Source organism: Helianthus annuus, chromosome 5 (assembly GCF_002127325.2).
Source record: "Helianthus annuus cultivar XRQ/B chromosome 5, HanXRQr2.0-SUNRISE, whole genome shotgun sequence".
In the NCBI taxonomy this organism is placed as follows: domain Eukaryota; kingdom Viridiplantae; phylum Streptophyta; class Magnoliopsida; order Asterales; family Asteraceae; genus Helianthus; species Helianthus annuus.
In genome coordinates, this window is record NC_035437.2 from 11,150,951 (window position 1) to 11,223,039 (window position 72,089).

General features: G+C 37.1%; 4 protein-coding genes, 2 long non-coding RNA genes and 1 pseudogene across 13 annotated transcripts; 2 read left to right on the plus strand and 5 right to left on the minus strand.

Moving 5' to 3' along the window:
* Positions 1–824: 824 nt before the first annotated feature.
* Positions 825–2,002, minus strand: LOC110942656. The gene is made up of 2 exons (XM_022184430.1): positions 1,849–2,002; positions 825–1,495 (listed from the first exon to the last, which is right to left on the minus strand). The coding sequence occupies exons 1-2, from the start codon at positions 2,000–2,002 to the stop codon at positions 825–827; spliced, it is 825 nt and encodes a 274-aa protein (XP_022040122.1).
* A 3,362-nt stretch (positions 2,003–5,364) lies between these two features.
* On the minus strand, positions 5,365–14,169 carry LOC110939956 (kinesin-like protein KIN-5D). Of its 8 annotated transcripts, none has more exons than XM_022181523.2 (24): positions 13,925–14,169; positions 13,658–13,742; positions 13,313–13,469; positions 13,083–13,212; positions 12,406–12,561; positions 11,838–12,314; positions 11,253–11,350; positions 10,997–11,153; positions 10,830–10,899; positions 10,667–10,743; positions 10,511–10,564; positions 10,347–10,427; positions 10,139–10,250; positions 9,959–10,045; positions 9,695–9,870; positions 8,959–9,120; positions 8,745–8,852; positions 8,038–8,196; positions 7,878–7,961; positions 7,263–7,468; positions 6,898–6,999; positions 6,690–6,799; positions 6,460–6,611; positions 5,365–5,782 (listed from the first exon to the last, which is right to left on the minus strand). In XM_022181523.2, exons 3-24 carry the CDS (start codon positions 13,465–13,467, stop codon positions 5,573–5,575), a joined length of 3,123 nt encoding a protein of 1,040 aa, XP_022037215.1. In that variant the 5' UTR covers positions 13,468–13,469; positions 13,658–13,742; positions 13,925–14,169; the 3' UTR covers positions 5,365–5,572. The 8 variants fall into 8 exon arrangements, with proteins under 8 accessions (XP_022037215.1, XP_022037212.1, XP_022037213.1 ...); XM_022181520.2 differs by having other exon boundaries at positions 13,313–13,492; XM_022181521.2 differs by having other exon boundaries at positions 13,313–13,495.
* A 2,882-nt stretch (positions 14,170–17,051) lies between these two features.
* On the plus strand, positions 17,052–17,853 carry LOC118492513. Its single transcript, XR_004894145.1, has 2 exons — positions 17,052–17,376; positions 17,821–17,853. It is a non-coding gene; the product is annotated as an uncharacterized LOC118492513 (long non-coding RNA).
* Positions 17,854–33,751: 15,898 nt separating this feature from the next.
* Positions 33,752–35,083, plus strand: LOC110938545. The gene is made up of 3 exons (XR_002591472.2): positions 33,752–34,102; positions 34,398–34,447; positions 34,956–35,083. It is a non-coding gene; the product is annotated as an uncharacterized LOC110938545 (long non-coding RNA).
* Positions 35,084–37,815: 2,732 nt separating this feature from the next.
* LOC110942655 (chitinase 2) lies at positions 37,816–38,745 on the minus strand. The gene has a single exon (XM_022184429.1). The coding sequence runs from the start codon at positions 38,743–38,745 to the stop codon at positions 37,816–37,818; it is 930 nt and encodes a 309-aa protein (XP_022040121.1).
* A 12,443-nt stretch (positions 38,746–51,188) lies between these two features.
* Positions 51,189–52,731, minus strand: LOC110942654 (chitinase 2). Its single transcript, XM_022184428.1, has 2 exons — positions 51,810–52,731; positions 51,189–51,577 (listed from the first exon to the last, which is right to left on the minus strand). Exons 1-2 carry the CDS (start codon positions 52,729–52,731, stop codon positions 51,189–51,191), a joined length of 1,311 nt encoding a protein of 436 aa, XP_022040120.1.
* Positions 52,732–54,071: 1,340 nt separating this feature from the next.
* On the minus strand, positions 54,072–54,987 carry LOC110942653 (annotated as a pseudogene).
* Between the last annotated feature and the right edge of the window lie 17,102 nt (positions 54,988–72,089).

Sequence of the window (72,089 nt, forward strand, 5' to 3'; positions counted from 1 at the left end):
AAATCAAGTGTTAACTAATTCAAACCATGTAACACACGAGATTTTAACCTAGTAATAAATATAATATAAGTATAAATATTAAAAACAAGAGGAAAAAAATAGTTAAAGCACGTTAATCATGTTCTTAATTAGACCACCCGTAGCGGGGCGGTTTTTTTTTTTAAAAAATTCAAAAAAAACGCCTAAAAACGCCCCCAAACCATTGTATGGGGCGTTTTTTTTTTCAAATTCAAAAAAAGCCCCCTTGACGTTTTTTGAAACACGCCTACTACCCTTCTCCTTGTCCAATCATCTTTCAGCCCCCTTCTCCTTATCCAATAAGATTTTTTCTGTGTTTTTTCTTTATTTTATTTAATGCCCCAATAATGCCCCATCCCCACTACACCCATTTTAGAAAACGCCCAATAATGCCCCTTTGCTGACTGGACCACCACATAGCGTAAAATGCCCTAGGGTGGGGGCATTATCTTCCCCTTCCACTACACATGGTCTTACTATAGTAAAGAAAAAAGAAAGAAAAAAGCTAAAAGTTGCGTCTAAAATGCGCAGGGGCCTAAGGCCATTCGTAGTCATAAGGCCCTTTTGGGGGCGTTATACGACATGTGGCATGCCACGTCACCAAGGGGCTTTATGGGGCGTTATGCAATTTGAGGCCGTAGTCATAAAGCCCCTTTGTCATCATTACTCAATTAATTTAATTTTCATTTTTTTAATTAATTTCTAAGTTTTATAAAATTAAAAATCATTGCATTAAATAAAAAACAATACATTAAAATAAAAAAAAAACGTTAAAGAAAAAAAACATTACACCTAAAAGAATATATTTATTCTTCGGCTTCATTTTCGTTCTCTCCTTCTTCCTCTTCGTTTTCTCCAGCATCCAAACCTACGTCTTCAAAGTTCCCGTCTTCGAATTCCTCAACCTCTTCTTCCTTGGAATCTTCTTCGTCGTCACTGTTGTATCGAATTGGGCGAATCGCCCAAGCATGCTCAACCAAATCCGCCTTCAACGTGTTATGTATTTCCTTAGATCGCAATAGTTGAGCATTTGCAAGTCTCTCTTCCATTGTTGTTTGGGTTCCTTCGACTAAATCTTCCGGAATATAGTTTTGGCATATCGCTCTTCCATCATCCTCAATGATCATATTATGTAAAATGATGCAAGCATACATGGTCATTCGTATTTTATCCTTATGCCAGATGCGACAAGGATTTCTGATTAAATGCCATCGTTGCTGTAGAACCCCAAAACACCTCTCGATATCCTTTCTTGAAGACTCTTGTAATTTTTTAAAATACTTTCTTTTCTCATCGAACGTTTCAGAAAACATTTTAACAATAATCGAATACTCCGGGTATATACCATAGCCCAAATAGTAGCCATGCTCGTAGTTGTTCCCGTTCGCATGAAAACCGGCCTTTGATATAGTTCCAGAAATGTAGCTCTCTAATAATGGTGAAGCCTCTAACGTATTAATATCGTTAAAACACCCGGCTACACCAAAGAAGGCCGACCAAACCCAAACGTCGTATGACGCAACAGCTTGTAATACCAAAATTCGCCCTTTTTGATCACCCTGTGTATGTTGACCTCGCCATGCGGTTGGACAATTATACCAACGCCATTGACGACAATCCAAGCTACCAATCATTTCGGGTATTCCATGCTTTTCTAGATGCACCTCATATATTTGTTGAAGGTCGTTCCAAGTGGGATTTCTCAAATAACGTTTTCCATATAACTGGCATATACCTAAAATATAATTTAATATATAAAAGTTTTACTAGTAAGCTACTAAAAAATAAATATGTAAAAGTAAGTAAATAAATAAAAGTCAATAAAAATACCATAGCAAAAATGTTCCAAGCAATCTCGGGTTGTTTTCTCCGCCATCTTCAAGTACTCGTTGTTGATGTCGTACGTGTTTCCGTATGATAATATGCGTAACGCGGATGTGACCTTTTGAATTGAGGTGAAGCCTAAATATTCTCGCGCGTCCATTCTTTGCTTAAAGAAATCATACTTATTTTCTAAATCATTATTAATGCGCAAAAATAACCTTTGGCTCATCCGAAAACGTCGTCTAAAAACATTGGGTCCGTGAACCGGTGTCGCATCAAAATGGTCTTTTATCAAACGCTCGTTCGCGGCTTCACGATCTCGCAAGATATAGGTGCACCGCAAGATGGGTCGTGGAGGGGGAGTAGGCCGAACGTGCTCAAATGCTTGTATCACAAAAGTCATGCACTCGTAACCCTTTCTTCCTCCTCCGCGTCTTCTTCGGGTGAAAAAAATCTTCGGTAAATATCGGTGAACGAGTCTTCCGACGGGGAACCCAATTTTTTAATAGGGTGGGAGTAACTTCAAAACTTTTTAAAAAATATATAGAGAAGGAGAGAATATTTGAGTATGATTTGTTAAAAAAATGGAAGAGTTGGGAGTTATTTATAGTGTGAAAATAAAAAAAATGATTTTTTTTAAAGAATATGACCGTTTATTAACGGTCAAAAAAAAAAAAAAAAAACATTTCATCACGCCGCTAAATTGATCGCGCCACATCCCCTTTTTCCTTTGATAGCGCCCCACGTTATGGTGTGCCCGGCGTTTTGCCGGCGCCATGACCGGGCATACCGCCCCACTACGCAAGTCCTAATAGCCATGTAACAAAAAAAAATCGAAATAAATATATTTCAATTGTTAAATCATTAATTTATATAATATCAAATTGCAACATAAACATGCATTATGAGTTGTACAATGTGCACATTTGGGAGTTCTTTTGTTTATTGGGCTAGGTGTGAGGTGAGTACCTATTGCGTTCGTTGCAATGTGCGGGTCCTAGATCGAGTTAGTTATTATTTTCAACGTTTAACGTTTATGCCTAATTTCTTCGAATTAACACGTCGCAACGGGCGGGCGTGGTTCAACGATTTTACGTCTTTTTTTACATTATTTTTACGAGTTCTTCAATGTTGGTGGTCGTTGTCAGTGGTGTGGCATTAGTGCTGCTTGTCACGATTTTTAGAACGTATTTAACCTATTAAGTTATTACTAATAATTTGTTTCGAGTTTACCACTATACCCCTTTGGTTGACATTATGGTATTTTATGACTTTTTACACTTTGTAGGAAAAATGAACTTTGTAACCAACTCCCACCCTATATTATATATAGATTGCGATGAACCTGTCAAACAGGAAAAATAGACGCGGTTTCATCGTGACGCGTGAGTCCTAGATCAATTTAGTTATTTTATTCTATGTTTTACGTTTCGTTTTAATTTCTTCGCACGTCGCAACTTCAGTGTCGTTTGTCGCTGGCAGTAGTGTGGTATTAGTGTTCGCCCCCGCCGCAACGCGGGGGTGCTTAATACTAGTTATGTTTGAAATAAATTATCTAAAAAATATCATTACCATTATCTAACTTATATAAAAATATTAGATATCAAACTAATATATTAATTAAATAATAGTATTAACAATATTATTATGGGAAATTGGCTTGTAATAATCTCACCTATACTTTATTGACTATTAATAATCCCACCTCAGAATATTCCCCCACCAGTCCCACCTTTCACCTATTTTTCCTACAATGGTCTCCCGTTAAAAAAACTTAACGGAGTTAAGCTTTTTCCAAATTACAAACAGATTTTTTAGGGCCTTTGATTAGAACGACGATACGAGTCCATTATGTAAAACTTGCCTCGAAACGGTGCACCAAACGATGAAAACGGCGCTTCAATTCGGGTGTTTAAATTTCCAATTAACCAAAATCAAGTCACTTGGAGCACCATTTTGAAGTAAGTTTTACATCAATTGACTCGTATCATCGTTCTGATCATAAGCCCTAAAAAATCTGTTTGTAATTTGGAAAAAAGCTTAACTCCGTTTAGTTTTTTTAATGGGAGGCTATTGTAGGAAAAATAGGTGAAAGGTGAGACCGGTGGGGGAAATATTCTGAGGTGGGATTATTAATGGCTAGGGCTGTAAACGAACCGAACGTTCAGCGAACAGTTCGTGAACCGTTCGGTGGGAAGTTCGTTTATGTTCGTTCGATTAGCTTAACGAACGAACACGAACAGAAAATTTCGTTCGGTTAGCTTAGCGAACGAACACGAACATAGGTCTCGTTCGTTCGACTGCGTTCGTGAACGTTCGGTAATATGTCCGGTTACGTTCGTCCGTGTTCGTTTGATTATATTAAAAAATAATAAATAATTAACCTTTTATCTTAATATATTGAAAACTGGAAACCCTATTTTTTTCCTAAGTTAGCTAAAATTTAGACATGCTAAAACATTTTTGGGGATAATTATGTCTAAGTTAGTTAAAGTTGATTCATCGTTTGGTGGTGTATTAGACTTCTTGTGTTTTGATTTATCATTTGATGGTTGTATTTAACTATTTATATCCAATGTTTAAGGATAACAATATTTATATTAATTTTATTTTCAAGTTAAATGTTCATTTGCGTTCATTTTTATTTGCTTGAATTCATTTGTGTTTGAGACCAGTGTTCACGAACTGTTCGTGAACAACTAAATTTCCTTAACGAATGAACACGAACATAAACTTATGTTCGGTATGCGTTCGTGAACAGTTCGCGAACATGTTAATTTCCTTAACAAACGAACACGAACATGACATTGTTCGTGTTCGTTCGGTTCGTTTACAGCCCTATTAATGGCCAATAAGGTTTAGGTGAAATTATTACAGGCCAATTCCCCTATTATTACTAAATTAATGGAGATATTGCATTGTGGTATTAGTTGTAATCTTTTATTATAAGTTAGATTAGATTAGATAATTAATTACATTTTTAACAGTATGGGTATTTCAGTCAATTCATATCTACTTAGCACCAAAAACTAACCCATTCATGTTATGGATTATGAGAGAAATTATTGATTCTTTTTATCACGGTTACCCCGGTATTTTGTCCAAGCCAGGATACTCTTCTCGGATCCCTAGGATTCATTTTTGTTGAAGGTTTGGATGGAACTTTAGTGATTCTGAGATTGTAGGTGAAGATGTGGAGATTGGAGATGAAAAAATTGGGTGTAAATAGTGTATATATTAAATGATTTTTTTTTTTAATTTGAAATACAGGCTTAGCACCAGTTAACCCATTCAAGATGGCTCCATTGCCGCCTCCAGTTAACGCCCCGGCGCAGTGTTTACCGCACCAAACGGCTGGGGTGGCAACCGGTAACACTCAGCCTTAATTGAGGTTCACATTTATGGCCTCCATCCATGTGCAAAACATGCAGATATTGTGCTAGCAAATCCTTAAAGATAGAGATAAAATCAGGGATTTATATAACAATAGCCTTAAAAGTGGTTATATTCAAAGTACAATAATTTAGACCAAAACCGTATTAAAGAAACAAACAATACAACATCCGGGGGACTCTCAACATTCAAACCTAAAATCTAGATCTATTATATAAATTTGTCCAATGAACAATGAATATTTTTCTTTAGTAAATAATATGTATATATGTACACTATCTCAGGTTTCCGAAATGGATTATCATTTTGGTTTTTTGTTTTTTTTTTAGTTTTGTTCTCAATTAACAGCAGTGAGCGGGTGTCGTGAGTCTCTCATGGAATGAGCACCAGCTTCGAGATGCTTTGCATCACCATTTGGCAGCGTTGAAGACGACCAGAAATATTTGAGCAGCTCGTCAAACGGTGGGGTCCGAAGCTCTTCAATAGAGGTTGTGGTTGGTAGATTGAATGACCTCTTTCTTGGTGTGGAACATGATGGTTCATCAACCTGCAATATATATAATTGGTATATTCTTAAACTAAACACTTATTGCAACTGTGTGATGGTGTAGCATAGTAAAATCACTATCTTTGAATGTACCAATATTTAAAAAAAAAAAGGCAAATTGGATTTCATTAATCCCAACTTGCTCAATTTGGCCGATAATAATCCCAACTCAGTTATTGGCCGATAATAATCCGAACTGGTCCACTTTTGGCCGATAATAGTCCGCCGTTAAAAATAGCTTAACGGAGTTAAACTTTTTCCCGAATGACAAACCGATGTTTTATGGATTTTGATCAGAACGAGTATACGAGTTGATTGATATAAAATTTTCCTCGAAATACTGCCCCAAACGACGAAAACGGTGCTTCAATTCGGGTGTTTAAACTTCCAATTAACAAAAATCAAGTCGTTTGAAGCACCGTTTCGAGGTAAGTTTTACATAAATGAATCGTATCCTCGTTCTGATCAAAATCCATAAAATATCGGTTTGTAATTCGGAAAAAAGCTTAACTCCGTTAAGCTATTTTTAACGGCGGACTATTATCGGCCAAAAGTAGACCAGTTCGGATTATTATCGGCCAAATTGAGTAAGTTGGGATTATTTAAATCCAATTTGCCAAAAAAAAAAGTAGTATTATTGGTATTAATGAAATAAATAATTTTATTTAGGAACTTACGGTGTAGTCGTTTAGTAGGCTTTTTCCGGCATGATCTGTAATCTCTACAATCTTATCATAGTGTCCACCTTTCAGTTCCCTCAGTTCTCCGCAACAAGGAACAATCATGGAATCAAGATTTCGATATGCATCATGGTCAAGTTGTAAAGCATCTGCATATTTTTGTATTAAAAATGAAAAATTTCAACAGGAGAAATACAATTATTGATACTCCGAAACTAAACGCTTACGATCGATTGAGGAAAGGAGGTTATTATTTGCAACATTTGCATCTTTCAGTGTAGATGATGCTGCAACTGAATACTGGGAACGCAAAATTTGATTGGCTTCTAGTCCTCGGCTACGAAAGGTTCGGAAATAGAATAATAAATATATAAATACATCAAAGTAAACATTTAAGGTAGTTCATTTTCTTCATATACGATTAAACGGACTTACCTAACTATTTTGTTCACAGAAGCCACATTGTTCTTCTCTAAACTGAGCAAAGATTCTTGAGCACTATTCCATTGTTGTGACCCCATTTGCACCTTTTGCAAACTGCAAGAACGAAACTTGATTAACAGTGGCGAAGCTTGAGATTTCCGACCAGGGGGTCGAAAACGTATATACCCAAAAATTTATATAAAACCGCGGGGTAAAAAACGTATATACCCAAAAATTTCATTACTACTGAGTGAAAAGTTCGGGGGGTCGGCCGCCCCCTCCCGCCCCCACTAAGCTACGCCAATGTTTATTAAATAAGTACTGTAGAAATATTGAAAACTGTTGTTAACATTTAACAAGGGGATCTAGTGACCTACCAATTTTGAAGAATCTCGTCTAGATTCTTCTTTCCGTTTTCAACTGCAGTAGTGTCTTCAACATAATGGGTTTCAGCCTTTTCGGTGTAATCTGTCCATTCGGCTCGCACAGAACACCTTGATTCTTTCATGGTTACCATTTCCTGCTGGAATCTGTTGGTTTTACTAGCTGCACTTTCTCGTAGACCATTTACTGCGGTTGTAACCTATAAATTGGTCAAAAAAAACAGCAGAAAAGATTAAAGATGCGCCAAATGATCTTTAGATGCTAAAAAAACTAGAGTAAATTACGTTTTTGGCCCCTATGGTTATATCACTTTTACTATATTAGCCCAAAATAAGAATTTTTAACATATCTGCCCCAATGGTCTTTATAACTAACCATTTTGGCCCCTAAGTCTAACCATTTTAGCCCCCATGGTCTCTATAACTAACCATTTTGGCCCCCATACTTAGGGACCAAAATGGTTAGTTATAGAAACCATAGGGGCAGATATATTAAAAATTCTTATTTTGGGCTAATATAGTAAAAGTGATATAACCACAGGGGCCAAAAACGTAATTTACTCAAAAAAACTAAAAAAAGTAGCACGGACTGGAGTGTATTGGTCATACCAGTTCTTTTTTCCTAGCATTTGAACCTGCAAGCAGTTCTGCGACTTTCTCTAGCAGTTGTCTTTCTTCATTGGCAGCACACTCCTGAAGGTATATATATATATGTATATAAATGAGAAGACAAAAACATTTTTTAAAACATGCCAAAGATAATCATTACCTCAAACTTTCTTTCAAGTTCGGATAACTTTTGTTCATTGACAGTCTGGCCCTCTTCAATAATTTGTGTCAATTTGGTTGCGTGCATGTCCAGCGTTACGAAAAAGTTTGCTGTAATATTAGAAATTGACCGTGACGTTTCAACAGTTCTGCTATGTGCCTACAGATAATTTAGAAAAGGAAGTAAAGATCTTTTATATTTTGTGGAGATGGGTTGAGTTCATTTCAGAACTCTAAATAACTACAGAACTTTCAGAACTCCTAATAAACAATCATTTTATATATAAGTTTTTGTATTTAGGATCTTTTTATCATCTATTATATGTATTTCTTTGATTACATACATGTTAAAAGTAGTTTACATATGTTTAATTGCCAAAATTATATATATGTGTCATAACTAATTACATATATGTAAAAAAACTAGTTTATATATGTGTAATTATAAAATTACATATAAAAAAATGATAAAATAACTCTTAACATGTATGTAATCGTAAAAATACACATAATAAATGATAAAATTATCCTAAACATAAAAATATATAAATAAAAAGATTGTTTATTAGGAGTTCTGAGAGTTCTGTAAATATTTATGGTTCTGAAATGATCCTGGCCCTTGTGGAGAGGGTGGAGATAACCAAATTATATGTATATATATTCCTATAGGCTAGAGTTATGCTAGTTAACAAAATCTAACGGCCTAACCTCTCGTTGTTGTTGAGCGTATGTGGCTAGTTTATTTTCTTGGATATGGAGAATGTTTTGTAGATCATTAAGTAATTCCTCAGCTTCTGACGCAATGCCCTTGAAAAGCTGTGTTGAATTTGTGGATGTCCTCATGTCAATATAATGATATATTACAGTATAAAGGTATAAAGAACACAAAATTTTAGAGAATTAAATCAACATAAGAACATACATCCCCAAGAGCAGAAGAATTTTGGGAAACTTGAGAATTAAGACATCCGAGTGTTGACCGTGAGTTTCCATCAAGTTCATTTGCCAGATTATCCAGAGATTCAATACCAGAACCATATAATGTTTTCAACTTTTCTAGACCAAGTCGGAGCTCGTCTGTCGCCTGTAACCCACAAAAGCAGTATATTCATTTATATTAGACCCACACATAGCAGCAACAATCACAATCATATAATTTTGTATATATGTGTGTGTGTGTGCGTTGAAGGGTTAAAATGAGAACTAGCTTGAGTTGTGAGAACTTGGGAACTTTTTGATCCTAACGTTTTTTGAAAAAAAAAATTGACGAAAATCTTTCTTTTTATGTAACTTTTCCAAAAAAAATGAAAAAATATCATATACGACTTCTTACGTCGGTGTAAAACAAATTTACACCGCCATAACATTCTGACGATGATGACATCAGCAGCCATTTACACCGGAGTAAATCAAATTTGCCTGTCGAATAAATGTCGGCTCGTCAAATTTTTTTCGATTTTTTTACAGATGTCTTAGTTAGATGTTAATCTACGTTTGTGCAAAGTTTGGTTGAAAAACTCACAGGAGAAGTAGGAGTTCTCGCGATTCTCACAACTCAGAGGAGTTCTCATAGGAAATGAATCCTATATAACACACACACACACACACACACACATATATAAGATATGGTTTAGTATGCTTAAATCGAGATATCGCACCTGGCCCTTGGTAGATACGAAAGATTTCATATCTTCCTGCATGCCTTTTAATTGTTGTTCTTGTTGGGTAACAGAAGCTGCCACACTTTTATGCAAGATGTCAAGCTGCTTAGTTAACTGAGATTGAAACTGTTGGACAAGAATTCTGTTTTCGTCTTCTATTTTATCCTTATGTTCTGAGACAATAAACATGTTACAGAAATTAGGATTATCGTTTCCCAAATTTGATAATTATATTTGAATTTTGGTATTACTATTACATACCAATCTTGGTGAACAGACTAGACACATCTGATGAAGCGTTCTCCAGCTCAGCTCGAAGGTCAAATGCACGCTCAACAAGAGCTTTTTCTGATGAGCATTAGTAAACCATTAAAACTCCGTTCAGATGCATGTTTAATTAAGAAGCTTTTGGTGAATAGTGATGATTAGGAAATTGCTTACCAGATTTAAGAAGATTAAAGATAAGGAATTCTTTCTCTTTGATTGTTATATTTGCTTGTTTATGCTTTTCTTCAAGATCCAACAATGAGTTTTCAGTTTCTTGGAGCTTTATCTAAAGGTGTCGTAACAATATGATTATTTTACATAAACTGAAGATCTGACGTATTAGATAATTATCAAGGAGAGAAAAACTCGAATAACATCATACCTCTGTCCTCTCAAGCTTCCCGGTTAAGTTTGCGTTCACCAGCTGCTGAGAATTATAAAGTTCCTGAAGCTCCATAAATTGCTGTTTACAATAGTAGATTACAATCATCAGTTATGTTTCTTAACATATAGAATGAAGATGACAGAAATTAGCCTTGATTCTACCTTGCTCCTTGACTCAACATCGAGTTCCATCCGCTCTATTTTTTCTGCCATTGCCTGAAGAAGGTAATTAGTAATAAAAATAATAATAACAATACAGTAACTTCAATATCAGTTTCTATATGTAAACATTACAAATTGACGGGGCATACGGCATACCTTCTTCTCCTCCTCTTCCTGTAGATATCTGTCTTTCGGTATGTAGATTCCATTCTTCTCTCTAGTAGCATAGACCTCTGGTCAACTCAAAAGTCAAACCATGTAAGAGTAATATATAAATCAGCCTAATGAGAATAGAGAAGGGTGGGTAAAGGACTCCAACCTTGCTTCAGCCGTTCAATTTCTGAGTACAGATCTTTCATCATTGCAGATTTCATCATTTTCTGATTAATCTGAAATATGAATCACACAATAGGTCAAAACTTGCTATAAGAGCATACGCTTTTCTACTAACTAAACAACTAATCTCAAATTCTCAACAGCACTAACCTCTGGTTTGTTCTTAATATTTTTTGCGCGGTGTGCATAGTCTAAAGTACTAAGTGTTTCCTCTAAAGAGTAAATAGAGGGAGAGATTGTGGCAATTATACATGTCTTTGTTTTCCCTCCTAAAGAATCTCTCAACAACCTCGTTAACTTACTATCCCTGCATTAGATACAAACAATAATGCCGTTAATGTATTATTTATTTAAATAACTAATGTATACGTCCCCTGTTGGTATATTATATCCATTAAAGTAATACCTGTAAGGTATATGCCCTGAGTGCTCAACTAATGTATTTATAACTCTGCCAAGTGTAAGCAAACTCTTGTTTATCTCACCGGCTTCCCTTGCTCTGCCCTGCAAGAAAACCATTTTTGAGTTTTAAAGATAATATTTATATGCAATTATAATTATTTTTATTATCAGAGTAAAATGCCAATTTAGTCCCTGTGGTTTGGGCCATTTTGCCAGTTTAGTCCAAAGGTTTCATTTTTTGCCTGTGGATCCAAAAAGGTTTCACCGTTGCCATTTTAGTCCACTGGGTTAACTTAATCCATTTTTTCTGTTAACGAGAATGGCAATTCGGTCATTTTATATGGTCGAATTGCCCTTCTGATTAACAGAATTACATATAAAATGACCGAATTGCCCTTATCGTTAACAGAAAAAATTGATGAAGTTAACCCAATGGACTAAAATGGCAACGGTGAAACCTTTTGGGACCCACAGGTGAAAAATGAAACCTTTGGACTAAACTGGCAAATTGGCCCAAACCACAACGACTAAAATGCCATTTAACTCTTACTATCACAACAGAGAAGAAATTTGTGAAGTTTGTGTTTACCTCTCTAGCACCAGACCTAGAAATATTCTCGGAACCAGCAAGATCAACAAGATTAAGCTTGCCACATCTAATAACTTCTTCTCCTTCTGGAGTACGTTCCTTAATGTGAATCGTGATAGAAAATATCGAGTGAGAACGACTACTTTGTTTATTTAAAAGGGTTTCTGCAGTACGTCTTTTAGCAGAACCTTTTTCTAAGATTTTATAGATTTCATCTGCAGTGGAAACCATCTCTTCTTCCAAGCCTCTTACAAAAACACAACCCTTTCCATCCTCCATAAGTGCTATGGGTTTCTTTGATTTATCATCAGGAAATTTTGAAGATTCTTCGGGAGCCAAAAGATCGGTTATCTCCTCGTTGTACAGCTCTAAGAATGTGACCTTCATATTGTACTCTGCTTTTTGAGCTTCTAATATATCGAATATTTGTCGTACAGCTCTGGGAATAACACCTGCATCAGTTGGGAATTCCCCATTCTAGACAGAATATACGGTTGTTTGGTTTAGTAAAAGCTAATGAAAAAAATTCCGTTGATTTTATCATTTCACTATGGAACATAGAAAACACCTTTTTTCTCCCTCCTCCCTCCATTGTGTAGGTTTTCCCAGTTCCTGTTTGGCCATAAGCAAATATAGTGCAGTTGTATCCTTCAAGAACTTCAAAAACTATGGGAGAGACAGCCGCATGATACAAGTCCCTTTGTTGTGAGTTTGGACCAAAGACCTATAGAGATTTTTCGGCGTTAGCTCTTGGAAACATTACAAGAGACATTCTTCTTGAGTAAAAAAGAACTGAAAGGAGTTGTTTCTTGAGATATTATGCAATGTGTTCTTTATACATGGTCCAGAGGTTGTGGTATCCGTATCTTTCAAAAGATTGATTCCCAATATATTTATATTGCGCCAAATTTATATCATATAGATTTACATAACACTTCTCTGTTCATTTCTTGTTTTTCTTACACGAAAACTAGTTTACAAACTACAAAAGAAAGTAATTTATAAGCTTGGTGATCCCACTCACCTCAAAATTAAATGCATGCACATACATAATCTACACATATGGTACATCTTATTGCTAAGTTCATTTCTTTGTAACCAAAAGATCGTAGGTTCAAGTGACGCATACATACAACCTGTTTGGTAAATAAAAAAGGAATGCTGCATTGCTATGTGGTGCACCGGTTTCCTTTATCATCCACCTAAGACGAATAAGCATTAAAAAAAATCAGAAAAGAGACCTACCTTGTCAAACACAAACGATCTATCAATCTGTTTGTTAGCTATATTCTGTATTGCACAAACTTCTCTCTTGTTCTCAGTACATGTAACCACTGCCGGTGTGTGCGCCTTCATCTCCTCATCATTCAACGGTCTACGCATAAGGAAACACAACAATCATGTAACTGTCACATTAACTCCTAAAAATATTCGATATCTAATCTCACACATGCTTTCGTTTAAAATAAACAGACCTGCACCGCACAATGACTTGAACATTCACTCCTTTTTCTTTATCATGTTTACCATTCATACTTCCTTCCGCAGGCCTTATATCTCTCCCCGCCCTGTCATTCGACCTCGGAGTGTTTGACGGTGAGCTCTGAACCACATTTCCTCTTCTCTCCATACCTAACTCACTCAAATCACCACTCCTGCTGAATTTAACTAAATAATTCAAATTCAATCAAATCAATCATAATCAGAAAGATCTAATTTTCACTATCAGTCTCTACCTAACCACAATAAAAGCAAATTCAATAACAATTAACAACAATGTGTAATAATGTATAATAAACCTAGAATCAATAACAGCATACCTCTAATCACCAGCTGTTAACTGTAACGAGTTTTTTTTTCCCGGTGAACTCACTGAGTCAACTCAACTCACTCAAATCTGGAAACCTGTTTTCGCGAAACACATTAGGTTATATAAACAATAGATGCATGATTTAACACTATTATTACATAAACAATATCCGATTTAAACCGATTGAACTGCATTGACTTATAGCAGATTCCGATCGAAACAATTGATTAATTGGATGAATGAAGTTGAAGTATAAGAATTAAGAAACGCGTGAAACCTGAAATCGCCGGCCGTTGACTACACCAAATGTTGCCGACTGAGAGAGTGGAATCAGCTTCGAGAAACGATTTGTTGAATAATGGTGGTATTTTAACGTGAAAATACACGCACAAACACACAGTAACTGAGAGAGAGAGAGAGAGAGAGAGAGAGAGGAGCTTCAAAAGATAATGGACGTTAATGGAGCGTTTGAAGTTTGGGGATTCTAACCGTGAAAATTGACGGAGAGCCGTTAACTTAAGCACCATGAATCCATGATATATGGAGGTTTAAGTGTATTATAATATCTAACTTGCATTTCATAGAAAATATAGTTTATATAATTTGTTTTGTGCTTTGTTTTATTTTATTGTTCTTTACAATATAATGATAAGAATTATATTTTATATGTTTTTATCTTTTTGAAAAATATGTTGTTTTGGAACATATTTTTATGTTATCGTTTAACGATAATAAATATTTAGACTAACTATTGGGCTCTAGCGCCTCTTGCCAACATCGCCCGAAGGGGTTAAATCTAGACGCCAAGCATGAATAGTTAGGTCTTTCACCGGCTAAGAGAGGAAGAGTGTAGGGTCTACCCCGTTCCAACCAATCACTTTTTTGGTTTTTTTTAGTTTTTAATTAAATCACAGTTGAATAGTTAAAGGTTGACTTTAACTTTGTCTATGTGACAGGACGTTATACACTTTTAGGGGTTGTTTGGCAACATCTGAATTGTTAAGTGCTGAACCAATAAAAGGTCTGAACCATTAAGTGTTGAACCAGTAAGAGGTCTGAACCATTAAGAGTCTGTATAATGCTTAACCGTTCAGAGGCAAATGTCTGACCAATTCAGATTAGAGGTCTTAACCATTTAGACTCTGTATAAATCTTAACCCTTCATAGGCAAATGTCTGAACCATTCAGACATCTGCTCATGAAACAAACAGTCTGAATCATTAAGTGCTGAACCAGTAAGGGTCTAAACCATTAAAAGACTCATTAAGAGGTAAACAAACAGTTATTTAGTTAAACCACAACAGTTAGCCATAAGACTTGGAATTAGAATAGGAACTCATTATACTTGGGAATTTAACCATTTGCAAAATCAGTGTGATTTATTTCTTTTAGGAATAGAAATTAACCATTTGCAAAATCAATGTGATTTATTTCTGAAGGTATATCTTTTCGTAAATAAGTATTTAAAGAGTTACTATTGTTTACTTATTAAACTTTTTAAATTTATATGTTTATATATTATTGAAGAAACACAGAACTAATTATGGGACTAATCAGTTGGGTTTATGTTTCTGCCATAGAGGTTAATCTTCTAATGACTCTCTGAGCTTCGACCAGAACGTCTAATTCTGCAAAACAGAACACCGTTACTCGTTAAGAGGGGAATATGAGGGTTTCCCTCTTAACCGGGCTCCGGCGTGGGAATAAGCGACTGCTTTTGGAAAGATAATTAAGTATTAAGAGTGAGTAAAGAGGGAGTGGGATCCTTTAACCTGTGAAGAGAGTGCTCTATTTATAGCCGGAGAGGTGTAGAGGATGTGGGCTGATGGGCCTTGGGCCGTAAAACGACAACAGGGTGGATATGCCTTTGGTCTCACTGGTGCCGACCGTTAGTGTCTTCTAGACGTTTCGCGGTGCTGGCGCACCATGAGTGGAGCCACGTGTCGCTATTGTCGGTCTCTTTCATCAGCCAGTTAGTGGAGATCGTGGGGGCAGGTGTATCTGCCCCATGATTGATGCCACGTAGGCGTCCTTAGGTACTTTTCGTCTCCTGCACGTCAGGCGATCGTGGAGCACGATTGAGCAGAGTCTGGAGGATTTGGATTGGCTCCTTTTATCTGCCACTTGTACCTTTTGTACCTTCTGAATCTGGTCATGCGCTACACCTTTGTGCGACCCTTGTTGAGCACGGAACTAGCTTGCGCAGGTTTATAGGTACTGAAGACTCTTATCAGAATGCTAAGTGTCGATCTTAATGTTGTTTCTTGGTTAGACCTCGCGCGAGGCCAATCTTTGGTGAAGTAACCCGCACGAGGTTACTTGGAAGAAGATCTGCGCAGAGTATGGTCCTGCGCGCGACTTGGAAGAAGATCTGCACGGCTTTTTGGGACCATACCCCTTCAGTTATTCTGTTTTAGTAATAGATAGATTGTATATCAAATGAAGAGATATTTTGAAACCGAGGGTATTTGAATATTTTAGTATGATTACTCGTTATTTTCTTTTATATACCAAAAAAATGCTACAATTTATAAACAAAATAGCTTTAGAAAAATAACTTTGATTTTTTAATGAGAAAAGCTCAACATTACATTGATTGGGGCTCAACATCACAATATCACATGCACTTGAAATATTTCTTCCTCAAGTATAATTACATAAGTCATAAATTCAACCTCAACTAAGATTTGTCATAATTGGTCCTTAAAGAAAAAAATTAACAAAAGATGGACCACATGAAGACTGGTAGGCCAAATCGAGCCTATAGTCGAGCTTTTTGGGGCCCGTTTATGTTGCATATCGATTATGATTTTCAAAGCATTTATGTATTCCTAGACATAAAAGACGGCACGAATGAACATCACTCGGGTGAATCAAACATGTTCCTTCTCGTCTATTAGAAACTTATATTATAGTCCTCAGAATTTGGTTCAGCGGTTAATTGGCATGCTCTCTCTAGTGGAGACGCAGGTACAATTCCATCTTTGGCAATTTTCAATGGAAATCTGGATGAAGGAGCGAATAGGGGTTTTAATCACGGGTTCGAATTTAGAAATCCCAGTGGATTAGGTGCAAATAATTTGAAGACCATTAGGAGGGAAAATCAAAAACAATTTAATTAACAAAACTTTTTTTTTTTAATTTAAAACAATATAAGGGACAAGTAGCGGCAGGTTCCGAATGACTGGGCCATATGAAAATGAATAATGCAATGCCGGCACATGATTCTCACAATTTAGTCACCTTCAAGAAAACAAAAAGAAATCCGAAACTAATTATAAATAACAATAAAATACTTGAAATTTTGGGTGAGATGTAATATACCATTATTTTATGTAATATATTATTCAGTTATATAATGTTTTATCTCAAATCATTTTAACCCAAATTTGTTTTACCTCTCAGCTTCTAACAAATGTAAACATTGTTGATGTGTATGTACAACCTTACCATGATGTTAGACATGAAGGGGTTGTTTGTTTTTTTTAAGAAGAGTTTCCTGACCTTTTATGTCTGCGTCGTGCAGACTACACGTAGACCTTTGGATCTGAAGACTGTTTGTTTTCTCGAAGATCTTTCATTAAAAAAGGTATGTGCATCCTCTTCTTGGGGCAGATGTGGACTCAAGTCTTCAAACCTCCCTTCTCCCTTTCACAAAGCCACCGCTCCTCCCTTCTCCCTTCTCCATTTCGACGTCATGACTCACGTTCAAATCGACCTCTCCTACAGGTCATCACATGGTTCTGATTTCACTCGTATATAATAGTCTATTTCTTCTAAAACTTGTTCCTGCACATCTTCTGTTGTACTTTAGGTTTCTATTTTCTTTCTAAAACTTATATTAGGTATTCACATGGTCCTGATCAAAACTTGAACTTTGATTGCGGTGATCGATTGACCTAATAGAAAAAGAAAAAGCAATAGGTAGAAATTACTTCAGTTCTTGGTTAACATTATTGAGAAAGTAATGGTAATTTTAAAAATAAATAAGTTGGTGCAGGTAATTTTTATTGGGTCAGGTAAGTGAATAAGTTAGAAGTGAAAATGATATTCTTTATGTATATTTGAAATGATGAAACATGATATCATAACCTGCTTATGATGTTATTTAGGTTCTACAAAACGGTAGGTTAATTGTTTTATAATGGTGCAAAATGTGTTGTAAAATGGTAGTTGAATTGCTGTAGCTTAGTGCTTGCAGAAGTTAAAAAACAAACACTCTTCTTATTGCAGACTGCAGAGTTTTGGTCCATCTCTTGTCTGCAGATATAGTCCGCAGACTGCAGACGTTTTACATCTGAAAAAACAAACAACACCGAAGTGTACACTACTTCTTTTCAAAGAGAGTTAAATGTCATTTTAGTCCATGTGGTTAAGGTCATTTTTCCAGTTTAGTCCAAAGGTTTGAAACATTGTCATTTTAGTCCAAATAGTTTCAAACGTTGTCATTTTAGTTTACTGGGTTAACTCCATCTTTTTATTCTGTTAACTGAAAGGGCAATTCGGTCATTTTATATGTAATTATGTAACCCAGTGGACTAAAATGACAACGTTTGAAACTATTTGGACTAAAATGCCAACGTTTCAAACCTTTTAACTAAACTGACAAAATGACATTTAACTCTATTTTATATCTTTTTATTCGTTTGCCGTGAAATTTATTAATCTTTTTGAAAGAAATAAAGAATAAGTAGGTTTGCATGTCGATATCAATAGTCACTATAGTCATGGACCCGGAGTAACACTTGATGCAAAAGCAACCATAAGATTCATAGTGGGTGATTGGAAAATGCAGTCACGTATGATTTTGACTTTATCGGGTCTAAACCGCACTTCTCTAAAGACCACAGAATTACTATGTAACATTTGAAATGGCTAAACAATGTTTTGTGTGAGCTTAATAAATAAAACATCAATTGACATTTCTAAAGAGGTTACTTAGGGTGAGCGGGGCACCAGCAGGGAGTGGCCGCGGTGACCCAATTCCCAGCGGGAACACCGCCGCTATCCCTGCAATGACCCAATTCGGGGAGGGTGGTCAGGGGGAGTTCACCGAAGAAAGGGAGGGTTGTTGGTGGGGCCAGCCTCATTTTCAACCAATCACTGATTTTTTTTTCTAATAAAAAAATAAGTCACCTAAGAGGGGAGTGCCGCCATCAAATTTGGGTGTGAGGAGAGTTTAAGAGGGAAGTTGACGTGGCATAACCTGATTGGGTGTGCGTAAGAGAGTGGAGTGCCCCGCTCACCCTTACTAAAGTGTATAAAACAAATATTGATTTTTTACATAAAATTAATGTTGTATAATTGGTCTAGAACAATTAATTTCAAAGAAATTAACAAACCTGGAACCCGAATTGAAATTGAAAAATTATGATGAAACCTGGATTAATCTCTGAATCGTATGAGAACTATCAGATAAACCTATTTGCGGGTTACACGCAATAATTTATTGGATTAGACAGAGATCACTCTTGTTGGAATTGGATTTGATGAAACTGTGATATGAAAAGCACAAAACTGTAACCGTCTTCTGTTTCTTTGTGCGTTCCCCTTTATTCTTATTGATCGAGAGTATTTACTGAGTCTGGCAAGACTTTTATGCCATGGCCTTTTGTTAAAATAAAGTTTTTTTTATATCCTTTGTAGTTGGCCCACTAGAAGACTTACGTAAGGACTATTAGTCCCAAACAAGAATTTCATTTATTGGGCTTTATCAAAAAACACAATAATAATTTAGTATATGTAATTATTATTTACAAGGCCCATATAGACTCAAATAATATTAGGATTAAATTGAGCCCGCACTTCCTCGCCACCTAACTCATTTAATCTCTAACGTTATTTCCTTGATCAACAAGTTAATCCAATACCCTAAAATCCGTTGATAACACTAAAATTACCAAAATTCCTCCCCTATTTTAGTGGTATCCATGATTAGCTTAACTGTCCTCACAGAAACACAAACACATGCATAATGAAAATGTCCTGAGGATTGAATTTTCACTTAGTATATTACACGTTACAAATATTAGAATAACAGGGTGTCTCTATGGATTGAACCCATGTTATCCATTTAAATACATGTAGGTAATATACACAAACGTTTACAAATCCAAATTCCACTTGACACAATGTTTTACTAGCCTGTGTCCTAATCCTTCAAAGAATATATCAAAGCTCAAGTCCAAAGCTTCTTGAAGCGGCTAAACTTCATATTCTTATAGGTAGTTCATTACTCTTGCACATGCACTGCAATTTATCAATGAACTATTAAGAAGTTCAACTTCAACCTACTTTATCTTGCAGTCTGAACACATACCTTGGGATGATTTGCTAATGTGTTCCAATATCGTTATGACAAGCTTTCCGCATTGACTTTTGCATCTAACGTTGTATTAGATGGGAATTGGGTGTCTTGACATAAGATATTTAAAATGGACTTTAAACCCATCCCTTTAGCTGATTTCTTCACGAGATCTCTTCCTAACCCTTTGGTTAGATGATCAGCTAAATTAAGCTTAGATCTAACAAACTCGATGGATATCACACCATTCATGATTAATTCTCTAATCATACTGTGTCTAACACAGTAACACCTAAGTGTCTAGACTTCCCATTGTACACTTGACTATATGCCTTAGCCAATGTAGCTGCACTATCGCACCTGATAGAGATTGGTGATATCGGCTTTGGCCATAATGGAATCTCATAGATCAAATTTATGAGCCACTCAACTTCTTTACCAGCTGCAGCTAAAGCCACAAACTCAGATTCCATAGTTGAGTCAGTGATGCAAGTTTGTTTCTTTGAAGCCCAGAAGATAGCACCTCCACCAAGTAAGAACACCCATCCACTTGTGGAGGAATGATCTTCCTTATTGTTTATCCAACTTGTATCAGAGTACCCTTCTATAACTGAAGGAAAACCTGAATAACATAAACCAAGGTGCATGGTTCCTTTTAGGTACTTAAACAGTCTGTTCACTGCTTGCCAGTGTTGAGCACTAGGATTGCTAGTAAATCTGCTCAACTTACCCACAACATAAGCTATGTCAGGCCTTGTGCTAATCATAGCATACATCAAGCATCTAATGACTTTAGAATACTCTAATTGTGAAACTGAATCACCAGAATTTGGCATCAACCGGATGCTAGGATCTAGGGGAGTGCTAACAGGAGAACAATTATAATGAATGAATTTCTTCAACACTTTCTCAATATAATGAGACTGTGTCATGGTTATACCATTGTTAATCCTTTTAATCCTTATTCCAAGGATCAGATCCGCCTCCCCCATATCCTTCATTTCAAAATTTGAAGACAACAATTTCGTTGTCTTATCAACCTGATCTTGGTCAGTACCAAAGATCAACATATCATCTACATATAAACAAATAATCACTCCTTTTCCAGAGGATTCAAATCTACTGTAGACACACTTATCAGCCTGGTTTAAAAGAAAACCATGAGATAAGATCATCTCATCAAATTTTTGATGCCACTGCTTAGGTGCTTGTTTCAAACCATATAATGATTTGATGAGTTTACACACCTTGTGCTCTTGTCCAGGTAATACAAAACCCTCAGGTTGTTTCATGTATACCTCTTCATCCAATTCACCATTCAAGAACGCGGTCTTGACATCCATTTGATGAATTACCAAGTTATGAATTGAAGCAAGAGCTAAAAGAAGCCTTATGGTGGAAATTCTTGCAATATGAGCATAGGTATCAAAGAAATCTATTCCTTCCTTTTGTCTAAAGCCTTGGATAACCAACCTGGCTTTAAACTTATTTATGCTACCATCAACTTTCATCTTTCTTTTAAAGATCCATTTACAACCCAATGGTTTGCAACCAGGAGGCAAATCAGTCAATTTCCATGTATTATTATGCATGATAGAATCGATCTCATCTTGGATGGCTTCTTTCCAGAAAGCAACATCCCTAGATGCCATTACCTGACTGTATGTCTTAGGATCCTCCTCAATATTGAAGCCATATTGATACTGATGTTCAACCTCATTCCTGGTTCCTTCCACCAAATAAAGATGAAAGTCTGAGCCAAAGGACTTGGCTTTCCTAACCCTAGTACCCTTCTTAGGTTCGGTACTAGTAAATGGTACATCTTTGGTACCGGCAGAGTTATTACCGAACTCAGTTACAGCTAATGTTTTCAAACTATAAGGTATGTCCTTTAGTCTAGGCACAGAAGAAAATCTATCCTCATTGCCAAAATCAGCAGTTCTTGACTCAATCACAGTGTGAACAGAAACATAGTCATTCGGTTCCGTAACATAGAACCTATGAACAGGGGAATGCTTACCATACCCAATAAAGATGCAATCAATGCCTCTTTCACCTATGTTTCTCATTTTTGGTTCAGTAAGCTTTACAACAGCACTACAACCCCAAACTCTAAGATGACTTAAGTTTGGTGCATTTTTGTACCAGAGTTCATGTGGGGTTACTTTAGACTTTTTATTAGGAACTCTATTCAACAAATAACAGGCTGTTAACATAGCCTCACCCCAGAATCCTTCACTTAACCCAGAATAGGATAACATGGAATTAACCATTCTTTCAAAGTCCTATTCTTCCTATCTGATACACCATTTTGTTGTGGTGTATAGGGAGCAGTGGTTTGATGTATTATACCAGTAGACTGAAAGTAAACTGGATCATAATACTCCCCACCTCTATCAGTGCGAAGGTTCTTTATCAGACAACTTTGATGTCGCTCTACCTCTTGTTTATAAATTTTGAATTTATCAAGAGCTTCATCTTTTGAATGCAACAAATAGACATAACAAAACCTAGAGGCATCATCAATAAAAGTAACCACATACTTTTTATTTCCAAGTGAGGGCGTACTATGAAAGTCACATAAATCAGAATGAATTAATTCTAATACCTTAGAATCCCTTTTAACATCTTTAAACGGTTTCCTAGTAATTTTAGTCAACTTGCAAGTATGACATTTACAACAGTTTTGCATGTCAAAGGCAGGTATTAGGCTCATTTTAGACATATCTTTCATCCTATAATAATTAACATGACCTACGTGCCATAAGCGTGAAACATTCTCAACATTACTAGAAGATATAGATGTCATACATACAGATTCAACAGCAGACGGGACATTAATATTAAGCATGAACATGCCATTACATAAATATCCAAATCCAACAAAGGTTCCATTTTGAGATAAAATAAACTTATCCGACTCAATGACCTGTTTATAACCACAGTTAGAGTAAATTACAAGTTTTGTCCTTTATGTTTGTACCAAATTATAGGAGGTGTCCTTTACCTTTAATTTTGACGAGTTTTGTCCTTAACGTTTCAAAATCTTGCACGTTATGTCCTTTAACCCCTACTCAGTCAGATTTTTTTGTTAAATATGGTCATGTGCCTTGCACATGAGGGTATTCTTGTCATTTTATCTCTCAAGGGATTATTAAGTAAATAACTTATATCAAGGGACTAAATATGTAAAAAGATTAAAGAACAAGAAATTAATTAAAACCCCACTCTCTCTCTCTTCTTCATCTCTACTCTCTCTCTTCTTCTTCTCTCTCTCTCTCTCCAATATCGTAACTGATAGATATGTATTGGGTGTGACATATCTCTACACTCATACACTTCAATTCTATACTGTTAATTTCAGACCTGCCAAATTTAGATTGTCTTTACTTATCAACATCTTTAAAAAGTTGGATTTTGCAAAGAAATTATAACAGCCACCATTAAATAAACCTGCAATTGCTCTTTAATTTATATTATTAGATATGAAGGCTTTGCAGGAATGCAGGAACAGAATAGAGCATTTGCATATGCTCTATTGTTTGATGCGCTAGTATTTCATATATGCTCTAATAGATGCTCTAGATGATAGATGCTCTAATCTATTGCATCTACTGTTCACAGATGCTCTAATTGTGACAGATGCTCTAATAGATGATAGATGCTCTAATCTATTGCTACTATTGCTAGATGCGCTAATATGGAAATATGGAACAGATACGTATATGTGCTAGTTTTTTTGTTAAGTCTGATATCCGGTTTCCTATTTTACGGTTTCTTGGTCAACAAGTTGTAAACCCTAATTTGGGAATTATAAATAGTTGATAGGATCTTTGTAATTGGTATCACCTCAGTAATAAAATCCTAACCCTAGTTGCAACCTGTGGACGTAGGTCACCTTGACCGAACCACGTAAATTCTCGTGTTCTTTATTTTCTGCTAGTGTGTGTGTGTGTTTGTTCCGCTTCCGCTCGAGCCTACTCTGATTCGATACCCTAACAAGTGGTATCAGAGCCAAAGGTTCAGTTAAATACACGGTTCACACGGTTATCGCAGGAGAGGGAGAGAGAGCTGGACGAGAGATCTTGATCTGTTGTTGCTGCCGTCGTCGCTGACTTGTTTACGACCCGTACCTATTCTCTAGTTACGGCTCTAAGGTCTAGGGTTTGCGCCGTAGGGTTTGCTGTTGCAGATCTGGTGGTTTTAGGGTGTTTGGCGATTAGGGTTTCAGTTGCTTGGTTCCTTGTGGTTTTTTCTGGTTTTCTCGTTTGCTATGGCTGAAGACGGGAAGTTCCGAATCGAGAAGTTCAACGGTACTGATTTTGCATGGTGGAGAATGCAAATAGAGGCGTTGCTTGGTGAATGCGATTTGGATGTGGTACTAGAAGAAAAACCTGCTGGAATGGATAAAGCTGCCGAGGCAATTTGGAACTCAAAGGGCAAAAAGGCAAGAGGTAAAATTACACTGGCTTTGACGAGGAGTGTTGCATTTAATATCATGAAAGAAACAACTGCTCGTGATATGTTAGCAGCTTTGTCAAATATGTATGAGAAGCCGTCTGCCGGTAATAGGGTGTTCTTGATGAGGGAACTGTTTAATATGAGGATGAGCGAGGGCAGTTCAGTTGCTGATCACATTAACGAAGTCAATTCAATTTTGTCCAGGTTAGCAACTGTGGGCATGAAGTTGGATGATGACACTCAGGCTGTGGTTTTGTTATCTTCCTTACCTGATAGCTGGTCAGGATTTGTGACAACGGTCACTGAAACTGCTGGAACTGGAAATTTGAAGTTTGATCGGGTCCGGGATAGTGTTTTGGGTGAAGATGTTCGCCGGAGGAACACTAGTGGAGGATCTACTTCTGGTATGCTCAGTGTTAGCAGGGGAAGAGGTAAAAACAGAAGCAGTGGGAGTCGTGGGAAAAGCTTGTCTAAAGCTGGGAAGAATGTGAGGTACTGGAACTGTGGTGAAAAGGGGCATGTTAAAAACGAGTGTCCTGATCCTAAGAAAGAGGATGGTAAGCAGCATGTAAACAATGTTGTGTCAGATGACTCTGACGGTGACGTACTGGTTTGCTGTGTAGAGTCTATAGATTCATGGGCTATGGATTCTGGTTCTTCGTTTCACGCCATGCACAGCGGGGAGACGATGGTGAATCTGAAAAAAGGAGACTTTGGAAAGGTACGATTAGCTAACGGTCATGTTCTTAATTTTACGGGCATGGGAGATGTCAATCTGAAGACTCCACTGGGCACTACATGGAACTTAAAGAACGTCAGGGTAATTCCAGGTTTAGCGAAGAAACTTATTTCTGTTAGTCAACTGGATAAACAGGGACTAGATGTTAAGTTTGGTGGTGGGAAGTGGAAGGTGATTGATGGAAATCTTGTTGTTGCCTGTGGGAGGAGACGAGGATCGTTGTATCTAGTTGAGATACCTGCTGAGGGAGTAGCCGTCCCTGTACAACATAAAGTCTGGTTCACTGAATCTAGTAAGCGGAAGAGGGTTCAATTTGCGAACTTGAATCCTGGTGCTTTGGGGATGTCAGTTAAATGTAGTCGGTGGTCTAAGTTTAAGCCAGTAAGGGGATTTGGTGATAGTGGGAGCACGGGTCGTGTTCCGGGTACAATCACAAAGAACCGTTGGGTTTTGAAGACGAAGATTCCGACTGAAGAAAAAAGCTCTCCTGGAAATGGTTTGCAAAATGTGGAGAGTGGTATTGATTCTCCGTGTATCTCTGGAGCTGGTGGATCGTGCAAGCCGGTTGAGACAGAGGATGGGTCAGTGACGATTTCAGTCATGGCTGGGTTGGAGCTTGTGGGAGCTTCAACTGGTCTCTCAGGTACTTGATGAGAGGTGTGGTTGCAACTAGGTGGTTTGGATGTGACTGAAGTCTTAGCTTGTTCTTGGGAACTGGAGGCTTGAAAGACTTGAACCGGTGATAGGTTTACTTGGATAGACTTTGTGGTTTATGCAAAGCCTCCAAGTGGGAGATTGTTAGATATGAAGGCTTTGCAGGAATGCAGGAACAGAATAGAGCATTTGCATATGCTCTATTGTTTGATACGCTAGTATTTCATAGATGCTCTAATAGATGCTCTAGATGATAGATGCTCTAATCTATTGCATCTACTGTTCACAGATGCTCTAATTGTGACAGATGCTCTAATAGATGATAGATGCTCTAATCTATTGCTACTATTGCTAGATGCGCTAATATGGAAATATAGAACAGATACGTATATGCGCTAGTTTTTTTGTTAAGTCTGATATCCGGTTTCCTATTTTACGGTTTCTTGCTCAACAAGTTGTAAACCCTAATTTGGGAAATATAAATAGTTGATAGGATCTTTGTAATTGGTATCACCTCAGTAATAAAATCCTAACCCTAGTTGCAACCCGTGGACGTAGGTCACCTTGACCGAACCACGTAAATTCTCGTGTTCTTTATTTTCTGCTAGTGTGTGTGTGTGTTTGTTCCGCTTCCGCTCGAGCCTACTCTGATTCGATACCCTAACATATATATACTCTAATTTTCAACATTTGTATGCTTAAAGAGTTGTACATTGTGCTTAATATTAGTTTTGGTGTATCACTTTCTGTCATTGGGTAGTGTGGGCGGTGGAAGGGCACATAAGCTCACAGTCCTCGTCATATGAAATCCACATACCATTTTCTCACACAAGTCTGGATAGAGAGAGAGAGAGAGAGAGAGATTGGGAGAAAGAGAATTCGGACATCCGACCACACTCCGCCGACGGCCAGTATCGATTACGACGGTGATGATAATAGGGGTAAACGAAAATGAACACGATAGTGGTTCCGGCGAATGGTATGGTGGCGCATCAGACCCGATCTCCGAGACACACAACTAATGCTAAAGCTCATCCTAGAGCTCGGTGGTGGGAGATCTGCTGTTCGATGAGATTCTGTTTCAGTTGTGTAATCCCTAATTTTTAGTTTGTGGTTATTGCTTTATTTCTATTGTTTGCTTGATGATGGTGAGCATCGGCTCATCTGAGAGTTTTTTAAGTTGTTATCTGGTCAGATTATTCGTCCGCTTGCTACAATCTTGTGGTTTAAGAAAAACGAAAAAGTAAGGTGTAATGTTGCAAGTTTGCAGCTGGTTTGAAAGATTAGGGTTAGGAGATTGTTGGTTCTGTGTTGTGTTCTCACAAGGTAGAAAAGACGACTTGCGTCTGTAGATTAACTTTAGGGTTTGTGTGTGTTCATCATATAAAGAAGAAGTAGAACAAGCAATTGGTTATGCAGCTGGTATAATAGAATATTAGGGTTGGTGTTTGTTTGTAAGTTGTAGAATAAGAAGAAGAAGAAGAAGGGTGAATGTGTGTTGGGTTTGGGTTTTAACAGAAAAACGAATAAGAAAAGTAGAGTGAAGGTGACGTGATGGCTGTTGTTCCTTAGGATTGCTGTTGTTAAACGAAGTAGAAGAGGAAGTTTTGATATTTATGAATGCAGTTTGGTAGGATTGCTGATGTTATTCGGTTTAACCCGATTCTCCCTATGTGAACCGATTACCCGCCCATTGATTTGCAATGCAAGTTAAGTTAAGTTATAGTAATTAAACGGGTTAGTCAGGTTAAGGTTGAATTATTTAATTGTGGAGTATTAATGCTAGGAATTCATAGTTTTAATCAAACAGTACACACTGTTTGTTTATTAGTCCTAAGTTCAATCAACTCATAGCTCTGCAAGAAGCAGTTAGCAAACTAACTTTGTTGCATCTAAGCTAAGTGTAATAATGCATGTAAAATATATATAACATGTTATACATTAATACTTTTTATGGCCTTAAAACATACACTTGAAATGTGTGCATCATGCTTTCAAATGATTTTTTATTATGAAATTTGCAGTCACCAAAAATCTAGGGTAAAAATAATTCAAGAATGAGAGGGATTTGTCTGGTTTGTTTTGCTAACTATGCAATAATTTTTAAATTCTTTTTTTAACATTTGGGTTTATTCATTTTTGTTGTTTGGTTGCAGATATGATATATAATAGGGTTTACGAAGGGAGAATGGATCTTATAACAGTTGTGATAATAGGAGTAGAAGGGACTCTATGTCATGATGATGGTCTTTTTTCCTCTGATGTGTGCTTCTCTAAAAACTACCCCAATGATCCACTTGTATGTCTTCATATATATCTCTTTTTTTTCCAGTTTTCATCATGTGGTTTGATATTATAACAGGACTGATACAATTTATAACCAATGTATACTTTCACACCTTTGCGGGAAAGGTCTCTTTATCCAATTTTAGTATACTAAAAATTGTTTATAATGCGCGTATTTATTAAATCAACGAGAAACCTACTTGGTTGATAGCACGCGGTTTAAATATATGGAGGTTGGGTATGTGGCTTTTGGCTTGATGGAGCAGTGCAATGATACAAGTTCCAAATAATGATTGTATCTTTTAAATTATAATGTATATACACATTAGTTTTCTGATGTTTTTTTAGAATTGAAACTGAATAGAGGAAGTTCAGGGGTTGTTTTGTGTCTTACTGAATTTGGAGCTTGGAAACTGGAAAGTGAAAAAAGTAATTGAAAATCGTGTTAATTGACATGTTTAATTTGGTTGGTTTATTGTACACAGAGTTGCTAAGCGTATATAGAGGTTCAACTGGACAGTATCCATTTTATGGAGCAAGTGTTGGCATAGCTGGTGATGGTATGATTGATTATTGTTGCAGGTGCGGCCGCCGCTTTCTACCTGTATCTGAACTTGGCGGAAGGTGGTCACAGAAGCTACGCCACTGTTTTATCGATGTACAGGGTGTTCTCTGTTTACCAAATAATCACATAGGAAGTTTATAAATTGACGTTGTTTGTCATAAGGAGATAGTACGTGGATTGCTAAGAAGTTTATGTGTGAAGATGTTAAGACTGGAGGTTCAACGTGTTTATTAGTGTACACAATTATTTATATAACGTTGTAATTATAGTTGTTACTCAGATTTTGATGACGAAAGAAGTATGATAAGCTTAAACATAATTGGTGTAAATCTGATCGATTGCACGCCAATTTCGTTGCCCACAGCGCAACGCGCGGGTCACTTTTCTAGTTCTTAACTATATTAGAACCATTATTGTGAATAAAGATTTTAATTGACTTCATATTTCTGGATATTAGAAGGTTGAGCTCCTTCAAGAAATATGCTCGCTCTCAGAATACCCACTCAGAGCTCAAGCAATTGGGGATCACATTGTCCCAGATCCAATCTCTGCTTAATGATGTTTCACCCAAGGAAATAACTGATGAATCTGTCAGACTATGGCTCAATAGAATGCTATGTGTTACATGGTCTTTTTCCCTTCGATTATGTTTTTATTCACAGCCTATTTTACCTACAGAAGTTTTGTATCCAATTATCTGCCCCAAATTACCTCTCAATTCAATTAGTTGAAAGAATAACAAAACCCTAATTTTTAATTTCAGTTGTAATTACGTCTCACATTGCTTCTGAATTCAAGGCATTAAAGTTGCCTAAGTTTACAGATTAAAACGTACATAATCTGGTTGCAAGTGTGAGTTGAAGCATATTGATTATGTTATGTACTCATGTGTAATAATGTAGGTATTGTTTGACTAGTTAGATGGGGTAAGGAATTAGATTTGAAGGACCTTATTAGGCATCTTTGGTAAAGACCTATTGCTGGTGGCATAAGATAGATTGGTCTTCTGGTTGTTTTAGGGATTGAAGAAGATAGAGAGAAGAGATGAAGAAGAGAGAGAGTACAGATGAAGAAGAGAGATAGAGAGAAGAGAGAGTGGGTTTTTTAATTAATATTTTATTCTTTAATTTTTTACACATTTAGTCTATTGATATAAGTTATTTACTCAATAGTCCCTGGAGAGGTAAATGACAAGAATACCCTCATGTGCGTTGCACATGACCATATTTAACAAAAAAATTTGACTGAGTTAGGGCTAAAGGACATAACGTGCAATATTTTGAAACATTAAGGACAAAACTCGTCAAATTTAAAGGTAAAGGACACCGCCTGTAATTTAGTACAAACATAAAGGACAAAACTTGTAATTTACTCCCACAGTTATTTAATACAATTCCGGATAAGAGATTCTTTCGAATCACTGGTACATACAACACATTATCTAATAATAGATGTTTTCCGGAAGTAAATACAAGTCTAACTTTTCCAACTCCTTTGATGGGCTCGGTTGCAACATTTCCATCCTTAGTACTGATCTGTCTTCAATTGGTTCAAATTCCTCAAACCATTTGAGATCCTTGCAAACGTGACTCGTAGCGCCCGAGTCTACCCACCATGCAAGCATGTCATCTTGTACATAAAAGGATTCAGAAATAAATGATACATAATTCTCAACTGAATTATGTTTATAAACCATTGGGGTTTTTGAGTCCAATAACAAACCCGAATACCGAGTTTCATTTATTTGACACCCAGAGGGATTTTTCCCGACTTGTACACTTCTAGTAATTTCGCCCAATTGCCCCATGTGTGTACCACCACAGCCAACGGGTTGCACCTTTGTATTAAATATGTTTGATTTAGAAATATCACCTTTTATTTGTTTATTATTCAAATCACAAAATAAATTTTGTTTATCTGAATCAAATCCATTTTTTGTGTTTTGTAAATAATTAACATGTCCCGAATGACTAATTGAATCAACTACAAAACTCGTAGGTTTTGTCAAGCTTAAAGTAGAATTAGTAAGCGTACCATGTGGAACATTTATATCTTTTGACCCACTTGGACCCGCTATGTTAGCTTTGTTTCCATCCGTAATCTTCACACGACAATCTTTCTTGAAATGCCCCAGTTTGCCACATCTCCAACAACCTCCTTTTGATTTCTTATTGGAATCAATATCCTCCGAGTTAAACTTTCTTTTATTTCTCTTACCCTTGTTCAACTTCCCATTTTTCTCATCACGTTCAACCATTTTGAATCAACTAACTTTGAAATATAATGGTGAACAAATTAAAGTAAACTACAATACCCTTCTAATTCAAGTTAAAACCCCACTTTCAATTAGTTAAACTAAATGATTTTCCACTTCACCAAAACAATTCTCTAACCAACAGAATTATTATCCTTGAATTTATTCTTCAAATTAAGCGTTGATGACAACAAATTTCAGTTACTCCATATCAAATCAAATGGAAGGTAAAACAATTAAATTTTAAAAACTCAATTAAGATTCCGTAGATTTAAGAATATTGAATTTTAAAACAATTAAGAATCTAATCTAACTACTATAATAAAAGAACCCAAGTTTTGGACACTTGTCATTCATTGAAGGTATTCTCAAATTTATATTTATCTTATATTAACTAAATAAATAATAAATTAATATTAAATCTTATCAACCTTTAATAAAATATTATCCTCAAATCTAAATTGTTAATTTAATATATTTTTAAAACAAATACATCTCTTTCCTACTTATTTTATATTAAATATATAAATAATAAATTAATATTAAATGTTATCCTGATTTATTAAAAATATAACTTTTTTCATTATTTGATATACAAAATTATATCTATTCAACTCGTGTAAAATGCAGGGTTTTGAAAAATATAACTTTTTTTATTATTTACTATACAAAGTTACATTTATATAACCCGTGTAATACACGAAGTTTTTAAAGATATAACTTTTTATCATTTGCTATGTAAAATTAGATTTATTCAACACGTGTAATACACGTGGTTTTTAAGATATATTTTTTTATTATTTGGTAGATTTTTCAACCCGACTATACACGGGTTTTTTAAAGATACGACGTTTTTAGTATTTAATATACAAAATTACATTTATTATATAACCCGTCACGGGATTTTTAAAGATACGATATTTTTAGTATTTAATATACAAGATTACATTTATTTAATATGTGTAATACACATAGTTTTTAAAGATATAACTCTTTTTTAGTGTGTAATACATGAAGTTTTTAAAGATATAACTTTTTATCATTTGCTATGTAAAATTTGATTTATTCAACACGTGTAATACACAGGGTTTTTAAGGACATAATTTTTTTTATTATTCGGTAGATTTTTCAACCTGACTATACACGAGATTTTTAAAGATACGACGTTTTTAATATTTAATATACAAAATTACATTTATTTAATATGTGTAATACACATGGTTTTAAAGACATAACTTTTTTTTTTAGATCTATTCAACACGTGTAACATACGAGGTTCTTAAGGATGTAATTTTTTATTATTTGGTAGATTTATTCAACCCGATTATACACGGGTTTTTTAAAGATATGGCGTTTTTAGTATTTAGTATACAAAATTACATTTATTTAATCTGTGTAATACACATGGTTTTTAAAGATACGACGTTTTTAGTATTTAGTATACAAAATTACATTTATTTAACCCGTACAATACACATGGTTTTTAAAGATATAACCTTTTTTTATTATTTGATGTGTAAAATTACATTTATTTAACCCGTACAATATACAGGGTTCATAAAGATATAATTTTTTTATTATTTAATATATAAAATTACATTTATTCAACCCGTGTAATACACGGGGTTCTAACCTAGTTATAATTATTTAAAACTGAATTGTTAAATTCAATGACCTTTGAGTGGAGAAAATGTATTTCTTGAAATACAACTACGATCAAATTAAATTGGACCGTTCCCTCGTTGCATAATTAAGATTTCGACCAAATTCAAACCCCAATTTTTAAATATTATGATTGAATTCAAAGTCAAAATTTTGCCCGTTAGAATTACCAACAAAACTATCACAGGCAAATATTTGAACAAAACTACAACTACAATTCGAATCAAATTGAACCCTAAAATAGGTTTATCTTTGTTGTATAATTGGTCTAGAACAATTAATTTCAAAGAAATTAACAAACCTGGAACCCGAATTGAAATTGCAAAATTATGATGAAACCTGGATTAATCTCTGAATCGTATGAGAACTATCAGAAAAACCTATTTGCGGGTTACACGCAATAATTTATCAGATTAGACAAAGATCACTCTTGTTGAAATTGGATTTAATGAAACTGTGATATGAAAAGCACAAAACTGTAACCGTCTTCTGTTTCTTTGTGCGTTCCCCTTTATTCTTATTGATCGAGAGTATTTACTAAGTCTGCCAAGACTTTTATGCCATGGCCTTTTGTTAAAATAAAGTTTTTTTATATCTTTGTAGTTGGCCCACTAGAAGACTTACGTAAGGACTATTAGTCCCAAACAAGAATTTCAATTATTGGGCTTTATCAAAAAATACAATAATAATTTAGTATATGTAATTATTATTTACAAGGCCCATATAGACTCAAATAATATTAGGATTAAATCGAGCCCGCACTCCCACGTCACCTAACTCGTTTAATCTCTAACGTTATTTCCTCGATCAACAAGTTAATCCAATACCCTAAAATCCATTGATAACACTAAAATTACCAACAATTAATTGTCCGGATAGTCCCTGTGGTTTGCCATTTTTTTCATCTTTAGTCCGCACCTTTTCAAAATAGCATGTATAGTCTCTGTGGCTTAACAAACTGTTACTCAGATAGTCTCTATAAGGGATGGGCGTTACATAATTCAGTTTGGTGGGTGTGAAATTACAAAAATACCCTTGGTCCATCTCGCTCTTTACTCTGAGACACATCTCTCTATTCTCTCTCTCTCTCTCCTTTAAAAAACCACCACCACAACCACCTCCACCACAGCCATCATCACTCAACCGCCACCACTATCACCACTGCCACAACCACCCTCCGCCACAACCACCACTGTCGCCATCATCACCAACACCGATTTTTGCTGCCACGTACAATCTATGAGAGGCTCAGAGCCATAGGTACAAGAATCTTAAGCTGCCACGTACACTTTGTGAAGCCGGTGTCTACATTTGCTTCCACATGTTCCATCCCTATTACTTCACACAAAAACCCTGCCACTCATCTAATATCTTCTCATCGGTCTCTCTTTTCATCTAAGTCGCTCTGATGATTTTTTTCGTATTAATTCGGGAGAACGATCGTTAAAGGCACCTTCGCGAATGTGGAATTTGCTCAGAACACAGAGACTGGTGAAAGTTGTTGATCTGAACCACAAGATGGTCGATTAGGTTAATTTATTCATCTCACTCGGTATATATGTTGTGTGGTAAACTGATTTAAAATTGATCAATACCCTTATCAGAATCTGTTTCAGTTGTATGGTTACATTGCTATTGACCTACGTTTAGAGTTTTATGATGCCTATATACATAAAAGCTCCCCTAAAATTGTTTTCTTATGATTGTTGTCAGATCAAGAGATAGATGGTTTCATAATCCGGATTGATGTATAAATTTGGTTGAAGATTTTATCGAATTCTCATAATTTGTTATAACCACTTACCAATTGTATATTTTGGTGTAGATGGCGCTGGTAAGATAACATGGGATGATGAAAAACCTCAACTTTAGCAGGTGAATAATACTTGCTCTGAATAGTTGTCTAATTACTAATACCCGATCTTAGGTAAAACTTGTATCAAAGATAGATGACAGTGAAGTTCATTTGTATTCGCACTGCTACAATATTGTAACATGATTCTCAATCTAAATCTTTACAAATCAAAATAAAGCTTTAATCTTTTGACACAAACCTTAAAACCCCTTTCAACTTAGTTCGTAGATAAAAAACGGCCCAATTGTCATAGATGCCCAAATTTTAGCGATAAAGTTATGGAAATTTCTTTGGCATCGATCATTTAAGAGCACGAATGGATGTCCCACTACTATGACCACAAATAAAAATACGGCAATGAAGGACGTGACTGTGTAGAAACAAATTCCTCTTATTTTTTTTACCCTAACTGAATTTCTACAGTTTTAATATAGATAATAATTATTAATAAGAGAAATAAAAACTTTAATTTTATAAATTTAGAAGCTGGGATGAATGTGGAACCTGATAATTGATAGGATGTTTCAGGTGACCCAGTACTGGCAAGTTCAGATCTTACGATTACATATCGTGATTTTTTATTTTGGTTGGGCAATTTATATTTAGCATACATGCTAATGGACCTTTCTCGTCGGTGAAAATAGAGAGCAAAAATCGGCGGTGGTGATGATGGCGGCAGTGGTGGTTGTGGCGGAGAGTGGTTGTGGCAGTGGTGGTGGTGGCTGAGTGGTAGTGGTGGTGGTGGTGGTGGTGGTGGAGGTGGAGGTGGAGGTGGAGGTGGTGGTAGTGGTAGTGGTGGTGGTGGCTTTTTAAAGGAGAGAGAGAGAGTATATAGAGATGTTTCTGATATAGAGAGAGTAAAGAGAGAGATGGACCAATGGTATTTTTGTAATTTTACACCTACTTAACTGAATTATTTAACGCCCATCCATTACAGGGACTATCCGAGTAACAGTTTGTTAAACCACGGGGACTATACATGTTATTTTGAAAAGGTGAGGACTAAAGGTGAAAAAATGACAAACCACAGGGATTATCCGGGCAATTAACTCTTTTACATATTACTATATCGTATTAGTTCCAAACATTGCGAACAATAGTTTGCTTTTGACATTTTACGTTTTGGCCATCCAACTTTTCAACCTTTCCTCACAAGTCTTTCAAACATATTTTTTTCTCCATTTTGCTTTAGTCTCTTTTGTATTCTCTATTTCTTCATTCATTCTTACCCTATTGCGTCCCTTTTCATTGTTTTCCTTTTAATTCTCAATTTCTTTATTAACTAGATTTAAACCCCGCGTGTGGTGCGCTACGGATTCCACCACGATCACCAGATAGTTTAACCCAAACACACCCCTCATGTTTCGTTTTCGCGCTCACCTCTTCAACATGACAATTTTGTATTTTTCTATTTATCTAATAAAAAAGCACCCACGTACTTGATGTTGATATCAAAATATACCGTAACGGATATTGGAAACGAAAAAGGAAAAACGAGAAAAAAAACAAATAAAAAGAAAAGCAAGAATGACTCAATAAAACCTTCTGAGATAGTTATAATGTCTAGAATCAAAACATTCCAACTTATTCTTGTATTCATTCATCAACTTCAACATCTTGTTTGTTCACCAATGTTAACCTCAAGCATTAGCAAAATGAATTAAAATGGTGAAAAGTAGCATAAACAAAGTCCAGCCTTGACATTGATGGTTAAACAAACTAATCTTTAACTTCTAAACTGGTATAATATTTTAAGACCTGAAGTGTCATAGAAGGTCAAACTTGTAGTAAACAGGGTGATTTGTCCAAAATAGAGATTTTCGAAATGTAAAGATACTACCAACAACATGTACAATGCAACATAACATAACAACCATTGATCAAAATCCAAAAACACCATACATATTAGTCATCTGAACCGCATTCCGAACGGATACCAACACAGCATCCCTTAACCAGAAATTTGAATTTAACATCATTGCTGACATGTATATGAAATAAGTACTTTTTGGAGACATACGCATAGTATTCTCAATTGTGCCATAGGAACAACGAAAGCAAAAACACACAAACCTCCGACAACAGTTGTAAACATATCTTGTTTCACAGCCGTCTCTTCCTTGGTTTTGAAGTTGGATAACCTTTTGGTGTCCTATGGTTGTGGGCTACCAAGATCAGGAAGACTATCGATCGCTGCAGCTAGCCGTTTATCATTGCTATAAATTGCCTCATTATACTTCTGGTCCGTTACCAACATTACAAAGCACAAAATAGTTATAAACAATGATGATAAGCAAGTTACGCACACAAACATCATATTGGGGTTGTTATGGCTGAAAACCGGACTGGACTCAGGTTGCCAGTCTGGTCAGTTAGTTCCGGTTAGCACAGTTACGGTTCATTTACTTACACAGGAGAATTTTGTGACGTTACTACTCAAGTCAACCATTCAAGATGACAACAGAAATATACCAGATTCCCAGTGATCCATTTTGACAACCATAAATAATTTGTTGCATTGCAAATAAAACCCGGTGACCCATTTTCACAGCCATAAATAATTTTTTTTTCAGTTATAAACTAAAAAATCCGAATCACGCATGTTGGAAAACATTAATTACGCATGATGAAAATATTAGTCACGCATGTTATACACATAATCACGCACGTTGTCTTACGTGATGTACGTTAAGCCGTATTATATTTACACTTTTCCTATATATATATATATATATATATATATATATATATATATTTATAAATACTTCCCCAATTCGTATAAATCCAGATTAGAAGGATCAAGAAGGTAAGTAGAGTTAAGGTTGACAGCAGTAGGGTCTTTTTTTAGGTTTAAGGGTGATTGGCTCTGATACCAAAACAACCCGTAACATTTGATATTGATTATTATTATCCAGAATGATTAAATAATAAGAGAGTATATATAGAATACATATTTGTAGTTAACTACCCTCTAGAATAAATATTAGTCTATCTTATTTATTTGTCTAACATTGAACCAACCCTTTAGATATGGTTGAATCCAGATCGAGTTCATGGAAGGTGGCAAGGCTGGCCCATGGGTTAGGCAAAGCGAGCGACCGTACAAGGCCCACTTTTCCAATTCACAATTTTCTGAATCAAACACCATACATATTTTCATTTTCATTGAAAATATATTTGAGTCCTCTGGGTTTCATCCGACCGAATAATTTGGGTTTCATCCGACCGAATAATCAGAGAGAGATCTTGAAGGACATTATTAAGATGTTTGTTATAAACTTGTTGGTTACGGAAAAATATTACAAAAGAAGGTAGTTTTTAAATTATTCCATACTCACTAGTCACTCTACTTATATAATAATTGTGTGTGTGTGTAGAAAGTGAAAGATTACACACTATATTGCAAATGAGGGACTGCTAGTAGAGCTTGTGATTGCCTCTCATAGCGAAAACCTGAAGCCTTAGAATCATCCGCAGACCAAATAAAGATCCCATGGAGCTTCCCTTCCATTTTTAGCCTATTACATGCCGTAAAGAAACCGTTTTCCGGAGACAGTCCACCACTTCCTTCAGTGGTGATACTAACTAAGATTTTACCACCTTTATAATTAGAGCTTTGTGTCTGAAAATAGTTCATAAACTGAGAAACGGTGGTCCCCTTATCGTATGCATAAAACTGGAAGTTGACATAGTCTATGATGTGACCGTAACTTTTCCAAAGAGCCAAATAGTGGCGTTGAACTTCATCGTCTTCAAATGGAGCTATAGATGCAAACGAGATGACTCCGTTGTGTTTGAGTGTGGTTATAAGCTTCCCGATGCACTCAGCAAAAGTTTCTGGATCTGCATGAAAATGCTCATAGTCGATATCAATCCCATCAAACTGATACTCTTGGATGATGTTGGTGAGCGTAGAAACCGCGTTAGAAACCCACGAATCCACTGAAGAAGGGCTAAAGTTACAGTATTGTTTTCCCACACTATCACCTCCTAAGCTCAAAGCCACTTTGACATTAGAATGCTGATTCTTGACTAATGAAACTTTAGAAGGGGTGAGATTATATGTATCCCAGAACGCGTTGAATTTGCCGTCGGTTGGGGAGGGAGAAGATGAAGTGGTATAGTCAATTGCAAATGCTAGTATATAGTGGAATTCCACATGTGGGTTTATGGGTACGTCTGCGAATTTGACAGTATTGTTTTCTGCTCCAATATATTCTCGAAATATAGCGGTTTTTTGATCAATAGGTTGGGTTAATGCCATAGCTACAAGAGTTTGTAGAGTGAAAAGAACGATACAAAGTTTAGAGAACCCCATGTTTGATCAAAAACCATAGAAGTGATCAAATAAATATTAATTGAGGTGGCATAAATTTGCCGCTGCTGTCACTATCGATTAAGTAAACAATAATGTTGTTCTCAGCTGTCCATGCCACATTGTCACAGAAACTAAGATTTTGGCATATTGATGTCTGCACAAGAGCACAAATAGTGTCGTTGTGTTTCGTTGTTTTTTGTTGTTTTCATGATTCTTGTAGGTCCCTTTTCGCGGAGGATTACGAACCTAAACCTTGTTATACAAACCTACTAGCGAGTGCGGAATCCAAGCTAGCAAGCAAACCGAGTTAGTAGCAAGTAGAGAAACAAACACACAAGTTCACCGATTAACACAACTTGTATTAATGCAATGAGGGTTCGGTTACAAGCTCAATGTTTACAGAAATGTTCTATAAACTCTCAAAGTGTGTGAGTGTTTCGGACAGAATGCTCTCAACTCTCAAAGTTTCTGTCTATGTGCATCTACCTAAAACTCAACACTGCATGGGTATATATATACCCATACACAGCAGGTCTGGTCGAAGGATCCGATAGATGGTCCGAAGGATCATCTATCGAGGACAAAGTATTCGAAGGATAAGCAGGGACCTCGAAAGATCATCTTTCGAGGTCTAATCATTCGAAGCATATCTTTCGAGCACCTCGAAGGATCAACATTATCCTTCGAGGCTATCCTTCGATTCAGACAAACATATCAAACATATTCCAACTGTTGGCCAAGTCAATCCGGAGGATGGTTGACTTGGTCAACTTACAGACTACCAAGGACATCGTTTACATACAGACCGAATACAGACAAAGTACAGACACAAGTGCACCAACAAACTCCCCCTTGGCTGTAGCTTTGTCTTTATCTTCTATAGTTGTAGACTCGTCTCGAACTTCGACGGTCTTGGGTCTTCGAGTTCTCAAAACTCTGATGTCCTTTCAAGTCTTCAAAGTCGGAGGATCTTCAAAGTCTTCACGTCTTGAAAGCAGAGAGTGTATCAACAAACAACCCGAATCATGTAGGAAGTGTGTTGACAAACTCCCCCTTAACATAAGCTCCCCCTTGAGTTATGCTCGTGAAATACTCTAACTTTATGAAGTGAGATCCTTGTGGTGTTGATGATGGCCAACGGCAACTCGATCATTTTCATCACTTGAGCGCCTTCTCGTCGTGTCTTCATTCCAGAGCTTGTCATCGACTATGTTCTCCCAGCCTTTAGAATCTGCACATGCAAGAAATCTAAACGCGTAATGAGAACAACTGCTTGGAATATAGTTAACATACACACATGACACACGAATGACCATGTCATAATCAAACACCGTCCGACAGTTTGAAAGTTTAATAAATTTTTCAATTTCAGATTTAACTTTCAAAACTTGCAAAATTTCGACCGTTTATGAAGATTTAGTCAGTTTGGTTTTCGTTCAGGTTTCAGGCAACGAAGACTCGAGCTCCAACATCGTACGATCGAAAATAAAGCAGAAATAAAATCTTTTTGGCTTTTATAAAGTTTATATTAAAACACACCTAAAATCTTTTTGGTATTTTTGAAATTAAAAGACAACAAGTTAAAATCCTTTGAGTGTTATCAAACGACATCACCGCTAATGTCGTGCTGATATGCACCAAACGACGAAACTGTTTAAAAGAAATAATAAAAGTTAAGCAGTACATAAATATATACAGACATTCTTTTTGTGAGTTTCGAGGGTAAGAGAATCATATCAGTGTACGGTCATGCCAAAACACTCTTGTTGTTCAGTTAGTTAACATTAAGATAAGCATCCTATAACAATTATCGGTATTGTTGTCCACTTAAGCTCAACTTATCAGATGTAATCATGTTTAGAGGATACGTTAATGTATGATTTATACTTACCGACCGGTGTTCATCCACATCACGACACATTCCCGTATCAAGGTATGCACGAGAGTTCATCTTACCGGTGAGTATACCGATTATCATCTGTTTGACCGTATAAGCTGTGAGATACTCACTTATTTTGATTTGAAAACAAGCCCTATGTGATATAATCACTTATTGATGAGGAACTTGATTTTCATATGTATGAGGGCACAGGTGCAAGTCCGTGAACAGGTCAGTACTTCCGTACAGCAGAGAGACGAACTTGACACCCGGATAGATGTGATATTTTATCACTTATTTGATTTGGACATGTGATTGTTTATCACTTATTGAGGTCGAATGCAGTATGCAATATGTACACGTATGTATAGTATCATGGAAGATCTAGACTTGCGTCCCCGTTATTTTTCGGTAAAAGATACAACCATGATACCCAGATGATAAGCAGCATAAAGACCGAATATCTCAGAACCTCGGCAATCTATCAAACGAAATTTCGGTACTAAGACCATATGCCAATGAATGGTTCCCACCTGGTCTTCAGTCGATTTAAGATTTATATCACCCTGCACACTTTAAAATGATTGTGAGCCTACCGATACATCTTATATAGAGCTGCTTATCGTTTTGCATTTAAGGTTTAAAGAGGTTTGGATAGACCACTGATGTACTATCATTTTCTCTTTTGCTCGCCAGGAAACTCATTTTTGATTTTCTATTGTTTTTGTGTTTTTGAAATTTTTCGATGTTTTTGGATTTTCTGATTTTTGGAATTTACTCCCCCTAAAATCAACAAACTAAGATAAATTTAAAAACACACAAAGATATTTACAAAAATGATTTTCCGATGTTGGGTTTACTCTTGCTTGACCTTAATGCCGTTTACCAATAATAAAAAGTCAAATCTTGATTTGTCAAATGCTTTGGTAAATAAGTCGGCACGTTGGTCATCGGTGTGAACCTTAACAACATCGATTAGCCTTTTCTCAAAGCAATCACGTATGAAGTGATATTTGATTTCGATGTGTTTGGTCTTTGAGTGTTGCACAGGATTTCTAGTGATATCTAAAGCAGCGGAATTATCAACGTAAATAGGAGTAGTTAGGAATTCAAAACCGTAGTCCCGCATTTGTTGTTGGATCCAAAGAACTTGGGAGCAACAACTTGAGGCAGCAATGTATTCAGCTTCGCATGTTGATGTAGCTACACACGTCTGCTTCTTGCACTGCCATGTGACTAGGCGATTTCCTAAGAACTGACATCCAGCCGTTGTGGATTTACCGTCGATTTTGCATCCGTCAAAATCAGAATCACTGAAAGCTACCAATTCAAAGTTATTATCCCTAGGGTACCACAGACCGGTGTCAGGGTACACCTTCAAATAACGAAAAATCCTTTTAACAGCTGCAAGATGTGAGGCCTTCGGGTTGACTTGATATCTGGCAAGCAGGCACGTTGGGTACATTATGTCTGGCCTTGATGCTGTGAGGTACATAAGAGATCCGATCATTGCGCGATAGTTTGAAGGGCTAACAGCTTCTCCCTTCAAGTCTGGAGTAATTCCGTGATTAGTTGGCAATGGGGTACCAATGGGCGTTGCATCAGACATCTGGAACCGGTTCAAGATGTCACCAACATATTTAGTCTGATGGATGAATATCCCAGACTCTGTTTGTTGTACTTGTAGGCCCAAGAAGAAAGTCATTTCCCCCATAGCACTCATCTCAAATTTATCCTGCATAATGCGCTCGAATTCCCTACACAAGACATCATTAGTAGAACCAAAAATAATGTCATCAACGTATACCTGTACCAGAAGAAGATCTCCATCTTGTTCCTTGATGAAAAGAGTACAGTCGATAAGACCTCTACGAAAACCGTTCTCCAGCAGATAGTGAGATAAGGTTGCATACCAAGCTCGCGGTGCTTGATGAAGACCATAAAGAGCTTTGTTGAGCAACCAAACCCGATCGGGATGGATAGGATCTTCAAAACCTGGAGGCTGTTCGACGTACACCTCTTCTTCAACCACACCATGTAAGAATGCACTTTTCACGTCCATCTGATAAACCTTGAATCCTTTGAAGGACGCATAGGCTAGAAAGATTCGAATTGCTTCGAGACGTGCCACTGGTGCATAGACTTCGTTGTAGTCGATCCCTTCAATCTGACGAAAACCTTGAACGACTAAACGAGCTTTGTTTCGGATAACAACTCCGCGGTCATCCTTTTTGCATTTGAAAACCCAACAGGTACCAATCTTCTTGTATCCAGCAGGTTTCTCTACGAGTTTCCAGACACCCAGCTTCTGGAATTGTTGCAGTTCTTCCTGCATTGCTTCAACCCAAGCGTTATCTTTCAAGGCTTCTTTCCACGTTCTTGGTTCTTCCTGTGAGACATAACACGCGAAGGACCAGTCGTTTTGTTGCCCGGATTCTCGAATAGCTGCATACAAGCCTGCATTGTTGTTGTTTCGCAACATGTTTCTTGTCTGTACGCCACTTTGCACATTTCCAATGATGTTTTGTTGAGGATGGGTATTATGAATCCTTGTTTCTGGATTATCTGGAACTGGAACATTTATACCCAGATTGTTGAGATTAAGATCAACAACCAAATCAAGACCCGGAATTGACGAAGAGGATAATGCAGTAGTCTCAGCTGTTCTATGTGTATCCACTGGAGGAGTACCCTCTGAAGTACCATGAACTGCTGTTGTAGGAGCTTCTTGATCTGCATCTAGAAATTCATCATCCTCTGAAGATTCGTTCAATTCGTTTGCATCATGAAAATCCTCATTGTTGAGAGTATTGTTGTTCACCGAAGAAGATGGTTCTTGATTCACAAGAATTGGACGAACCACCGGTGAAACTGTTGCATTGTCACTCTCGAAAAACATCCTAGCCGCAGCATTTTCTTCAACGGCTTCAACATTGATCGAATTGAAAAAGTCATCGTACTCAAACATCCAAGGTTGACCCGGATTTTTGACTGGCAAGGTGTGCCTTTGTACTCTGACCTCAGACCATTCCTCGACCCTTTTAGTCTCTAGATTCCAGACTCGTAAGTTAGGGGTGGCATACCCAAGAAAGTATCCATCAATTGCTCTTGCCCCAAACTTTCCATTAGGATCGATGATTGTGCATGGAGCTCCAAACGGTTCTAGATAAGACAAATCTGGTTTCCGTTTTTGAAGAAGCTCAAAACAGGTCTTGTTGTGTCTTTTGACTGTAAGGACTCTGTTCAATGTGTAACATGCAGAGGCCACAGCTTCAGTCCAGAATGGAATGGGTAACTGTGACTCTACCAACATTGTCCTAGCAGTCTCGATCAATGTGCGGTTCTTACGTTCAGCGACACCATTCTGTTGAGGAGTATAAGCTGCACTAAACTCATGAAGAATACCCTTTGAAGTGCAGAACTCCGCCATGGAATGATTCTTAAATTCAGTACCATTGTCGCTACGTATCCGCCTAACCTTCAACTTATACAAATTCTCAATCTGAATGATTAAGTTTTTGATAATACCAAAGGTTTCACTCTTGTGTGCCATGAACGCAACCCAAGAAAATCTTGAATAATCATCAGTAACCACGAGGCAGTATTGATCACCCCGAATACTCTTGTGCTTGACAGGACCGAACAAATCCATGTGCAAACGTTCAAGAGGAACTGCCACTGTGTTGATCTTCTTTGTAGGGTGCTTCTTCTTTGTTTGTTTTCCTTTCTGGCACGAAACACAGACGTCTTGAAGATGAAAATTTTTGAGGGGAACACCATTCACCAATTCATTTGAAACCAAATGATTCATTTTTCGTAAGTGAATGTGACCCATTCGTCTGTGCCAAGAGATAGTGTCCTTTTCTGTGGCTTTGGAAACGAAACAAGTTGCTTGTGCAGACGTAGTAATAGCTTGGCTCATGTCAAGGACGTACAAATCATTTATCCTTGGAGCCGACAAGAGAATCCATTCTTTTGGAATTTTGAAGCCGGGTTTCAGCACATAACATCCATTAGCATCAAAGTGTACTGAGAACTGCTTGTCACAGATTTGAGAAACACTAAGAAGATTGTGATCAAGTTGTTGCACAAAATTGATCTTGTCAAAGCTGACAATCCCGTTAGATATCATTCCTTCACCCGTAATATATCCACCTTTATCTCCAGCAAAAGCAACATAACCTCCTCTAATAGATTTAACGTCGTAGAGAAGCTTCATGTCGCCTGTCATGTGCCTGGATGCCCCACTATCAACAATCCAATGACTACTGATAGTTCCTCCTGAAGCACCCTGCACATGAACTCAAATGAATTAGTTGGAGATGGGGACCCAAGCCATTGTGGTCTTGGGTCTTCCATTTTCATCAATGACAATAACTTCTTGTCTTTGATGGTTGGTGAATTGTGATGGTCCCCCTGATTCAGTAACCGATTTAGGTTTCCATGTCTGTTTTGTTTTACCAGTATCTTTCTTTAAAATTTTAACTTCTTGATTGTTTGAAGTTTTGGAATTTTCTGGTTTTACAACAACAGATTGTTTTTGAACCACATCAGTTTTAATTGCTTTTTCAATCTTCTTGACCTGTTGGCGTTTCTGTTTCTTTTCCCTTTCTTTTACAAGTCGGGGATCTTGTTTTGTGGAAACAGATGGTTTACGGTCAGTTTTGCCACGGGGATCATCAACCTTTCCTTTCTGCTTATGAAGATATGGGCAATTTCTAATAATATGCCCAATGGTTCCACACTCAAAACATGATCTTCGTTCAACAAACCCCGAAGAATCATGTGATCGTCTAGCCGATGATGTTGAACTTTGTGAACCCGAGGTACTAGGCTTTGAACTACTTGGTTCATTTCTTTTCTCGACAATAGCTTTCTTGACAAAATCTAAGTTAGATTGATTTTCAAACTTTTCAATTTTGTCCGTTCCCGTCGATTTCACAAAGTTAACCTTTTTCTTCTTCTTTTGGTTCGGCTTTTTGTCAGCTTGAGCCGGTGCTTTACCTTTGGGTTTGGTGTGATTTTGCTGTGTTGGCACTGTTGGTAATTTCTTGTTACCAAATTGTTTTCGAATTTCAGCCTTTGGAATAGGAGGACACTGTGTAACTGTAACTTTAGGTCCTGCCTTTCCCAAGAACTTACTCGTCGAATTCTCAAAGACTTTGCAGATTAAGGATTGATTAACATTCTTAATGGGAAAATCTTTGTCTGAATAAATTTTATCATCACCAACTAGAGTGTACAGCAAATTCACACTCTCCGGCTCTTCTGCAGATGAGGACTCAGTTGCAATAGTCTTAGCGGGTTGTACAGGAGGATCACATAGAATGTGATTCTCAAGAGGTATGTTCTCATTTTTGACTACCGCATCAGACATTGCTGGGACAGTATCATCAGATTCATCATCAGACGAATCAGCATCCTCAATCACAACTGGAGGATCTTGATTCTGTTCAGCACTCACAAATGTATCTGCTGACACATCTGAATCTGAGGATACTTCCTTTTGGTATCCGAGTCCTGCAGCAAACTCCTTAACATCTAGAGGCACAGAAGGTTCAAAGAATACCCTGTCCTCTTCATCAGGCATGGCGTCATAATTATGTCTCACTGGTGGTGGACACTTCTTGTAGCCTATGCATGTGACATCTCTCTTTTCCTTCTGAACGTCAATGATGTGATCTAACACATAGCTAGAACTCAAATAACTGTCTAGCTTGAGTTGGATCGCATCACTTTCGGTTTTCACACAAGCCATCTCTTTTTGCATACTCTCAAGGCGAGATATATACAAATTAATATCAGTTTGTTTTCTTGAAACCATTTTGGTCAGTTCAGTTTTATCCTTCTTTAATGTTTCAATTACTGACTTAAATTCTTTTTCATGGTTTTCATAAAACATGTTGGCTTCTGTGCATTTAGAGAGGTCCACAGTCAATTTCTGATTGTGGATGAATGTCACATCATATTTCTCTTGCAAAGCCTCATGCTTGCTTTGCAAGTCACACCAATCAGCACTTAAGGAACTATGTTTGTCTTGCAAGTCAAACAAACTAGCTTGTAAAGCATCATGTTTGGCTTGCAACTCAGACATGTTTCCTTCCAAATCAGCACACCTAGCATGCAATCTATCACGTTCATCACAGTTAATAGCAGTGGGTTCATCGACACATACCTGACTTGATGAACCGTCGACATTAGCCATAAAGGCTGAATGGAGAGAAGACGAAGAGTAAGCAGCCTGATCCACCAGAATAGATCTTCTTTGAGTTTCTGCTGCAGCTTCCTCCAAAAGTTCATCAATATCTGCATCGATTGCTGCATTTGATGTCTCACCCATATAATCATCACCAGAATTGGATGATTCTTCATTAGCACTCCTGCTATAACCAGAAGAGTCTTCATCTTCAGACGATTCACCACCACTGGCAGAAGATTCTCTACCACTGGTGTGAACTAACTCTTTCACAATTTGAGCAAAACATGCTGTTCCATCAGGAGCATCACCACCCAACTGGATTGACCAGTCACAACCTTCATCCACCTGAACTGCAAGTGCTCGGTTGGTTTGGTTATTTGCAGGCACCAATGAACGCTCAGTGTTTCTGTTCTGATTCTGCTGGTTGCCTCGGTTTCTGAAGGGATTTTGATTCCCGTGCTGTGCTGGCTTTGTACATTCCCTTTTAAAGTGGCCCCGTTCACCACAGTTGAAGCACTTAACAGCCTGCTTATCGAACCCATACTTGGTGTCTCGCTTACTTTCCAAGCTGGTTCTGCCAGTACTTTCCATCCAATCCTTTGCTCTTCTCACAGCACTCGCAAAGGCCCACTTGATATCCATCAAGTCCATCTCTTCTTTATCTATCTGCCTATAGTCTTCCTGTGTCAGATTAATGTTGCCAATCTGACCTTCTATCAACCCACAGTATGCACTCACTACAGTGTTAAGCGGCTCCATGTGTTCCTTAGCTATTTCCACACTGATTTTAGAGAAGCTTGACGTGTCGAGCTGTACTGTACTTGGCTTTGATTGTTGACCTGCAGCAGATGATGTTCCTCCATAACACGCATATTGTGGTTGTTGAGCAGGAGGAGGAGGAGGTGGTTGTATTGGATTTCCATACAGATCTGTGGTTGGAGGCGGCTTTACAGGAACTTGCACTGGATTGCCATACATATCCGTGCTTGTGACAAACGCCGTTTGAAGTGGAGCATGTGAACCGGCTTTTGCAGATGAAGAAGTGGAGGTGCCATAATACATCTCTGGATTCTGTGGCACTGCAACTCTCTTTGCCTTCAACGTTTCTTCCTGATCCTTGTTCTCCAGAAGCTGCACGAAATCGTTGATATTTGTAGTTTTCAACGTTCCGTTGTACTTCAAGATTTCCAGGAAGTTATTCCATTGAGGAGGCAATGCATCGGCAAACTTCTTTACCACCTCTGTTGGAGTCGTTGTGACTTCAAAGTTGGTCAGCTCAGTAAGTAGGTGATAGAAACGGCTTGTCATATCTCCCAAGGACTCCTTATCCATACATGTGAAGCCATCGAATTCTTTCTTCAGTAGATCTCGTCGTAGTTGACGTGTGGCTTCATTACCTACTCCTCTTGTCTTCAATGCATCCCACAGCTTCTTCGTAGTCTTGAAACTGACGAACTGATGATAAATATCCTTGCTCAGTGCTTGAGTGAGAATAGCGTATGCTTTCTTTTCTAAGTCATACGTCTTCTTTTGATCATCAGGAAGATCGGCAAATGTAGCTGTCGAAGAAGCAGCAACCTCGATAGATTGATCGAATTCCGTAGTGAACCGCAACCACAATTCTGTATTTTGACCAAGAATGTATGTATGGAAACGATCAACCCATCCCGGATATTCATTAAGATGCATCAACTTTGGAGGCCTGTTTAAACTTCCGGTTTCACTTTCGCTTAGTAGAAGACTTTGAATACTCGGAGTTTGATTTGAAACAAACGCCCATTGACCAGCTGGAGTGGCATTTGTTTGTGAGGATGTAGATACCGGAGATTCGGCCCATGATGGAGATTGACTGGTATTCATGTATTTTCCACTGTCTGGAGCCGGACTTCCCCACCAACTCGGATTCATCTTTGACAAGAAAAATAAATTCTATGTCCAAGTCACGAAAGATGATGAGCACCCGAAAGATCACACACAGTCGAAGGACCCTAGTTCGAAAGATCTTAAAAGAAAACAGAAACTTGTTAGCAATAAACAGACCACACTTCGAAAGATCAAATCTTGTTCGAAGGATCAACAGTGCTCGAAAGATCACTGTTGAATCTCGAACAATGATTTCGAAAGATTCAAGAACTCGAAGGATTCCCCTTTGAAAGATCCTTATCTTTCGAGTTAAATCCTTATCTTTCGGACACCTGTCTTTCGAAAAGATTCCTTTATCGAAAGATATGCTTCGGACTTCGAAGGATGGGTCGAAGGATAATAATCTTTCGAGCCTTCCTTGATCGAAAGATAGTCTTTCGAGGTCGAAGGATATCTTTCGAGAGGTTCTGACACACAGACACAAAGTGATGGGTTGGTGAAAAGGTGACAGGTTGGTAAGTCAACTTTCGGCAAAAGGAGGTAAGGTCTGACACAGATTTCTACCAACTTTGAAATGACCTGAAAGTTTACCAAATATGGACAATCTTATCCACACAGTCCGGTGACCGGAATAGTTACCGGAGTATGCCGGAAATCACCAAAACACTCAAAAACAAGTTTCTAAGTTACCCAACCCCACTTTAAACACTCCCGATTAGTTTAGACACGTTTTTACTCAAAGAAAATGCAAGAAACTAAGTAAAAACAGGTGCAAAACCAAGTGTTTCAACACACCAAAACTTGTAAAAAACCCGGTTTTAAACAAGGTAAAGAGCCAAGCTCTGATACCACTTGTAGGTCCCTTTTCGCGGAGGATTACGAACCTAAACCTTGTTATACAAACCTACTAGCGAGTGCGGAATCCAAGCTAGCAAGCAAACCGAGTTAGTAGCAAGTAGAGAAACAAACACACAAGTTCACCGATTAACACAACTTGTATTAATGCAATGAGGGTTCGGTTACAAGCTCAATGTTTACAGAAATGTTCTATAAACTCTCAAAGTGTGTGAGTGTTTCGGACAGAATGCTCTCAACTCTCAAAGTTTCTGTCTGTGTGCATCTACCTAAAACTCAACACTGCATGGGTATATATATACCCATACACAGCAGGTCTGGTCGAAGGATCCGATAGATGGTCCGAAGGATCATCTATCGAGGACAAAGTATTCGAAGGATAAGCAGGGACCTCGAAAGATCATCTTTCGAGGTCTAATCATTCGAAGCATATCTTTCGAGCACCTCGAAGGATCAACATTATCCTTCGAGGCTATCCTTCGATTCAGACAAACATATCAAACATATTCCAACTGTTGGCCAAGTCAATCCGGAGGATGGTTGACTTGGTCAACTTACAGACTACCAAGGACATCGTTTACATACAGACCGAATACAGACAAAGTACAGACACAAGTGCACCAACAATTCTCTTTTCTTATATAAAAAAGTTGTGTTTATTATGGTTTATTCAGTTCCATTGGTTGATTAGATCATAGTTTTTTTTGAAGCCAGAGTAGAAACAATTTAGTAGATGTGTACCGAGGTTAATTATGAGTCAAAACCGGCAAATATTTTGATAGATTTGTTATAGGTTGATCATTTGGTACATTTTATTTAAAAACAACTAAAAACCAGATGTTATAGGTTGATCATTTGGTACATGATGGAACCCTTGTTACTTATTTGTGTGGAAGAAGAAAAGAAACAATGGGAACAAGGATATTGGTCATGCGGCAAATATGGCCTGCGATTCTTGTTCATATCTAAAACAAAGGCTTTGGTATCATCAGCACATGAAACGAATATGCCTCTAATCTTACCTTGTCTCTTTATTCTTTGCAGACATCAAAAAATGCATCATGAGGAGGTAAACCTAAGTTACCTTTGCTTATGAAACTTGCTAGAAGCTGACTTCCTGCATAACTGGTATATACTAAAAGTTTCAGCACCACATCAGCTATATTAATTAGGGAAGAAAACCGAACATGAGCCCTTAAATCTGTCAATTCTTGCTGCTGCGACTGATCCATGTTAGCCTAATGCTCAAGAGAGAAACAAAATAGACTAAAGAATTTGAGTCTTCTAAACTCATTGCATTGGTGAGTCCACTTGTGGATACCAACTAAACGGCACATCGTATTGCAGCTCAAAACGATGAAGATGATGGATTATTATGAAAACATGAATACATAGGAATGAAATGGAAAGAGTAGAAGAGGGATGACAGGTATTACTTTGTTAATACACGTATTCTTTCATAGCCAAGGTGAACTTTCCAAACCAGGCCCGAGGTGACTGTTTTAGCCCGTATAGAGATTTTTTTAACCGACAAACTTCCCCATCTTCCAATAGAACCATCTGGTTTATACTTAATTGAATACACCCATCGGCAGCCAATTGTTTTCTTTCCTTTTGGGAGAATGCACTTTTCCCACGTATTGTTTTTCATAAGAGTTTGCATCCATGTTCCATTGCTTCTTTCCAGTTCTTCTTACCTTGCGCTTCCTTTACAGAGCCAGGTATTTGTTCGGAGTATAGAGAGGTGACAAACGCTTTCGCACTGTTAGATAAGTTCCCGTTAACTGTATTAGCTACAGGATACCTTGAAGTTCTGGTTTCCCTCTCTGACGAGTATCGTTTTAGAGGGACCCCTCTATTGGCTCTAGGAGGGAGAGGGTATCTTCCGGTTATCTGTGCTGCAACTGGTTCCACATGTTCAAAGACTTGTTCAACCTCTTCCAAGTCTGGTTCACCCTGTTCCACATCTGGTTCAACCTCAGGTATCACGTTGGATGGACTTTCTTCAGTGGTACTGTGCTCCGCAGACTGTGTGGCTGTGTTCGAAGGACTCGCAGTACTGTGATGATTTTCTGTTGAGTCCTATGGGTTTCCTCCGACCGAATAATCAGAGAGAGATCTTGAAGGACATTATAAAGATGTTTGTTATAAACTTGTTGGTTACGGAAAAATATTACAAAAGAAGGTAGTTTTTAAATTATTCCATACTCACTAGTCACTCTACTTATATAATAATTGTGTGTGTGTATAAACTGAAAGATTACACACTATATTGCAAATGAGGGACTGTTAGTAGAGCTTGTGATTGCCTCTCATAGCGAAAACCCGAAGCCTTAGAATCATCTGCAGACCAAATAAAGATCCCATGGAGCTTCCCTTCCATTTTTAGCCTATTACATGCCGTAAAGAAACCGTTTTCCGGAGACAGTCCACCACTTCCTTCAGTGGTGATACTAACTAAGATTTTACCACCTTTATAATTAGAGCTTTGTGTCTGAAAATAGTTCATAAACTGAGAAACGGTGGTCCCCTTATCGTATGCATAAAACTGGAAGTTGACATAGTCTATGATGTGACCGTAACTTTTCCAAAGAGCCAAATAATGGCGTTGAACTTCATCGTCTTCAAATGGAGCTATAGATGCAAACGAGATGACTCCGTTGTGTTTGAGTGTGGTTATAAGCTTCCCGATGCACTCAGCAAAAGTTTCTGGATCTGCATGAAAATGCTCATAGTCGATATCAATCCCATCTAAATGATACTCTTGGATGATGTTGGTGAGCGTAGAAACCGCGTTAGAAACCCACGAATCCACTGAAGAAGGGCTAAAGTTACAGTATTGTTTTCCCACACTATCACCTCCTAAGCTCAAAGCCACTTTGACATTAGAATGCTGATTCTTGACTAATGAAACTTTAGAAGGGGTGAGATTATCCGTATCCCAGAACGCGTTGAATTTGCCGTCGGTTGGGGAGGGAGAAGATGAAGTGGTATAGTCAATTGCAAATGCTAGTATATAGTGGAATTCCACCTGTGGGTTTATGGGTACGTCTTCGAATTTGACAGTATTGTTTTCTGCTCCAATATATTCTCGAAATATAGCGGTTTTTTGATCAAGAGGTTGGGTTAATGCCATAGCTACAAGAGTTTGTAGAGTAAAAAGAACGATACAAAGTTTAGAGAACCCCATGTTTGATCAAAAACCATAGAAGTGATCAAATAAATATTAATTGAGGTGGCATAAATTTGCCGCTGCTGTCACTATCGATTAAGTAACAATAATGTTGTTCTCAGCTGTCCATGCCACATTGTCACAGAAACTAAGATTTTGGCATATTGATGTCTGCACAAGAGCACAAATAGTGTCGTGTTTTGTTGTTTTTTGTTGTTTTCATGATTCTCGTTTCTTATATAAAAAAGTTGTGTTTATTATGGTTTATTCAGTTCCATTGGTTGATTAGATCATAGTTTTTTTTTGAAGCCAGAGTAGAAACAATTTAGTAGACGTGTACCGAGGTTCATTATGAGTCAAAACCTGCAAATATTTTGATAGATTTGTTATAGGTTGATCATTTGGTACATTTTATTTAGAAACAACTAAAAACCAGATGCTATAGGTTGATCATTTGGTACATGATGGAACCCTTATTACTTATTTGTGTAGAAGAAGAAAAGAAACAATGGGAACAAGGATATTGGTCATGCGGCAAATATGGCCTGCGATTCTTGTTCATATCTAAAGCTGAAGGCTTTGGAATCATCAGCACATGAAACGAATATGCCTCTAATCTTACCTTTGCTTATGAAACTTGCTAGAAGCTGACTTCCTCCATAACTGGAATCTTGTAGTTGCCTAGTTGGTGCCAAAAATATTAGAGAAGAAGACCGCACATGAGCCTTAAAACTGTCAATGTGTGCTGTGCTGATCCATGCTAGCCTAATGCTCAAGAGATAAACAAAATAGACCACAGAATTCGAGTCTTCTAAACTCATTTTATTGCAGCTCAAAACGATGAAGATGATGGATAATTATGAAAACATGAATACATAGGAATGAAATGGAAAGAGTAGAAGAGGGATGACAAGTTAGAATTTTAATTTGTTACCTATTGAATTACCTGAAGGTTCTCTAAATGACTACAGTTATGCTTGCAGCTTAATTTGTTTCATCTGTTCACCACAACCATATTATTTTCATCACAGATTGATCTTCAAGGTTTTCATGTACTCTCACTTATTTAGCAGCATGCATGGTCAATATTCTTGTGTTTGACATGTGTGTCAATTGCACAAAATTAAGAAAAAAGCCCATGTTCTGTCATATGATACCGACTTCTGTGCGTCTTTGTGACCATATATCATGTATAAATTTTACTCAAAGTTATAATCATAAAGAAGACTTGTAAGCACTTCACTAGTAGATAAGATTATAAGAATCATTTGTACACACATACAATCTTTCGCACCATACTGACAGCCACAAAGAAACACAAGTATAATTCATGATATATACATATATATAAACACACACTAAGGGTGGGCAGCCAACAAAGCTTGTGATTGCTTCTCGTAGCGGAAACCTAAAGCCTTTGAATCATCTGCAGACCATACAAAGATCCCGCCAAGCTTCCCTTGGTTTCTAAGCCTGCTACACGCAGTAAAAAACCCGTTCTGTGGTGCTAACCCTCCACTTCCATCACTGATAAAGCTAGCCAAGATCCTACCACCTCCATAATTCGAGCTTTGTGTCTGAAAATAATTCATAAACTGAGAAACAGTGGTCCCCTGATCGTATGCATAAAACTGGAAGTTAACATAGTCTATGATGTGCCCATAACTTTTCCAAAGAGCCAAATAATGGCTTTGAATGTCATCATCATCATATGGAGCTATAGAAGCAAACGAGATGACTCCGTTGTTCTTGAGGGTGGTTATAAGTTTTCCGATGCACTCAGCAAATGTTTCAGGATCTGCATGAAAATGCTCGTAGTCGATATCAATCCCATCTAAATGATACTCTTGGATGATGTTGGTGAGTGAAGAAACCGCGTTAGAAACCCATGAATCCACCGAAGAAGGGCTAAAGTAACAGCTTCCTCCATTCACACTGTCACCTCCCAAGCTCAAAGCTACTTTGACATTAGAATGTTGGTTCTTGATAGAAGAGACTTGAGAGGGGCTGAGATTATCGGTGTCCCAAAACACGTTGAACTTTCCATTGGTCGGGGACGAAGAAGATGAAGTGGTGTAATCGATTGCAAAAGCGAGTATGTAGTGGAACTCGACATTTGGGTTGATGGGTACATCTGAAAACTTGACATTGTTGAACTCTGCTCCTATATATTCCCGAAAAAAGGTCTGATTTTGATGCTGAAGGTTGTGTTGATGCCATGGCTACAAGAGCTAGTAGGGCGAAAAGAACAATGTGAAGTTTAGAGAAAGCCATTTTGATCAAAGGGTAAATTGTGTTGAAACTTTGAGTGTTGATGATGATCAAATGTTGGAAAACAGCAGTTAAATAGGAGAGATTGTTTTGCAAGGTAACTATAGTTTGAATTTGATGTCGTAACTGTGTTGTTGCTTCTAATTTGAATATTAGTTTGAACTTTGAAGTTAAATCTGCAAGAAAGAAAAAAAACAAGAAAGATGTCTCTTTTTTTTACTTCTCCTTTGTCATTTCTTGGGTATTTTGGTGAACATGTCTAAAAATGCAATCATTATTTTTAAAGATTGTTGTTAAGGTTGTAGCTTGTTCACATAACCCTAAAGATTTTTTTTTTATTCTTTTTTGTATTTTTCAAATTAAACACCTACAAAAAATGAATGACCAATGTATACTTTGTATGGGTGTTCATCAAAATCCATTTTGTGGTTATTCGAATAGGTTTCTTGATGTAGGATTTTTTGAAAAATAATTAGAATTATCGATTCTGATTTAGATTACTAGATTAGATACGAAAATACAAATTATAGAAAAAAAAACATTAATTCATAATTCAGTTTAGGTTGATTCGATAAAACAATGTCTATATTTATAATAATTAAAATCTATATGCAATTTAATTTTAGAAGAGAAAAAAAAAACATAAGTTCATTATTCATTTCAGGTTGATTCTAAAACCAATATGTTTTTATTTATAAAAAAAATTAATTTTAATAATGGAAACTATGATTCACTAAGAGGTATGTTAGAGTTTGATCATATGCTAAATTTTATTTAGAAAAAACTGAAAACCAGTTGTATTGATTCAGCTGCTATTACCTTATTACTTGTTTGTATAAAATAAGAAGAAACAATGGGCATAATAAGAATATTGTGTTAGGTATCGGATCAGAGTAGACTCAAGCGGAAGCAAAACAAACACACGCACACTAGTAGTAAATAAAGAACATGAGAATTTAAGTGGTTTGGTCAAGGTGACCTACGTCCACAATTAGCAACTATGGTTTCACTTTTATTAGGTGCTACAAAGATTAAAATTTCATCATGGGTATTTATGGAACAAGATTAGGGTTGACTACTTAGTTAACAAGTTACCTAAGTGAGCCTAAAACCTAATTAAGGTCGGCTACCAAAGCCTACGAACCCAACAATCTCCCACTCGGAAGCAGTGCATAGTTCACAAAGTGCATCCAAGCAAACCTGTCACCAGTAACTTTAGTAATCTTCACATTCAAGTCCTCCAAGCCTCCAACACTAAAAAAAAAAGCTAAAACTACAGTCTTCCAAGCCTCCAATTCAACAACCTACGATTTCAGTAATACTCTCCTAGTTGCAACCATCCTTCTCATCAAGTACCTATCAAGTACCTAAGAGACCAATTGAAGCTCCCACGAGCTCCAAACCAACAATTTTACGTGACTGAAACCGCTACTAACCCATTATCTGTCTCAACCAGCTTGCACACTCCACCGAATGCAGAGATACACCGAGAATCAATACCACTCTCCAAGTTCAGCAAGAGTTAACCAAGAGAGATTTTATCAATCGGAATATCGGTCTTGAAAACCCAACAGTTTGTTTAACTGAACCAAAAGCTCTAATCTCAATTGTTAGGTATCAGATCACAATAGGCTCAAGGGGAAGCGAAACAAACAAACACACCCACGCACTAGCAGAAAATAAAGAACACAAGAATTTTCGTGCTTCAGTCATGGTGACCTACATCCACGGGTTGCAACTAGGGTTTCACTTTTATTAGGTGCTACGAAGATTGCAATTACATTATAGGTATTTTATATAACAAGATTAGGGTTAAGTACTTAGTCAACAAGTTAACTAAGTGGGCCTAAAACCTAATTAGGGTCGGCTACCAAAGCCTACGAACCCAACATATTGATCATGCTGCCAACATGGCCTGAGATTCTTGTTAACATCTAAAACCAAAGGCTTTGGATTCATCTGCACACCAAACAAATATGCCTCCAAGCTTACCTTGTCCCTTCCTTCAGTTTTCCGCAGGCATTAAAGAATCCATCTTTATGAGGTAAACCCAATTACCTAAGTTTCCTTTTCTTATAAGACTTGCCACAAGTTGATTTTATGCATAACTTGATCAGCTTGTAGATGATTTTAACTTCAAGTTTATTAGGTGCATAAAACTGGAAGTTGTTGGTGCACTTGTGTCTGTACTTTGTCTGTATTTTGTCATGATATAAGACAATGTCTTTTGTTAGTCTTGTAAGTTTGACTAAGTCAACCATCCTCCTGGTTTGACTTGGTCAAACAGTTAGAACCTGATAGTCATATATTTGTGTCGAAGGATGAGTTGTCGAAGGATGACTCATCGAAGGATAAACCTTCGATGGATGATTGAAGGACCTCGAAGGATATCATCCTTCGAGGTGTATATGTGGATCCTTCGATAGGTTTCAGATCGATAGATGATCTTTCGATCATCTATCTGATCCTTCGATCAGCCTATCTGATCCTTCGACCAGACGATCTGTGTTAGGTATATATACCCATGTAATGTGTTCACTTCATTTTAGACAAGCAAGCAGAACACAGAGAGCATATTTGTGAGAACACACACATTGAGAGAGAGTTTGCAAAATAGATTTGTAAACATTGAGCTTGTAACCGAACCTTTCATTCGTATTAATACAAGTGGTGTTAATCGGTGAATATTGTGTGTGTCTTGTATTTGCTTGTTTCATCTCGGTTTGCACTCTAGCTTGGATTCCGCACTTGCTAGTGTGTTAAACATAACAAGGATAAGGTTTAACCTCATCCTCCGAGGGACCTACAAGTGGTATCAGAGCCGTGGCTCTTTTCCTTGTTAAAAACCGAGTTTATGCAAGACTTTGGTGTGTTTGGACAAAACTCACGTGGTTTAGCACCCGTTTTTAGTGTTTTTCTCGCTTTTCTTGACGTAAAAACGTGTTCTAAACTAACCGGGTGTGTTTAAGGACGGGTTGGGTAACTTAAAAACTTGTTTTTAAGAAACTTGGTGATTTCCGGCCAAATTCCGGCTTACTCCGGTGACCGGTTTCTGGATAAGGATCTTCCATTTTTGGTAATATTTTATTTGTCAAATCTGATTTGGTAGAAAGTATGGTCTGAACATACTTTCTGCCGAAAGTTTCTACCAACCAATCACCTTTTCACCAACCTGTCACCTTTTTGTCAACTGTGTCAGTGCAGATCGAAGGATATCCTTCGAAGTCGAAAGATTATCTTTCGATCAAAGGAGGTTCGACAGATAATCATCCTTCGAACATCCTTCGAAGTCTATGACTTATCTTTCGATCCAAGGAATCTTTTCGAAGGATATATTGTTCGATCTACAGTTCTTATTCGAAAGATAAGGATCCTTCGTTTTGGAGAATCTTTCGAAATTATCGTTCGAAATTCAACAGTGATCTTTCGAACACTGTTGATCCTTCGAACAAGTCTTGATCCTTCGATCTTAGTCTGTTTAGGTTTAACAAGTTTGTGCTTTTCAGGTCTTTCGATCAGAGATCCTTCGGCTGGTTGTTATCTTTCGAGATATTAACATAGAATTCATAGAATTCATTTTTCTTATCAAACATGAACCCAAGTTGGTGGGGAACTCCGGCTCCAGACAGTGGAAAATACACAAATACAGGTTCAACTCCCTCATGGTGGGGTACACCGGCTCCAGATAGTGGAAAGTACACAAATACAAGTCTATCTCCCTCATGGGCCGAATCTCCGGTGTCGACATCTTCGCAAGCAAATGCCATATCGACAGGTCAATGGGCATTAGTATCAAATCAAACTCCGAGCATTCAAAGTATCTTATTGAGCGAAAGCGAAACCGGAAGTTTGAATCGACCTCCAAAGTTGATGCACTTAAACGAATATCCGGGATGGGTTGATAGATTCTACACTTACGTGCTAGGGCAAAATACAGAATTGTGGTTACGTTTCACCACAGATTTCGATCAAACAATAGAGGTTGCCGCTTCATCTGCCGGCACGTTTGCCGATCTTCCTGAAGATCAAAAGAAAACGTATGATCTGGAAAAGAAAGCATACGCCATTCTCACTCAGGCGTTAAGCAAAGATATTTACCATCAGTTTGTCAGTTTCAAGACAACGAAGAAACTGTGGGACGCGTTGAAGACCAGAGGGGTAGGAAATGAAGCAACACGTCAATTGCGTCATGATCTTCTCAAGAAAGAATTCGATGGCTTCACGTGTATGGATAAGGAATCTTTGGGAGACATGACAAGCCGGTTTTATCACTTGCTTACAGAGTTGAACAATTTTGGAGTAGTGACAACTACAGCAGAGGTGGTGAAGAAGTTTGCTGATGCATTGCCTCCCCAATGGAATAGTTTCTTGGAACTCTTGAAGTATAACGGAGTGTTGAGGACTACAAACATCAACGACTTCGTGCAGCTTTTAGAAAACAAGTGTCACACCCCAACCAATGGCGGAAACATCGGGATGAGACGAAGTGTGAAGATTGCAAGAGACATCATAACACTATGTGACAATATAATTTAAATCCAATTTCATAAATGACTAAAATTTGAATTACATGGTTTCAAATAAGACAAATTGCGACAACAATGTTTATTATTGAATGAGTATCTAAGTCCATCCTAACTTGTTTTCTTCATCGTCTTGTCTAACAACCTGCAACATGTATTAAAATAGAGTTTCAATGCAAAAGCAAAGAGCGAGTATACAAGTTTGGTACATACATAGCATAAGATAAAAGTGTGAACAATCCCTCATAGCAAGCATGCGATTCAAGATAAACATTAAATATGGCATGTGTCTAACATATCAAACCAAGAAAACGCAACTTGCTCATGACATAACCAAAGTTTCAGTAGAGGCGGGTCGTTAATCCTATAGCGCTACATATGTCAAGGTTTGGCTCGTACGAAGTTAATGATAAGTTCAACACATAAGAATCACCCAAATTTAAAGTATCAAGTCATCACATATACAAGCATGTTATAGGAATATTCATGTGTTTAGACAAAAGTTCATGTGTAAGTTTCAATAGGTAAACATGTTACACCCCAAAAGTGGTAAAAGTAAAAAGGGGAAAACGCGAGTATACTCACAAATTTGCATAAGCTTTCCGATTATCCAATATGACGAAGTTGATAAGGTTAGGAGGTTGAATGTGTTTGTGTAGAGATTTAGGAAGTTAAAACACAAGAATATAGGTATTCGAAAATAATCATTCTTTACACCAAGTACTTGTTCTTGACACTATGAAACCTCAAGGGTTAATGTTTTCATGAGTAATATACTCATTAGAATCGTAACAAGTCTTATGTCTTAGATGATGTTATTCTAATATCTTGACGAATGAACACAAGTCCACCATCAAGGGTTCGAATAGTATATATATGTATAAGTATTATATGTATTATTTAGTCCAATAATCAAGCATGAGGTAGAAGGTTAATCTTCATTTAGGTACCTCTATTGTGTCATAGAAATCATGTAGGAGGTAGGAAGAACAAGCTTCCATTTAGGTACCTCTTATGGTTCACCACTACACTTGATGTAAAAACATACAAGGAGGGTCATGAACTAATATTAATACAAGAATAAGAAACAACTACACTATGAGAAATCATCAAGTGATGTGGGGATTCTATGTTGGACAACCCAAGTTAGTCCATAATCACACCTTCATCAAGCTTGAAGCTTGAACATCACTTGTGGGTTAAAAACCCTAAATAAATCAGAAAGTATATGAGGATTAACCTCTGATTTTGAATGTCTCAACCTTGTTTTTAAGCCCAACTAACCATTCATTTGATTATGAGCATTAGGACATAGGTTTGAGATGAGAAAACTCAAGTTTGGTTAAGTTTAACAAAGATTAAATGAAAACAAAAACGAACAGTGGACTTTGGAGCCTTTTTTCCAGAGTTCCAGGGACTTATATACTGTGATAAACCCATGGAATCGAAGTTAAGGTCAATCCAAGCACATAGGAAAAAGAATGAGCTAAAACGGACAAGAAACGAGTGAGTTATGCTCATTTTCGTGAGAGGTGCTGAATCTGCTCGAACTTCATTATTCAGCTACGGTTTTGAGATGTTTGAGGGAGATTTTGAGGTGGTTGAAAAGTGAAAAATGCTTGGAATGGCTTGGGTTTTATAGGAGAAAGTTTGGGTGGTTGGTAGTTGAGGTTTAAATGCAAGTTGTTGGGAGTTAAACTAACAAAAATCAACTTAAACTCAGCCATAAAGGCTGTTAACAGCTTTATATATATATATTTTTGTTGTTTAAATGTAATAAAAGGTGTGTTTGTGATGTATAACATGTAATTTAAATGTACTAATGTTTATATAACCAATAACAAGTCCTAACATGTGATTAAAACATGATTTATTTGGGCAAAATGTGAATAAATAAGTGTGTATATCAATTGTACAAGTATGTTAAACATGAGTAAGTGACGTATAAGCGTATGCGAAGTATGAATATTATATGTATTCATAAGTTGATCACATGTTTACAAGATTCACGAATAAGACAACAAATGTATAATGAATCGAAACGTATAAGTACAAATGAATAAGTAAGGTATAATATGTTTGAAATAACGAATTTTATTACGATCAAAGTCTCGGATTTTACAATGACACAACGAAAGAACGATTACAAGAACACGAGACTTCCAAAAAAGAGAAATACGAGCAAGACATTCTAAATATGGAAAGTGCGAAGAAGCAGGGCGTTACAGTCTCCCCTCCTTTAGGAAATTTCGTCCCGAAATTTATTAAAGAGGAAGACTTGGAAGAGTTTTGACCAAAAAGGTGATTATTTAAAATTGAGACTTGAAAATTTTGAAACATAGAAAGTATCAAATTTTGAAGAATGACAAGATAGGTTTGTAAAAGAATTTTTTTTTTTTTTTTTTTGCTAAACTAGTTTTGAGGCATAAGCATGAGTAAAACGTGTAGGTAAAACGATTTTTTTTAAGCAAGTTTTGAATACTAAATTGGAGACGTAATTAAATGCGCTGTATTAGGAAGGAAATTTTTTTTTTGTATAGAAGACGGTTTGTATTTAATGAAAAGTGAGTTGTTTAAAGGTTGAATTAGGTCCAAAAGGTCCGCAAAACACTGAATTTCTCATGGCACGTTTTACGAAAATTTGGTAACATGGTGAAAACACTTATATATAGGAAGTACCAGCAGCGTATCCACCATGTTTTGACCATATTACGTCCGTTTCGTATTTGGTGTCATGTTACGTTTCGTGTCTTACCATGCACAGTAGTACACTCTATGGTTCTCATACGCCTATCACTATAATCCCGTGTGCACCCGCGATTATACTGATCGTCGCATGATCCGCATAGCTTGTACTAGTTGTGTATGAATCAGGGTATACAAAATTTTTTTTAAAAAATTAAAGAACGTGTACGTATAAGAATGTAGTATATAAGCAAGTCCATGCTTAAGTATGTATGGGACCTACGTAAGTGAATCCCACGGATTACGCTCGCGTACGGTACGAATGTATGAATCGTGAGTATGTATGAAAGTATGAGCATAAGTATAAGTTTAACTATGAATATGCACGTAAGTATGAGTATAAACATAAAACGTAAGAGTAGTATGAGTATAAGTATAAGTATAAGCATATGAGTGTAGGTATGAATAATAAAATTTGCGTATATAGTATACGTTAGAGCATAACGAATTTGGACATATAAACGCTTGAGAAATTTGAGTATGTAAAACAAATGATATAAGCGATTTCGTCACGAGGTATCGATTAAAAACGTGTATGATGATTTACATGTATAGTTGTTTAAGCGAAAAGTCGCGTTTATTGGACCAAAATAGATCGAGTTTGATTTTGGAATGTAGAATATAGTTTGTAAATGTAGGACAGTATAAAGTATTCACTGGTTATGCGTAACATATTTTGTAATGAATGGAAATGCTACCCGTTTGTTTTAAAAGTGTTTACGAAATCCGAAGATGGTCGGTCCCCATGAAGTCTTCTTGCCCACGTGTTTTGGATGACGAGTTAAGCGTTGTAGAGAAGGTTTTTTTTTTTAAATAACGGGTTTGTTTCATTTGCATCAAAACATGAAAATTTTGGACTTTGAAAGTTCTTGTGAAAACGTCGACCCTTAGAAAAGAAATTTAGTAAAAGGACTTAGTGATTGTTTAAAAAAAATAAATTTAACAAATGATTTATTGATGTTGAAAAGAGTATTTGGTAAAACGATCATATAACATCCATGAGATCTTATAAGTAATTGAGAAAGGTTAGGTTGATTTCGATTAAGAATGGAAGTCTCTAGTTTGATGATATAATGTGAGCGTATTTTGGTTAATAAGTCGGATATGAAGTTCATGGGCAAGAGATTCATTAGACCGATTAATTGATAGGTAGCATTTCATAAGGTTTTGAAATTCGTGAAATAAAATGTTTTAAGACCTGATTAAGAATCTCGTGTATATGATTTGAGTGAAAATGGATGGTAGAATAAGAAGTACGCTTGATAAACAATGTATTTTGAAATCGGTATAAGTAGGTATTTTGAATAATGATAAATGATTTAGGTATAAAACATGATCGGGTTTGCATAATAAAATATTTTGAAAGAGGAGTTTTGGTAACGATCACCTAAGTAAGGGAATCACCCCTAACTCGTTGGTGAGGTCGTTTTAGGGGAAGAGGGGTGGAGTCAATCGTCAAGGTAAGGAAGTCACTCCAATCTCGATGATACATCTCCACTAGTTGTTACAAGGAATATGAATTTAAATTATATGAAAATCATGCATATATAAGTGTATCGAAAAGGTTCGATATGTTGTGCGTATGAAAAGAGAAATCAAAGGTAAACTCGAGGTTGAAAGATTGCATCGTATAAAATGAACAATAGAAACACATGTTTGACCAAAGTTTGGAGTGTTCCAAACGGAACTTTGACTAACCAAAGTGGTCGAAAAGTCTTTTGAATTTGAGGAGCATGCTTTGGCCTAATAGGTAAAATACTCTCGCCGACAAGTCGGTTAACGGTATTTACCCTTCCGGTTACTACATGTCCCAAATCAATCGAAATTTCGAGACTTGGCGGGATTTAACAAAAATATCAAGGAGTGGAACTAGTCTACAAGGTGCGGGTTTCACCCCTAACTTGGCGATTTAGTATCCTAAGTGTGGTTGGTACTCGTCGGGTCAAAATTTGATTTCAACACTTTGACGAGGGTCCACTAGAATTCAAAAATTGAATTTCTCTATCAAGGTGAGGATTTCACTCCTAACTTGGTGGTGAATTTCGTGTAAGAAAAGAAAAGTAGAAGGATTGAGAGTCATTCACCAAATTGTGGGTTTCACGCCTATTTTGGTGAACTCGTCTCGTTCGTATAATATGAGTGATTTCGAGTTTAAGAAAAAAAATCGAGTAAAATGCCTTGTAAAAAGGCGTATGTTAAAGGAAATAACGAACAAGTATAAGCACATAGAAGACATGTCGAGAATAACACACAAAGAATAGATCAATAAATCAAGTATCGACACATAATAAGACAAGTATTGACACATAAGAATAGCACGTCAAGTATTAACACTCAAGCGACATAAATGTTTAAAAAGTCAAAGCGAATAAGTGAGGAGTAAAGTAGCATGCAAGTAGTTTCAAGCAATACACAAGATAAAGCTCTATAACTATAGACTAGGTTAAAGCATTCCTACTTTTCCTAATTCCCTATAGTTATGGCTCTGATACCAATCTGTCATACCCCAACCAATGGCGGAAACATCGGGATGAGACGAAGTGTGAAGATTGCAAGAGACATCATAACACTATGTGACAATATAATTTAAATCCAATTTCATAAATGACTAAAATTTGAATTACATGGTTTCAAATAAGACAAATTGCGACAACAATGTTTATTATTGAATGAGTATCTAAGTCCATCCTAACTTGTTTTCTTCATCGTCTTGTCTAACAACCTGCAACATGTATTAAAATAGAGTTTCAATGCAAAAGCAAAGAGCGAGTATACAAGTTTGGTACATACATAGCATAAGATAAAAGTGTGAACAATCCCTCATAGCAAGCATGCGATTCAAGATAAACATTAAATATGGCATGTGCCTAACATATCAAACCAAGAAAACGCAACTTGCTCATGACATAACCAAAGTTTCAGTAGAGGCGGGTCGTTAATCCTATAGCGCTACATATGTCAAGGTTTGGCTCGTACGAAGTTAATGATAAGTTCAACACATAAGAATCACCCAAATTTAAAGTATCAAGTCATCACATATACAAGCATGTTATAGGAATGTTCATGTGTTTAGACAAAAGTTCATGTGTAAGTTTCAATAGGTAAACATGTTACACCCCAAAAGTGGTAAAAGTAAAAAGGGGAAAACGCGAGTATACTCACAAATTTGCATAAGCTTTCCGATTATCCAATATGACGAAGTTGATAAGGTTAGGAGGTTGAATGTGTTTGTGTAGAGATTTAGGAAGTTAAAACACAAGAATATAGGTATTCGAAAATAATCATTCTTTACACCAAGTACTTGTTCTTGACACTATGAAACCTCAAGGGTTAATGTTTTCATGAGTAATATACTCATTAGAATCGTAACAAGTCTTATGTCTTAGATGATGTTATTCTAATATCTTGACGAATGAACACAAGTCCACCATCAAGGGTTCGAATAGTATATATATGTATAAGTATTATATGTATTATTTAGTCCAATAATCAAGCATGAGGTAGAAGGTTAATCTTCATTTAGGTACCTCTATTGTGTCATAGAAATCATGTAGGAGGTAGGAAGAACAAGCTTCCATTTAGGTACCTCTTATGGTTCACCACTACACTTGATGTAAAAACATACAAGGAGGGTCATGAACTAATATTAATACAAGAATAAGAAACAACTACACTATGAGAAATCATCAAGTGATGTGGGGATTCTATGTTGGACAACCCAAGTTAGTCCATAATCACACCTTCATCAAGCTTGAAGCTTGAACATCACTTGTGGGTTAAAAACCCTAAATAAATCAGAAAGTATATGAGGATTAACCTCTGATTTTGAATGTCTCAACCTTGTTTTTAAGCCCAACTAACCATTCATTTGATTATGAGCATTAGGACATAGGTTTGAGATGAGAAAACTCAAGTTTGGTTAAGTTTAACAAAGATTAAATGAAAACAAAAACGAACAGTGGACTTTGGAGCCTTTTTTCCAGAGTTCCAGGGACTTATATACTGTGATAAACCCATGGAATCGAAGTTAAGGTCAATCCAAGCACATAGGAAAAAGAATGAGCTAAAACGGACAAGAAACGAGTGAGTTATGCTCATTTTCGTGAGAGGTGCTGAATCTGCTCGAACTTCATTATTCAGCTACGGTTTTGAGATGTTTGAGGGAGATTTTGAGGTGTTTGAAAAGTGAAAAATGCTTGGAATGGCTTGGGTTTTATAGGAGAAAGTTTGGGTGGTTGGTAGTTGAGGTTTAAATGCAAGTTGTTGGGAGTTAAACTAACAAAAATCAACTTAAACTCAGCCATAAAGGCTGTTAACAGCTTTATATATATATATTTTTGTTGTTTAAATGTAATAAAAGGTGTGTTTGTGATGTATAACATGTAATTTAAATATACTAATGTTTATATAACCAATAACAAGTCCTAACATGTGATTAAAACATGATTTATTTGGGCAAAATGTGAATAAATAAGTGTGTATATCAATTGTACAAGTATGTTAAACATGAGTAAGTGACGTATAAGCGTATGCGAAGTATGAATATTATATGTATTCATAAGTTGATCACATGTTTACAAGATTCACGAATAAGACAACAAATGTATAATGAATCGAAACGTATAAGTACAAATGAATAAGTAAGGTATAATATGTTTGAAATAACGAATTTTATTACGATCAAAGTCTCGGATTTTACAATGACACAACGAAAGAACGATTACAAGAACACGAGACTTCCAAAAAAGAGAAATACGAGCAAGACATTCTAAATATGGAAAGTGCGAAGAAGCAGGGCGTTACAACAAGGATCAGGAGGAAACCATAAAGGCAAAAAGAGTTCCAGTGCCACAAAATCCAGAAATGTATTATGGAACTTCCAGTTCTTCGTCTGCAAGAACCGGTCCACATGCTCCACTTCAAACGGCGTTTGTCACAAGCACGGATATGTATGGTAATCCAGTACAAGTTCCTGTTAAGCCGGCTCCCACCACAGACATGTATGGAAATCCTCTACAACCATCTCCTCCTGCTCAACAACAAGCATGTTATGGAGGGACATCATCTGCTGGTCAGCAACCAAAACCAAATACAGTACAGCTCGACACTTCAAGCTTCTCTAAGGTCAGTGTAGAAGTAGCAAGGGAACACATGGAGCTGCTTAACACTTTAGTGAGCGCGTACTGTGGGTTAGTGGAAGGTCAGATTGGCAACATTAATCTGACACAAGAAGACTATCGGCAGATTGACAAGGAAGAGATGGACTTGATGGATATCAAGTGGGACTTTGCTAGTGCTGTAAGAAGGGCAAAGGATTTCATGGAAAGTACTGGCAGAACCAGCTTGGAAAGCAAGAAAGACACCAAGTATGGATTCGATAAACAGGCAGTAAAGTGCTTCAATTGTGGTGAACGGGGTCACTTTAAAAGGGAATGTACAAAGCCAGCACAGCATGGGAACCAGAATCCCTTCAGAAACCAAGGCAACCAGCAGAACCAGAACAGGAACAATGAGCGTACATTAATACCTGTCAACAACCAGAGCCAAGCTGGAACATCAAATGCCAACCGGGCACTTGTGGTTCAAGTGGATGAAGGTTGTGACTGGTCAATCCAGTTGAGTGGTGATGCTCCAGATGGAACAGCATGTTTTGCTGAAGTGGTTAAGAATTTAGTTCACACCAGTGGTGGAGAATCTTCCGCCAATGGTGGTGAATCTTCTGAGGATGAAGACTCTTCGGGATATAGCAGGAGTTCAGATGAAGAATCCTCAAGTTCAGGCGATGATCATGTGGGTGAGACATCAAATGCATCAGTCGATGCAGATATTGATGAGTTTTTGGAGGAAGCTGCAGCAGGAACTCAAAGAAGATCTATCTTGGTGGATCAAGCTGCTTATTCTTCGTCTTCTCTCCATTCAGCCTTTATGGCTAATGTCGACAGTTCATCAAGTCAGGTATGTGTCGATGAACCCACTGCTATTAATTGTGATAATTGTGATAATTTGCATGTTAAATGTGCTGATTTAGAGGCAAACATGTCTGAGTTGCAAGGCAAACATGATGCTTTACAAGCTAGTTTGTTTGACTTGCAAGACAAACATGTTTCTTTGAATGACAAGTGGTGTGAATTGCAAAGCAAACACGAGGCTTTGCAAGAAAAGTATGATGTGACATTCATCCACAATCAAAAGTTGACTGTGGATCTTTCAAAATGCACTGAAGCCAATATGTTTTATGAAAACCATGAAAAGGAGTTTAAATCGGTAATTGAAAAGTTAAAGAAAGATAAAACCGAGCTAACTAAAATGGTTTCCAGAAAACAAACTGACATTAATTTGTATATCTCTCGCCTTGAGATTATGCAAAAAGAGATGGCTTGTGTGAAAACCAAAAGTGAGGCGATCCAACTTAAGCTAGACAGTTATTTGAGCTCTAGCTATGTGTTGGATCACATCATTGACGTTCAGAAAGAGAAACGGGATGTCACATGCATAGGCTACAAGAAATGTCCACCACCAGTGAGACACAATTATGATGTAATGCCTGACGAGGAGGATAGAGTGTTCTTTGAACCATCTGTTCCTCTAGATGTAAAGGAATTTGCAACAGGACTTGGATACAAGAAAGAAGTATCATCAGATTCAGACGTGTCAGCAGATACATGTGTGTCTTCTGCTGAACTGAATCAGGACCCTCCAGTTATTATTGAGGATGCTGATTCTTCTGATGATGAATCCGATGCTACTGTACCAGCAAAGTCTGATGCGGAAACCAAAGAAGAGGACATACCTCTTGAGAATCATATTCTATGTGATCCTCCTGCAAAACCCGCTAAGACTGTTGCAATCAAGTCCTCATTTGCAGAAGAGTCGGAGAGTGTGAATTTGCTGTACACTCTTGTTGGTGATGATAAAATTTATTCAGACAAAGATTTTCCTATTAAGAATGTTAATCAATCCTTAATCAGTAAAGTCTTTGAGAATTCGACTAGTAAGTTTTTGGGAAAGACAGGACCACATGTTACAGTTACACAGTGTCCTCCTATTCCAAAGGCCGAAATTCGAAAACAATATGGCAATAAGAAACTACCAACAGTGCAAAAACAGCAAAATCACACCAAGCCAAAAGGAAAATCACCGGCTCAAGCACAAAAGAAGCCGAATCAAAAGAAGAACAAAAATGTAAACTTTGTGAAATCGATGGGAACGGACAAAATCGAAACGTTTGAAAACAAATCTAACTTAGATTTTGTTAAGAAAGCAACTCTACAGAAAAGAAATGAACCAAGTAGTTCAAAACCTAGTACCTCGGGATCACAAAGTTCATCATCATCGGCAAGACGATCACATGATACTTCGGGGTTTGTTGAACGAAGATCATGTTTTGAGTGTGGAACAATTGGACATATAATTCGGAATTGTCCATATCTTCATAAACAAAAAGGCAAAGTTGATGTTCCCCATGATCAAACTGACCGCAGGCAAACTGTTTCAGTAAAACAAGATCCCCGACTTGTAAAAGAAAGGGAAATGAAACAGAGACGCCAACAGGTCAAGAAAATTGAAAAGGCAATTAAAGCCGATGTGGTTAACAAAACATCTGTTTCTGTCAAACCAGAAAATTCAAAAACTTCAGACAACCATGAAGTTAAAATTTTAAAGAATAACACTGGTAAAACAAAACAGACCTGGAAACCAAAAACGGTTAATGAATCAGGGGGACCATCACAATTTACCAATCATCAAAGACAAGAAGTTATTGTTATTGATGAAAATGGAAGACCCAAGACCACAATGGCTTGGGTCCCCATCTCCAACTAATTGATTGAGTTCATGTGCAGGGTGTTCCAGGAGGAACTATCAGTAGTCATTGGATTGTTGATAGTGGGGCATCCAGGCACATGACAGGCGACATGAAGCTTCTCTACGACGTCAAATCTATTAGAGGAGGTTATGTTGCTTTTGCTGGAGATATGGGTGGTTATATTACGGGTGAAGGAATGATATCCAACGGGATTGTCAGCTTTGACAAGATCAACTTTGTGCAACAACTTGATCACAATCTTCTTAGTGTTTCTCAAATTTGTGACAAGCAATTCTCAGTACACTTTGATGCTAATGGATGTTATGTGCTGAAACCCGGCTTCAAAATTCCAAAAGAATGGATTCTCTTGTCAGCTCCAAGGATAAATGATTTGTACGTCCTTGATATGAGCCAAGCTATTACTACGTCTGCACAAGTAACTTGTTTCGTTTCCAAAGCCACAGAAAAAGACTCTATCTCTTGGCACAGACGAATGGGTCACATTCACTTACGCAAAATGAATCATTTGGTTTCAAATGAATTGGTGAATGGTGTTCCTCTTAAAAACTTCCATCTTCAAGACGTCTGTGTTTCGTGCCAGAAAGGAAAACAAACGAAGAAACGACATCCTACTAAGAAGATCAACACGGTGGCAGTTCCTCTTGAACGTTTGCACATGGATTTGTTCGGTCCTGTCAAGCACAAGAGTATTCGGAATGATCAATACTGTCTCGTGATTACTGATGACTATTCAAGATTTTCTTGGGTGGCATTCATGGCACACAAGAGTGAAACCTTTGGTATTATCAAAAACTTGATCATTCAGATTGAGAATTTGTATAAGTTGAAGGTTAGGCGGATACGTAGCGACAATGGTACTGAATTTAAAAATCATGCCATGGCGGAGTTTTGCACTTCAAAGGGTATTCTTCATGAGTTTAGTGCAGCTTATACTCCTCAACAGAATGGCGTCGCTGAACGTAAGAACCGCACATTGATCGAGACTGCTAGGACAATGTTGGTAGAGTCGCAGTTGCCCATTCCATTCTGGACTGAAGCTGTGGCCTCTGCATGTTACACATTGAACCGAGTCCTTACAGTCAAAAGACATAATAAGACCTGCTTTGAGCTTCTTCAAAAACGGAAACCAGATTTGTCTTATCTTGAACCGTTTGGAGCTCCATGTACAATCATCGATCCTAATGGAAAGTTTGGGGCACAAGCAATTGAGGGATACTTTCTTGGGTATGCCACCCCTAACTTACGAGTCTGGAATCTAGAGACTAAAAGGGTCGAGGAATGGTATGAGGTCAGAGTACAAAGGCACACTTTGCCAGTCAAATGTCCTGGTCAGCCTTGGATGTTTGAGTACGATGACTTTTTCAATTCGATCAATGTTGAAGCCTTTGAAGAAAGTGCTGCGGCAAGGATGTTTTTCGAGAGTGACAATGCAACAGTTTCACCGGTGGTGCGTCCAATTCTTGTCAATCAAGAACCATCTTCGGTGAACAATAATACTCTCGACAATGAGGATTTTCATGATGCAACCGAATTGAACGAATCTTCAGAGGATGATGAATTTCTAGATGCAGATCAAGAAGCTCCAACAACAGCAGTTCATGGTACTTCAAAGGGTACTCCTCCAGTGGATGCCCATAGAACAGCTGAAGCTACTGCATCATCCTCTTCGTCAATTCCGGGCATTGATTTAGTTGTTGACCTGAATTTCAACAATCTGGGTATAAATATTCCAGTTCCAGATAATCCAGAAACAAGGATTCATAATACCCATCCTCAACAAAACATCATCGGAAATGTGCAAAGTGGCATTCAAACTAGAAACATGTTGCGAAACAACAACAATGCAGGCCTGTATGCAGCTATTCGAGAATCCGGGCAACAAAACGATTGGTCTTTCGCGTGTTATGTTTCACAGGAAGAGCCAAGAACTTGGAAGGAAGCCATGAAAGATAACTCTTGGGTTGAAGCAATGCAGGAAGAACTGCAACAGTTCCAGAAGCTTGGTGTCTGGA

Excerpts from the sequence above, each read along its gene's own strand:
- LOC110942656 (XM_022184430.1), bottom strand. The coding sequence starts at position 2,002 with ATGGACGCGCGAGAATATTTAGGCTTCACCTCAATTCAAAAGGTCACA. Across the intron at positions 1,496-1,848 it reads CTTGGAACATTTTTGCTATG|CCGGGTGTTTTAACGATATT; the intron begins GTATTTTTATTG and ends TCTTTGGTGTAG.
- LOC110939956 (XM_022181523.2), bottom strand. The coding sequence starts at position 13,467 with ATGGAGAGAAGAGGAAATGTGGTTCAGAGCTCACCGTCAAACACTCCG. Across the intron at positions 10,744-10,829 it reads AATTGAACGGCTGAAGCAAG|AGGTCTATGCTACTAGAGAG; the intron begins GTTGGAGTCCTT and ends TGAGTTGACCAG. Across the intron at positions 6,800-6,897 it reads TCTGTGAACAAAATAGTTAG|CCGAGGACTAGAAGCCAATC; the intron begins GTAAGTCCGTTT and ends AACCTTTCGTAG.
- LOC110942655 (XM_022184429.1), bottom strand. The coding sequence starts at position 38,745 with ATGGGGTTCTCTAAACTTTGTATCGTTCTTTTCACTCTACAAACTCTT.
- LOC110942654 (XM_022184428.1), bottom strand. The coding sequence starts at position 52,731 with ATGGGGTTCTCTAAACTTTGTATCGTTCTTTTTACTCTACAAACTCTT. Across the intron at positions 51,578-51,809 it reads AGTCCCTCATTTGCAATATA|CCACACAGTCTGCGGAGCAC; the intron begins GTGTGTAATCTT and ends CTTCGAACACAG.